A 70,132-nucleotide genomic window follows, 5' to 3' on the forward strand; every position below is an offset into this window, starting at 1 on the left:
TGCGCGTGTGTCCCCTCCACCCTGAGTCCTCCTCCCGCGTCCCTCCCCACCCTCTCCTCCAGGTCGTCACGGAGCACTGGCTTTGGGGCCCTGCTCCGCACAGCAAACTTGCCCTGGTTCAGGCAGAAGACCTAAACAGACGTTTCTCCAAAGAAGACACACAGATGGCTAAGAAACACAAGAAAAGATGCTCAACATCGCTCGTTATTCGAGAAATGCAAACCCTTCCTCTAAGAAGGCTCACTCCCCAGTCCTGGCTGGGTCAGCGCATCCACTCGCTCTGTCCCCGCCCCTGTGGCGTTTGCATTATCTGCCCGCGGGGCTGGGGTCGCCCAGAGGGGCGGCTGGCCCTGCGTCCTGGCGCCCGCAGCTGGGGGCCAGCGGAATGTCTGTGGAATGAAAGAATGAGCAACTCAACTGCTGACGTCACCCAGACCAAGCGGGGGCGTGGCCACGCTTGACGGACGGGCCCGCGGCCCACTGCGAGAGGAGGCCGCGGGCTGCCCCGCCCACCGGCGGCCCGATAAAGGCGGGGCGCGGGCTGCGGGCGGACGGCTGCGAGGGGCTCACCTGCGGCAGGTGCTACGCCGAGCGGCCCGGCGAGGACGCGGGCGAGGCCGGGCGCTGCGCGAGGATGCTGCGCGAGCGGACGGTGCGGCTGCACTACGGCAGCCGCGTCGAGGCGGTGTACGTGCTGGGCACGCACCTCTGGACCGACGTCTACAGGTGAGCCGGGCCGCCGCGCCCCTCCGCCTGCTGGCTGGGCCTGAAATCTGGGCCCAGAAAACCCGAGACCTTCGCCGGACTCGGGGACACGAACAGGCTGCCTCCAGCCCTAGTCGCCCCTCGTCCGAGGCCCCCGCGCCCAGAAATCTTGAGAACCAGCACCCAAACCTTGTGTCAGACTCCCCCATATACAGAGACCCCCCCAGATATGCAGGCACAGCATGGGAACCCCCACTACCCCTTACCAAGAACCCCCGCCGCTTCTCCCCAGCCTTCCCGCCCCCGACCCTCTCCAGCCCTTCTCCGGGGACGACCTGGGCACCCCTCGGTTTCCCCAGCCTCTTCTCTTTCCCCTCCCCGCTCTGCCCTCAGCAGCACCCTGAAGCCCCCAGACTCTCTGGCTCACCTCCCACTGCAGCCCAGACCCTCCCCCGACTCCCAGACCAGCTGAACTTCCTCCTGGATCCGTCTGGGGCATGGCCAGAGGGAACCTGGCCAAGGGGTGGCCTAGGCTCCAATTTCGCCCTGTGGGGGCTCCGGGTGATTGTCTGTCCCCAAGCACTGGCCAGGAGCACCCTGTCCCCAAATGCCTTCCCCTGACTTCACCCTGGGGTCAGGGAGGGACCTTGTTCCACCAGAGGGAGGGTGTGGACGTGCAGGTCTTTGTCAGAAGAGCTCTCCTCATTCAGGACCCTGTTCCCACTGGCCCTGTCCTCCCGTCCTCAAAGTCTGGTGGGGTGCAGGATTCCTGGGACCGCAGGCCGTGGGATGGGGGAATGGCAGTAAGCGCCCCACCGCTCCCGCCCCCGCCAGGAAGCGGCCAAGTCCCAGACTGGTGCCAAGGAAGCGGTGGAGAGTCCCAGGTGGGACCCTGCAGCCCTCTGCTCCAGGTCCTTGAAGTGTTCCTCATTGCTGGTATGGGAGGGGTCGGTGCTGAGAGGAGGGAGCACGGAGGACTTGGGGTGGGGACCCCATGCTGATGCCCGTGGGCAAGTCCCCCGATCCACTCTGTGCTTTGAGTGGCTTACTGCTCCCAAATCATTCTGTCATGGGGCACCCTGCCTCTCCCAGCCTCTCCGACACCCCATCCCTGTGTCTTCCCCCACACCCTCCCAGTGCATTCCCTCTGTCACCTCCAGTGGCCCTGCCAGCCCTGCCAGGCCAGTCCCCTGCCCCCTTCCTCCTCAGCAGGCACTGGCCGACCCCGAGGGCAAAGAGCCGGTCACCCTGCAGACCGGGGGGCCCTGTCCAGCCATGGCCCCTGCCTCCAGTCTCCGTGTGTGAACCTCAGGGTCACAACTCAGAAGTGCAGTGTGGTCCAGGCCTCAGTGGCCCTGGGGGTGCTCCCCTCCCTTCCCCACCCCCGTCCTAACTGGGCACTGCCAGCGAGTGGGCCAGGAGCCAGGACACTCAGGCCTCTAAGCCTCAGCTGTCACCATACCCGCCTGTTTGTCCACCGGGGCACTTTTAGTGCAGCCTGAGAGGCTGGCATGATGCCTCCGTTGGGGGGTGGGGAGTCAAGAAGGGGTCAGGCTCAGGCCCACCCTCTGTCAGAGGGTGGCAGAGAGCGGGGAAGGGGGTGCTCGTCCCCCTCTGGCAGGGCGCAGAGGTGCGACCATCCCCTCTGTGCTTTCTCAAGAAGCCAGTCACAGCCCCTGCAACCCTCACCTCCTACCTGCATTTGGCCCAAGACCCTCTCACACGCCCCGCAGAGAAGCAGTACACTCTTGACCCCTGTTGTCCAGTGGAAATAGAATGCAAGCCACAAAGAGAGCCTTAAGGTTCAAATAAGCAGGTAAAGTTAATTATAATAACATTTGCATGTGTGTTAAGTCGTCGCTTCAATCGTGTCTGACTCTTTGCGACCCTGTGGACTTGTAGCCCACCAGGCTCCTCGGTCCGTGGGATTCTCCAGGCAAGAATACTTGAGCGGGTTGCCATGCCCTCCTCCAGGGGATCTTCCCGACCCAGGCTGAAACCCATGTGTCTCACGTCTCCTGCACTGGCAGGCGGGTTCTGCACCCCTAGCGCAGCTGGGAAGCCCTAGTCGCTAAGTCGTGTCCGACCCTTGCGACCCCATGGACAATAGCCTGCCAGGCTCCTCTGTCCATGGGATTCTCCAGGCATTAATACTGGAGTGGGCTGCCATTTCCTTCTCCATGGGATCTTCCCAAACCAGGAATCGAACCTGGGTCTCCTGCATTACAGGCAGATTCTTTACCAACTGAGCTACGAATAGCTTATACTTTAACCTCAGTTCAATTCAGTTCAGTTCAGTTCAGTCTCTCAGTCGTGTCTGACTCTTTGCAACCCCAGGACTCCAGGCCTCCCTGTCCATCACCAACTCCCAGAGTTCACTCAAACTCATGTCCATCGAGTCCATGATGCCATCCAGCCATCTCATCCTCTGTCATCCCCTTCTTCTCCTGCCCCCAATCCCTCCCAGCATCAGGGTCTTTTCCAGTGAGTCAACTCTTTGCATGAGGTGGCCAAAGTACTGGAGTTTCAGCTTTAGCATCAGTCCTTCCAAAGAAATCCCAGGACTGGTATCCTTTAGGATGGACTGGTTGCATCTCCTTGCAGTCCAAGGGACTCTCAAGAGTCTTCTCCAACACCACAGTTCAAAAGCATCAATTCTTCAGCGCTCAGCTTTCTTCACAGTCCAACTCTCACATCCATACATGACCACTGGAAAAACCATAGCCTTGACTAGACGGACCTTCGTTGCCAAAGTAATGTCTCTGCTTTTGAATATGCTATCTAGGTTGGTCATAAGTTTCCTTCCAAGGAGTAAGCGTCTTTTAATTTCATGGCTGCAGTCACCATCTGCAGTGATTTTGGAGCCCAAAAAGATAAAGTCTGACACTGTTTCCACTGTTTCCCCATCTATTTCCCATGAAGTGACGGGACCAGATGCCATGATCTTCGTTTTCTGAATGTTGAGCTTTAAGCCAACTTTTTCACTCTCTTTCATTTTCATCAAGAGGCTTTTTTAGTTCTTCTTCACTTTCTGCCATAAGGGTGGTGTCATCTGCATATCTGAGGTTATTGATATTTCTCCCGGCAATCTTAATTCCAGCTTGTGCTTCTTCCAGCCCAGGGTTTCTCATGATGTACTCTGCATATAAGTTTAATAAGCAGGGTGACAATATACAGCCTTGACGTACTCCTTTTCCTATTTGGAACCAGTCTGTTGTTCCATGTCCAGTTCTAACTGTTGCCTCCTGACCTGCATATAGGTTTCTCAAGAGGCAGGTCAGGTGGTCTGGTATTCCCATCTCTTTCAGAATTTTCCACAGTTTCTTGTGATCCTCACAGTCAAAGGCTTTGGCATAGTCAATAAAGCAGAAATAGATGTTTTTCTGGAACTCTCTTGCTTTTTCCATGATCCAGCGGACGTTGGCAATTTGATCTCTGGTTCCTCTGCCTTTTCTAAAACCAGCTTGAACATCTGGAAATTCACGGTTCACGTACTGCTGATATTTTAACCTAATATACCTCAAATATTAGTGTTTCAATATATAATCAATATAAAAATTGTTCAGAGCTAGTTTGACATCCTCTTTTTCATACTAAGTATTGGAAACTCAGCATGTGTTTCGTACTGCTCGGCACGCCTCGGTGTGGACTAACCGCATTTCAGGCACTCGATAGGCGCCGCTGGCCGTGACCACTGTGTCCTGCGCAGCACAGGTCTAGAGCGACGCGCCTCAGCCTCGGCACCGCCGCATTTGGGCCAGGATGACTCGTTGCCACCAGGGGTGTCCTGGGCACTGTACCATGCTTAGCAGCCTCCCTGGCTTCTCACCCCCCAGATGCCAGTGCGTGCTTAGTCGCTCAGTCGTGTCCGACCCTCTGTGACCCCATGGACTGTAGCCCGCCAGGCTCCTCTGTCCATTGGATTCTCCAGGCCAGAATACTGGAGTGGGTTGCTGTGCCTTCCTGCAGGGGATCTTCTCAACCAGGGATCAAACTTGCGTCTCCTATGTCTCCTACAGTGGCAGGCAGGTTCTTTACCACTGGTCACCTGGGAAGCCCATGGATGCCAGTAGCAACCCCCAGCTGTGACACCTAGAAAATCTCCAGATAACCCAGCCGCCCCTGGTGGGCCAAGTCGCCTCCAGCTAAGAACCGCTGGTCAGTGGAAGGAAGCCCCTCCCGATACTAAGGAGACTGACCTCTTGTCACTCCTGATAGCTGTAATGATAAGAACATCTGTCAACATGGCAGAGGATAAGATGGTTAGATAGCATCACCAACTCAAGGGACATGAATTTGAGCAAACTGTGGGAGGTAGTGGAGGACAGAGGAGTCTGGTGTGTTGCAGTCCCTGGGGCCGCAGAATCGGACATGACTTAGTGACTAAACAACAACATACCAAGTGCGTTATCTCCTCTTTTCCTCCCCGCAGACCTTGGAGATTGTGCTTGGATCATCTCATTTTGTAGATGAGGAAAGTGAGGCTCAGGGAGGTGAAGCCATTTACCTGATGTCACACAGGACTCAGGTCTAGTCCTGTCTGGCTCAGAATTCATGCCCTTAATCTCCTCTCTAACCTCTGTGTCCTCAGCCACTTAAATTGTGTACGACTCTTTGTGACCCCATGGACTGTAGCCCGCCGGGCTTCTCTGTCCCTGGAATTCTCCAGGCAAGAATACTGGAGTGGGTAGCCATTCCCTTCTCCAGGGGATTTTCTGAACCCAAGGATCAAACTCGCATCTCTTGGGTCTCCTGCACTGCAGGCAGATTCTTTATCACTGAGTCACTGGGGAAGCCCCTCTAACCTCCAGTTCAGATTGAATTAGATGACCCTCTTAACCTGTGTCCCTCCCACCCCCAACCAGGGCCATGAGACACTGCTCCCGGAGACTTCACCCACCCCCAACTGACCTTCCGCTTCCCTCCCCACCCAGACACAAGTCCTGACTCAACCCCCATGTGATGCCCCAGGGTCTCCAGTCTCCAAGGAGACACTGAGGGACAAGGTGGTGGGCCTTAGGCCCTGTCAGTGAGGGAGTGGTGTCTTGACCCCTCGGTCCTGAATCACAAAGATGAGTGAACAGACCGCAACACCCACCCGCTTTCCTAAGGGCTCTGGGTCCCCTCTCCTGAGACGCGCACAGACCTCCTTCACCTCCAGACGCAATGCAGGGGCCTCGCCTGCCCCTTCCTCGGCTGGCCCTGAGGGCCACCCACCCTCTCCCAGCAAAACCGGTCCTTTGGGGATGATGACCTGACCCAGCGACATTCTGAGGGCTGGCCTGCAGCACACTAAAAACAGATGCACAGAAAGAAGGAAGTAGGAAATGTTTTTGTAGAGATTTACTTCGGGATCCTTGTTAAAGATACTTGCTGTTTCCTCTCCCCTCCCTGCCCCCAACGCAGAGCGCTTATCTGAGGTCTGGCGCGCGGGCCTTGTCTGCGCACGGGCCTTGTCTGCGCGGTCTCCCCCAACGGTCCCTTCAGCCTGCAGCTGCTGCTTTGGTGGGCCTACCCGAGTCCACATCTGATTCTGACTTGTTGTTGGAGAGAAAGCGCTGAGTGAGTGGCAGGCACCCCCATGTCAATTTCATCCTGCTGCTCACCTCCGCCAGATCCCCTGGGAGCCTGGAGAACGCACAGCCTTGGAATAAGGTGACAAGGCAGCTGCGCTCTGCCTGACTCATCCCCTGACTCACAAGCCCTGGGTTCATGCATCTGACCAGGAGGGGAAGAGTTCTTGACTGGGTTGTGAGCTCTCTCCATACCCGTTTCCTGAGGTCTACAGGAGCTTCAGGGCAGAGATAATGTTATCGGTCGCCTCTTGCCTCTGTAGGGCTTTCTCTTGGCTGCATTTGACCTCATGATGAGCCCATGAGGTTGGAAGTAGAGTGAGCCGGGGTTCCTTCCTCTGAGATTCCCCAAGGCAGAGGCTGGCCAGCCATTTCTCCCAGCAGGGCCTGGCCCGCCACCATCCGACAGAAGACAGGAGAGGGGGTACCAGGGAAGGAGTCCCAGACGTCAGTGCAGTAAAATGCTGGGCAAACAGGGCTCAGGGCAGTTGCACATCCTGCCTTGGGGGCACCTGTGTGCTCAGTCGCTAAGGTGGGTCCAACTCTCTGTGACCCCATGGACTGCAGCCCGCCAGGCCCCTCTGTCCGTGGGATTCTCCAGGCAGGAATACTGGAGTGGGTTGCCATGCCCTCCTCCAGGGGGTCTTCCCAGAGACAGAACCCGCGTCTCCTGCAGGCCGAGCCACCTGGGAAGCCCCCAGCCTTGGAGGATAACCTGCCAAAGCTAAATTCAATCCCACATCACTCCCTCAACTCAACTCAGATCGCCCTCTCTCTGACTCTTTGTTGGTGTGAGTGTTTTACGAAGTATCCTTAGGATCCTATCGAAGCGCTAGGACCTGCGGTGCCTGAGCGCCCCTCCCACCGGGTGTCAGGCCCCCCACCTCCTGCTGACCCCCCTGTGTCCACTCCAGCCTCGCCGGTTGTGTGGACGCTGCTCTTGGCCCCTGACTGCACCTCCTCCTCCCTGCTTCCGGGCCTCTGCAGGCGCTGTTCCCTTTGCCTGGCACGCAGCTCCCAGACCTCTGCAAGCCTGGCAAGACTCACCTCCCAGCAGCTTTCTGAACTCCTCCCCACCCACCCCGCATTTCGCGGTGCCAACCCCAAGCCCTAGGCGCTCCCCACCTCAGAACTGCTGCTTTTCTTTATAGATCTTATTATTTACTTAATATTTCTAGCTAACTTATTCTGTACCAGGCAGCCTTATGGGCACTTTGTGCATTCATAACATGCATTTCATAATTTGAGTTCAGTTGCTCAGTCGTGTCTGCCTCTTTGCAGTCTCATGGACAGTAGCCTGGCAGGCTCCTCTGCCCAGGCAAAAATACCAGAGTGGGGTGCCATTTCTTACTCCAGGGATTTGATAATTTATTTGTGTTTAAACCTCACAGTGGGCTTCCCAGGTAGCTCAATGGTAAAGAATCCACCTGCCAATGTAGGAGACACAGGTTGGATCCCTGGGTTGGGAAGATTCCCCTGGAGAAGGAAATGGCAACCCACTCCAGTATTCTTGCCCGAGGAGTCCCGTGGACAGAGGAGCCTGGCGGGCGACAGTCCCTGGGGTCGCAGAGTCGGAATGACTTAGTGACTAAAGAGCAGCAGCAAAACCCGCAGCAGCATAGCGAGCAGGTGCTGTCACGGGGAAACGCACCGGGGGAGCTTGTCCACGGTGGCCAAGCTGCTAGATGGCGGCGTTGCGGAGCCCACGCCTGTGGCCGCCCTGCCAGGCCGTCTTCTGGGACGGGTGTTGTAGGCGTGTCCTCCCCCTGCTCGATGCCTCCCTCGTTCCTGTGAGCCTCCTGCCCTCAGGTCATTGATGGCTCCTTGGTTGGCTGGCTGGATGGATGGATGTGGCCAGGGGCGCACATAGACTGGATTGTCACCAGGCTCCACCACCAGCCTCAGGGATGGGCACCGCTGGACGGAACGGCGGAAGGCCAGGGCATGTGGCTGAGCTTGGCCAGGGCAGCGTTGCCCCTGAGAGAATGACAGAGGTGGAATTCAGGCCAGGCCAGGTGGCCCCATAAATTAGAACAACACCCAGGGCCCTCAACTCTTACAAACAAGGAAAGGCTCTGGTGCCAGGCTAGTCCCCAGAGTGGCAGCTCCCTGTGGTCGAGCCCATTGCTCCCTGCACGGCTGGGGTCCCCCAGATCTTCTGTCCCTATCCACAGGGCCTGAGTCAGGTGGGAGCACAGTGGCAAGGGCTCACCCCAGTGCCCATCCCCAGATGGACAGGCACGTGGTTCAGCTTCGGGGGAGGCCAGTTTTTTGTGGCAGGTTTGTCCTGCCCAGCAGTGCCCAGCCCCATGCCCAGGACACTGACAGCTTGCCTTGGTCACTTATCCTAAGACCCAGGGTAGGATGCCAGCTTTTGGTGTCTGCTCTCTGGACTGATGCCCACCTACAAAATAAGTGGGGGCTTCTCGTTTGATCCTTTCCTGACCCAGGCCTGGCACTCCCCCTCCTTCACCAGGTGTCCCTACCCAGATGATTTTTAGGAAGGACTGGAACCCCTGGATATCTCCCAGGACCGGAGCAGCCAGGCCTGGAGCTCAGAGAGCTTCAGTTTCCCCCACATCCTGCCTGTCTCGGTCTGTCCCTGAGACTCAGAGCAAATGCTTGCCCTCTGTGGGCCTCAGCCTGCTCATCTATAAAACGGGATGACATTAACACGGGCCTCGTGGGGTTTATCAAAAGGATAGACTGAGATTACATGGGCTTAGGACTTGAAACAGTGTCCAGCACATAGTCAGTAGTTTTCGTGAATTAGTATTGGGTTTTGTGCATGCTGAATCGCTTCAGTCGTGTCCGACTCTTTGTGACCCCATGGACTGTAGCCCACCAGGCTCCTCTGTCCATGGGATTCTCCAGGCAAGAACACTGGAGTGGGTTGCTGTATCCTCCTCTAGGGGATCTTCCCCACCCAGGGATTGAGTCTGTATCTCCTGTGTCTCCTGCATTGGCAGGCAGGCTCTTTACCACTATTGCTACCTGGGAAGCCCATTGGGTTTATTATATTATTAAGACAGATAATAATGAACTGTGGCCTCAAAACGTTTAGAATGTTCATGGGAGAGAGATATTGAAGACGTGTTAAGTATTGTTTGAAGCACCAGCACAGGGAGGGAGAGGTGGGTCCTGGCTGATAGGATCGGGGAAGACTTCCTGGAGGCGGTGGCAACCCAGCTGGAGGATGGACGGGGGTTCACAGTGTGACCCGGACAGGCCACGCAGGAGCAAGGTGCCTGGCAGGAAAGTAGGGACACTGGGGGGCAGAAAGGACGTAGTTTCTGTAGCCTGGAGTGTAAGACTAGAGAGTGGATTCGTTTAAACCTGGGCTTTGAACGCTGGGATCAGGCATTAAACTTTGATCTGCAGGGAGTGGTTGCAGGTGTCTGGGGAGGGAGTGACCATGGATTAGGTTGTTTCTTCCCTAAGGAGAGGGCCCCTGGGCAACTGGAGGCCCCAGTGCCACAGAAGAGGGCTGGCTAAAAACAAGAGTCACGGTCTGTCTTCACGGATCCCAGTCCAGACCAGCTGCCCACTCCAGAGCTCCAGCTGCCTCCCCCCCAGAAGGCTCCCGGTGGGTGCTAGCCGTGGGGCTGCACGCCAGGCTGGCACCCACAAACCCCCTCAGATTCCTGCAAACACCTGGGGCCAGGATGTCACACCCAGGCTGCCAGGAGCTGGGTTCACAGTGGAGTAAGCCCCGCTGGTGTTAACGAGGCCCAGGGCAGGTGGACAAGCTAGGAGAGCCAGATGCCAGCAAGCTGCAGGCACGTCCTGCCCTCGAGTCTGGGGCGGAGGGAGCGTCCCAGCCCTGAGAGGCCAAGCTGGCCCTCCCCACTGACTACGGGAGGACCAGAGAGGCTGATGGCTCCCTCGAGGTCACACAGCATCTGTGAGGCTGAGCAGATGTTAGGTTGCAGCACCCAGAATCCCCTTGGGCCAGGCACAGTGAACACGCCTCTTCTACATCTGACCCTGCTTTCCAGTCTTGCTCAAAGTTCCTTTGTTTGATGCCCGCTGACTGGCCGTGTCCCTCCATTTCCCCAGCCAACGCCCCGCCCCACGCCACCGCCAGCGCTCCCTTGGACAGCTGCGGCCACCTTCCCACTGGTCCCCGCCCCCAACGCTCTCCTGACTCTGCCTCCCACCCTGCGCCCTGGAGGAGCTGTCTGCAGGCAAGACGCTCACGTTTCCCTGCGCAGCGGCCTCAGGGCCTGCAGGGGAGTGGCCGGCCCCTCACCGTCGCCTGGGTCCTCTCCCCGCTGCTCTCCCTCTGTCGTGCTCACAGACTCCAGCCAGGTTAACCTTCTTCCAGTTTCTCGAACACGCTGGGCTGACGTCTGCCTCAGGCCATCACCCACGCTGTCCTTGCTGCCTGGAAATCTCTGCTCCTCTTCCTTTCATCACTTTGGGCAAATTCAGCGGTTCCCACACTGGTCCCTGGACCAACAGCTTCAGCTGGGAGTTTGTTAGCAAAGCAGTTGTCTCTCACAGTAGATGTGCATCACATCTCCATTTATACTCCTTCAGTTCAGTTCAGTATATGTGCATCACATCTCCATTTATACTCCTTCAGTTCAGTTCAGTATATGTGCATCACATCTCCATTTATACTCCTTCAGTTCAGTTCAGTATATGTGCATCACATCTCCATTCATACTCCTTCAGTTCAGTTCAGTATATGTGCATCACATCTCCATTTATACTCCTTCAGTTCAGTTCAGTAGATGTGCATCACATCTTCCATTTATACTCCTTCAGTTCAGTCAGTTCAGTCGCTCAGTCGTGTCCGACTCTTTGCGACCCCATGAATCGCAGCACGCCAGGCCTCCCTGTTCATCACCAATTCCCGGAGTTCACTCAGACTCACATCCATTGAGTCCGTGATGCCATCCAGCCATCTCACCCTCTGCCATCCCCTTCTCCTCCTGCCCCCAATCCCTCCCAGCATCACAGTCTTTTCCAATGAGTCAACTCTTCGCATGAGGTGCCCAAAGTACTGGAGTTTCAGCTTTGGCATCATTCCTTCCAAAGAAATCCCAGGGCTGATCTCCTTCAGAATGGACTGGTTGGATCTCCTTGCAGTCCAAGGGACTCTCAAGAGTCTTCTCCAACACCACAGCTCAAAAGCATCAATTCTTCAGCGCTCAGCCTTCTTCACGGTCCAACTCTCACATCCATACATGACCACTGGAAAAACAATAGCCTTGACTAGACGGACCTTTGTTGACAAAGTAATGTCTCTGCTTTTGAATATGCTATCTAGGTTGGTCATAAGTTTCCTTCCAAGGAGTAAGCATCTTTTAATTTCATGGCTGCAGTCACCATCTGCAGTGATGTTGGAGCCCCAAAAAATAAAGTCTGTCACTGTTTCCACTGTTTTCCCATCTATTTCCCATGAAGTGATGGAACCAGATGCCATGATCTTTGTTTTCTGAATCTTGAGCTTTAAGCCAACTTTTTCACTCTCCACTTCCACTTTCATCAAGAGGCTTTTTAGTTCCTCTTCACTTTCTGCCATAAGGGTGGTGTCATCTGTATATCTGAGGTTATTGAGATTTCTCCTGGCAATCTGGATTTCAGCTTGTGCTTCTTGCAGCCCAGCGTTTCTCATGATGTGCTCTGCATAAAAGTTAAATAAGCAGGGTGATAATATATAGCCTTGACGTACTCCTTTTCCTATGTGGAACCAGTCTGTTGTTCCATGTCCAGTTCTAACTGTTGCTTCCTGACCTGCATCCAGGTTTCTCAAGAGGCAGATCAGGTGGTCTGGTATTCCCATCTCTTTCATAATTTTCCACAGTTTATTGTGATCCTCACAGTCAAAGGCTTTGGCATAGTCAATAAAGCAGAAATAGATGTTTTTCTGGAACGTTCTTGCTTTTTCGATGATCCGTGCCATTCTATTTGTCAGTTCTCCAATAAAGTTGCGGGGAAGAAATGCATGTTCCTCAATCTGCCGAGTCAGAAACTGTGGGGGTAGCCTGACAATCTGTATTTTAACAGGCTTTTCAGGTGTGGCCAGCGCAATTCAAAGTTAAGAACCACTGATCTAACAAACTCTAAGCTGTAATTTACAGTGTAAAATTAAAACTTCAACTCGAATGCCGCGTCTTCCAGGAGTCGTCCTCGGCCTCCGGGCCAGGCCTCCTGGAGCCCAGACGCTTCCTTTAGAGCGGCCTTCATACTTGTCGCCGCAGCTGTGCGTCCATCAGGGGCCTTTGCTCTTCCACTAGAGGACTTGCTCCACGGCCCCAGGAGCATATTTTCCATTTTGCTCTATCCCAGGACCTGCTGCTGCTGCTAAGTTGCTTCAGTCGTGTCTGACTCTTCGCGACCCCATGGACTGCAGCCCACCAGGCTCCTCCATCCGTGGGATTTTCCAGGCAAGAGCACTGGAGTGGGGTGCCTAGCATACACCTGACACATAAAAAGTCCTCAATAAATTCTGTCACGTGAATGGCCACATACGCAAGTCCCCTCTTCCAACCCTTCCTGGGGCGAACATTGACTTACTGCATGGCTGTGCTAAGTTAGGTGCTGAAAGTGAAAGAAAATACACTCTGCCTCCAAGAAGATGAGCTGCCACCAGGGAGAATAAACGTGGATGGAGCCAAATCGGTTGAGTTGAGTCATCCAGGAAAGATGAGTTGCCAGGCAGAGAAGTCGGGGGAAAGGATTACAGGTGGAAGGACCAGCACATGCAAAGCGCATGGTGAGATGAGACAGCGCCGGGAGTTGGGATGGTGGGGACGTTGCAGGCAGTGAGGCGGGGAGTCAGTGTGGGACGCGGTGGCTGAGTACCACTGGGTGAGTATCAGGCCCCAGAGTTTGAATTTTACTGTTTGGTGGTCACTGAAGAGCCACTGAGTATTTTCCAGCAGGCAAGTAACCTGATTGCTTTCCCTTTTTTTTAATCACTCTGATAATACAGTTTGGAAAACCAAGAAGGGTGGGTCCATTCATTCATTTATTCCTGAAATATATACATTGAGTGTGGCCATGTCCTGGGTGCTGGGATATGATGGGCGGTGCAGACGTGGCCCCCGCCTGTCCTTCTATCCACATATCTTTAGCCTCTTTCCTGTAAGCCGGAGGTCATGGCCACCATGATCCCAGCTCTGTCCCCTCCATAACTGTCCCCCTGAGCGCCTCCCTGCAGCCTCCAGGGAGAAGCGAGATGCCCACAGCCCCTGGCTCTTGGGTTTCTGCAGGGGATTCTAAGAGGTTCTTCCTGGGGAGGGAGGCAGCCAGCAGGCTCCACAGGAAACAATGGGTGCCTTTGTTGCTTCTGCCAGGGCCACTCCATGAATAGCTGTTTGCTCAGCTCAGAGCAGGGCTGGGACGGGAGGCTGTGGGGCTCTAGAGCTCCAGTGTAGGTGGGGTATTAACCCCCAAGCCTCTGGGGCCTCCTCTAGTTTCTCACTGGCTCAGAGGGATGAAGGAGGTGGGGAGCATCACTCAGAGCAACCATTGTCAGAGTTGGGCCCTAAAAGATCATCCTGCCCTGTGAGTTTACAAAGCAATTTTTTAATAGAGTTGTATGCAGAGACCCAATATATAAACCAGATGAAATAACAGTGGCTCTGGTTAAAGGGGGTGGGCGTCTAGCAGAGAGATCCCCGCCTGGTCAGCACCTCCTTTGCCACCCCTTTGTCCAGACCCGCCCCTCTGCGCTCCCCAGACTCCAGCCAGCTTTGTCCTGGTCCCATCCTTTCACTTTATTCTTGAAACAGAGAGGACACGTGCTTCAGCCAAGGCCACCCAGCAGCTTGATGGTCAAACCCAGGGCTTGCACTAGAGTGATATCTCCTAGACCTGAGTGCACAGCTACCCAGACTCTCATGATTTTTACCAAAAGCATATTCTAACTCTAGTATCATTGACTTAAAATTTTCTTTAAACCATCTCTTATTTTTCTTATAACTTTAAGTGGAGATCTTATATCATTACCATAAATGCCAAGCCTTTATCAGTTTCCATAAAAGATAACACGTTTAGTGAATACCTATCTTCTTTTAAATTATGCATCCATGTGCCACCTAAAAGTATCTCATGGGTAACCACACCTCCTTTTGGGATTTCCAGCCTGGCACGTCTAAAAGGTTCACTTCTGTCCTGCTCAGAATGTGTGAAAATGTTAGTCACTCAGTCATGTCCAACTCTTTGTGACCCCATGGACTGTAGCGCACCAGGTTCCTCTCTCCATGGAATTTTCCAGGCAAGGATACTGGAGTGGGTTGCCATTTCCTTCGCCAGGGGATCTTCCTGACCCAGGAATCAAACCCAGGTCTCCTGCATTGCAGTTGGATTCTTTACCATCTGAGTGACCAGGGAAGTCTGTCCTGCTCAGCTCCACCCCATCTGCTGAGTGGGTGTGATGTGTTCAGCCCTGTGCTAGGCTCTGGAGGAGAACAGACCTTGCCCTCAGGGCCTTACAACCCAGAGGAGACAGAGTGGCATCCCGTGGCAACAGGAGACGCACCCCGCCCCAAGGAGGAAAAGACAAGGCCTGTAGGACAGGAGGGATGGGTGGTCATTCTTCATCTTATGGGTTGACAAGTGGACACTCAGAAGGTGCAAGGGACACACTCAAGTCCCCCTCAGCACGTCAGTGGCAAAAGGGATTGAACCCAGATTTTTGGCACATATCCTCCCCAAGCCAGGGTTTCTGCCTTCTGCCCAGACTCTGTGCCACAACAGACCACAGCCAAGTGTCCCCATGATGGGCTGAGTGGTTTGGAAGAAGACAGACAAGAGACAGAGTGATTCTGAAAGCTTTTTTTACAATCTCCTGTTCCAGCCCTGGGCATGGGGCTGCCCAGGCCTTGCCGCCCTCTCCTGACAGAGCTTGGGAACGCAGTAGCCTTCACCAGTAACTCTCACCGTCTGTGGCCTGGGTCAGCGAGGCCCTGCCTGGTGGTCTGTTTGCCTAGTGGTCTCGGCAGACTCCCGCTCACGGCCTTGGCCACTGTCCCAGGACTCCAAGCACCAGAGTGCAGCGCTGCACGTCCAGACCAGTGGCTCTTGAGCTGTGGTCCGTGGAGCAGCAGGACCAACAGTTCCCAGAAGCATGATAGAAATGCAGCTTCTCAGGCCCCACTTCAGGCCTCGTGTTCAGTTGCCAAGTTGTGTGACTGAGTCCTTGCCATCTCCTGGACTGAAGCATGGTGGGCTTCTCTGTTCTTTGCTACCTCCCAGAATTTGCTCAAATTCCACGGAGTCAGTCCCACTATCTACCCATCTCATCCTCTTTCGTCCCCTTCTCCTCCTGCCCTCAGTCTTTCCCCGCATCAGGGTCTTTTCCAATTAGTCAGCTCTTCATATCAGGTGGCCAAAGTACTGGAATTTCAGCTTCAGCATCAGTCCCTCCAATGAATATTCAGGGTTGATTTCCTTTAGGATTGACTGGTTTAATCTCCTTGCTGCCCAAGGACTCTCAAGAGTCTTCTCCAACACCACAGTTCAAAAGCATCAATCCTTCAGCACTCAGCTTTCTTTACAGTCCAGCTCTCACATCCATACATGGCCACTGGAAAAACCATAGCTTTGACTAGACAGACCTTTGTCAGCAAAGTGATATCTCTGGTTTTTAATACGCTGTCTAGGTTGGTCATAGCTTTCCTTCCCGGAAGCAAGCATCTTTGAATTTCATGGCTGCAGTCACCATCTGCAGTGATTTTGGAGCCCAGAAAATAAAGTCAGCCACTATTTCCACTGTTTCCCCTTCTATTTGCCATGAAGTGATGGAACCGGATGCCATGATCTTCATTTTTTGAATTTTGAGTTTTAAGCCAGCCTTTTCACTCTCCTTTTTCACCCTCATCAAGAGGCTCTTTAGTTCATCTTCGCTTTTTGCAGTTTGAGTGGTATCATCTGCATATCTGAGGTTGTTGATATTTCTCCCTGTAATCTTGATTCCAGCTTGTGCTTCATCCAATCCGGCATTTTGCATGATGTACTCTGCATATAAGTTAAATATGCAGAGTGACAGTATACAGGCTTCTTTCCCAATTTTGAACCAATCTGTTGTTCCACGTCCAGTTCTAATTGTTGCTTCTTGACCTGCGTACAGGTTTCTCAGAAGACAGATAGGATGGGCTGGTATTCCCATCTTTTAAAGAATTTTCCAGTTTATTGTGATTCTTGTAGTTAAAGGCTTTCATGTAGTCAATGAGGCAGATGTAGATGTTTTTCTGGAAATTCCTTGCTTTCTCCATGATCCAGTGAATGTTGGCAATTTGATCTCTGGTTCCTCTGCCTCTTTGAAAACCAGAGTCGGAAATGCTGAGAAGGGGCCAACAATCCATGCTTTGACAAGCCCTCCAGGTAATGGTTCTGCTGCTGCAGCTGCTGCTCCTGAACTCTGAGAACCGCCGTTCTGAAGCTCTCACTCGTCCCTGGCCACGGCCCCAGGCGCACTTCTGTCATGCCAGCCAGACTCTCTGAAAATGGCACCCACAAATCTGTAGCCATTAAAAACAAGAAAGTGAAGGTTTAAACAGTACCCGCTGATGATTCTGACGCCCGATCATGGTGGAGAACTCTTTGGGAGCCCGAGAGCATCAGGCCTTCGAGACCACAGCTGTGCCTCTGAGGCAGACATTTGCACCTATATCTTCGTCCTAAACCCCACGAGAACCCGCCTAGATCCCTCTGAGCCCTCTTGAGCTTTTGGGAGCCTTCAGACCGTGGGCTGGAGATTTAGCAAAACCGTCAGCCCTGGGCGCCTTCCTCCTCTGTCTCCCAGTCCTTCCTGTTACCGCCCTGTAAGTCGGAGTGTTAATCTGCTTGAGCTGCTGAAACAAAATACCATGGGCTCAGTGGCTTAAAAACAAACATTTATCTCTCCCAGGTCCACAAAATACCACGGGCTCAGTGGCTTAAAAACAAACATTTATCTCTCCCAGGTCTGTCGGCTGGAGTCTGAGATCAGAGCACCAGCCTGGCTGTCAGCCTGGTCTGCACCCAGGGCCTTCCGGCTGTGGGCTCACGCGGCCCCCCCTCGGTGCCCGCGGAGGGAGACCGCACTCTCTCTGCCTCTTCTTACGAGGAGACAAGCCCTATCGCTTAGACCTTACTCTCCTGATTTCATCTGATGTTCAACAACGATCACATTGGGGGTTAGGGCTTCAATGTCTGAATTTGGGAAGACTCAAACATCTAGTCCACAGCAACCAGCTCAAACCAGTTATTTTCCCGCCCCGAAATCTTGATGGTTTCTCAAGAATTCTATTTCCCATTCAGTAGAACACTCCTCCAGAACCCCGAGGAATGACTCTCAAATAGGAGAATTCCAAGCCGTGAAAGCTGCGGCGAAAAGGAGGCGTCTTTGTGCAGAGCCCACCCAGCCCTGCCCGTTAAGCTCCTAGTTCACGGCTCCGTCTGTGTGCAAACCCAGCACCTGGAAGCCTGCCTCTTCGCTGGCAGCCGAGCTCCCCTGGTCTTCAGCTCAGACACCGAACAGGGCTTGGGAGACAAGAGTTCTAGGCCCAGCAACTGTCTTTGCTGCAAATTCGGTCTTCTCTCTGAGCCTCAGACCTCTAGCCTTACAGTAGCATTGGGCTTCCAAGCTGGTTTCCCATCAGAAATGCAAGGGATCTTGTTAAGGACTCAGGTCCCCGGGAGGGATGACTAGGTGGAGCACAGGGGATTTCTAAGGCAGAGAAATTATTTTGTACGATACTATAAACGTGTATACTTGACACTGTGCATTTGACAAAGCTCGTAAGACTACAATGCAGAGTAAACTCTGGACTCTAGTTAATAAGAGTACATCAATATTGCTTCATTAATTATAACAAATGTATCACATGAATGCAAGATATTCATAATATGGGAAACTGCATAGAGGAGAAGGGGTATATGGGAACTCTCTGTACTATCCGATCAACTGTTCTGTAAACCTAATACTGCTTTAAAAACAAAGCCTACTAATTTAAAAAATAAAAGCAGATTCCCCAGGCCCCACCCTGGAACATTCTGATTCAGTGGGCACAAGATTAGCCCGGGGAATCCGTGTATTTCTTCTAACATTTATTTTTGGCAGTGATGGGTCTTCATCGCTGCTTGGGCTCTTCTCTAGCTGTGGTGAGTGGGGGCCACTGCGCCGAGGCGGATGGGCTTCTCACTGCAGCGCTTCTCCTGCTGTGGAGCTCGGGCTCTGGCGCAAGGGCTCGGTAGTTTGGCTCCCGCTCCTGGAGCCCAGGCTCAGCAGTCGCAGGGCACGGCCTTAGTTGCTCCTTGGTGTATGGGATCTTCCCAGATCAGGCGTCGAGTCCATGTCTCCTGCGCTGGAAGGTGGGCTCTTTACCACTAGCACCACCTGGGAAGCCATGTACATACAGACTCTTTTTCAGATTCTTTTCCATTCAGTTCCGTCGCTCAGTCGTGTCTGACTCTTTGCAGCCCCATGAACCGCAGCACGCCAGGCCTCCCTGTCCATCACCAACTCCTGGAGTCCACCCAAACCCATGTCCATTGAGTCGGTGATGCCATCCAGCCATCTCATCCTCTGTCGTCCCCTTCTCCTCCTGACCTCAATCTTTCCCAGCATCAGGGTCTTTTCAAATGAGTCAGCTCTTCGCATCAGGTGGCCAAAGTATTGGAGTTTCAACTTCAGCATCAGTCCCTCCAATGAATATTCAGGACTGATTTTCTTTAGGATGTACTGGTGGGATCTCCTTGCAGTTCAAGGGACTCTCAAGAGTCTTCTCCAACACCACAGTTCAAAAGCATCAATTCTTCGGCACTCAGCTTTCTTCAAAGTCCAACTCTCACATCCATACATGACCACTGGAAAAACCATAGCCTTGACTAGACAGACCTTTGTTGGCAAAGTAATGTCTCTGCTTTTCAATATGCTGTCTAGGTTCATAACTTTCCTTCCAAGGAGTAAGCATCTTTTAATTTCATGGCTTCAATCACCATCTGCAGTGATTTTGGAGCCCAGAAAAATAAAGTCTGACACTGTTTCCACTGCTTCATTTGCCATGAAGTGATGGGACTGAATGCCATGATCTTCGTTTTCTGAATGTTGAGCTTTAAGCCAACTTTTTCACTCTCCTCTTTCACTTTCATCAAGAGGCTTTTGAGTTCCTCTTCACTTTCTGCCATAAGGGTGGTGTCATCTGCATATCTGAGGTTATTGATATTTCTCCTGGCAATCTTGATTCCAGCTTGTGCTTCTTCCAGCCCAGCGTTTCTCATGATGTACTCTGCATACAAGTTAAATAAGCAGGGTGACAATATACAGCCTTGACGAACTCCTTTTCCTATTTGGAACCAGTCTGTTGTTCCATGTCCAGTTCTAACTGTTGCTTCCTGACCTGCATACAGATTTCTCAAGAGGCAGATCAGGTGAATTTTCCACAGTTTCTTGTGATCCACACAGTCAAAGGCTTTGGCATAGTCAATACAGCAGAAATAGATGTTTTTCTGGAGCTCTCTTGCTTTTTCCATGATCCAGCGGATGTTGGGTTTCCATTACAGGTTCCTATTGTTCCCTGTGCTCCTCAGTAGGTCCTCGTTGTTTATCTGTTTTGTGTATAGCAGTCTGTATCAGTTCATCTCAACCTCCTAATTTATCCCTCCCACACTGAAGGAATCTGTATCTTTAGCCGGTGCCCTCTTCACTACCGGGTGATTACCTTACAGCTGAGTCCTCTGGGAGACCCGGCCACCTGGGGAGCCCTGCAGCCTTGCCCCCCCAGGGCTCTCTTCCTGAAGGCCCTCGTCCCGCCCACCCAGCGGTCCCTGCGATGCGGCCTTCTCTCTCCCTACAGCGCGGCCCCTGCGGGGGCCCAGACCTTCAGCCTGAAGCACTCGGAGCACGTGCGGGTGGAGGTGGTGCACGACGGGCAGGCCGAGGAGGTGGCCACCAATGGCAAGCAGCGCTGGCCCCTGTCGCCCAGCACCACGCTGCGGCTCACCATGAGCCAGGCGAGCCCCGAGGCCAGCAGCGACAAGGTACCGTGGGCGGGGCAGCGCTCCTGCGCGGGCCTGGGAGCCGGGGGCCAGGCCGGTATCTGGACGGGCAGGATCTGCGCGGGCAGGAAAAGCCGAGCATGGGCCATACATGTCGGTTTCAGTTTTCTCACAACCACATTAAAAGAGCAAAAAGAGAGACCTCCCCGGTGGTCCAGTAGTTGGGACTCCACACGGTCTCTGCAGGGCTCATGGGCGTGATCCCTGGTCAGGGAACTGTTATTAAGGTTCCCCTATACTGGGCAGCATGGCCGATAAGTAAGTAAGTAAAAGAGCAAAAAGAAATAGATGGACTTAATTTTGATGATTTTTTTACTTAACTCCATATATCCAGATACTGTCATTTCAACGTGATATCAATATAAAAACAAGACCAAGGTTTTTTCCACGCCGAGTCTAAATCTTCTGTGCATTTCACACCTGTAGCCCATCTCAGTTCAAACCAGCCACTTTTTAAGCGCTCAGTAAATCAGCTCATGGCTACAGCCACAGAAGGATGAATTCATGGCAGGTTAATGTCACGGGACTCTTAGCACGGACTCTTAGACTATTGGAAGCGACGGCCATGAACGTCCTTGGTTTCATCGTGTATCAGATGGGATGCTGGGCGCCCGTGCCCAAGAGGTAGAGCCGAGACCAGACCCTTTGTTCCCTGGGTTCTCTAATTATTAACATGAACGTCACATGTGTCCTGTGTCAGAGATGGCACTGGGCGTCGTCCAGTGAGAACAGCCTAAGCTCCATTGTTGCTGAGCGGGAGCTAGATACACACCCCGGTAGAAGTGGGGGCCGGCAGCAGGACGCACCGGGGGGCAAGTAGCAGACAACACCCTGGATGCCCTCTGAGAGAGGGGAGCCCCCTGTCTACTTGGATATTCTGAGAGAAACAGCCCACCAAGCCAGGAGCACTTCCTGGAGGAGAGGGTCCAGCTGGTTAGAGCGGATCGGCTTGACAGACTGTGAGGTGGTCCCTGCGGGTCTTCCTGCCTGTGACCTGTGACCTCTGTTCTCTCCCTCCCCCTGTGCCCCCCCACCCCCATCAAGGTCACCGTCAGCTACTACGAGGAGGAGGGGATCACGCCCGTCGACCAGGCTGGGCTCTTCCTCACGGCCATCGGTGAGTCTGCGTGGCTCCGGCCTGGGCGCCTTTGTTCCCCAGGGGCTGGCACTGCTGCCCTTCCCAGGCGCGTGGACTGTTCTCAGTGCTGCCCGCCTGGCACTCGGAGCTTCCTCTAATAGCGCAGGCCTGGGGGTGCTGCGGGGGAGGCGTGCCCTGGTCCTCCAGCAACTCAGCTGGCTGGCACACTCCCTGTCGCAGGCTCTGTGGACCGTGGGGAGAAAGAGCCAAGGCTGCTCCTCCCCGCCTCTGCCCTGCAGCCCGGAGAAGAGCTCGCTTGCCGAGAGGAGAATGGCCTGTCTACAAAGCCTGCACTGTCCTCCCAGCCCCGGCTGCACCCCTGCCTTCCCCAGACCCAGCCCCCAGGTGCAAAGATGCAGCCCCAGACCCAGCCCCCAGGGTGCAAAGATGCAGACCCAGACCCAGCCCCCAGGGTGCAAAGATGCAGCCCCAGACCCAGCCCCCAGGTGCAAAGATGCAGCCCCAGACCCAGCCCCCAGGGTGCAAAGATGCAGACCCAGACCCAGCCCCCAGGTGCAAAGATGCAGCCTGGGTCCTTAAGCCACCTCGTCCTAGCCCTTCATTTGATTCACAAGGACATTGAGGCCCAGAGAGGCTAGAGACCTGGTTCAAAGTCACAGAGCAACACGGTGCCGGTTGGGTCCAGAGCTCAGGCTCATTCCTTTGCGGGCTCTTCCCATTTGCGCCACACTCCCCTCCCCTGGATGCCAGGGCACTTGGAATGCGAGGTTCTGGGGCTTCACTCCATGGACTCTTCTGCAGTGAAGGTATTACTTGTCCTTTCCGTTTAGCTCCTATAATGTTCAAGCCAGGGGGGCATTTCAGTGAGTCCTTAGTTTAACACTGACAGAGTGGCGACAGGTCAGGGGAAGGTAAGCTACCTGTTCCTGAGCATCAGCTATGTCCTGAGGGTGTTGAAGATAACAGTGATGTCTATTTGCTGCACAGCTGCTCTGTGTCCAGGACTTTGGCGGGGAGGTGGCGTTTACTGACAGTGTTTCAGGCTGCAGCGCGAGGTGGTTTAGCTATCATGAGCTCAATCTGTTCTTACATCTATTCTAAGAGAGCATGCTATTATAGTCCCCATTTTACAGATGAGAAAACCAAGGTTTGCCTGGGGCCACACAGCAGAACGTGGTCTACGGGACACCCAGCTGTTTCAATTATGTCATATTGTCCCGGGGTGGGGGGGGGGTGGCTCAGAAATCCCCCCACAAAACAACTAGTTCCCAAGCCAGCCCTTCCTTCTGCAACCCTGTGCTTTTAGCCCCAAACAGGCTCAGTAGCATTGCTCTCCCACTTCTGAGCTGATTCCCAAACAGGCTTGACTGCCGGTCACCTGCCCCTCTTTCCGCACTGAGGGAGTGAGTGCCCGGTCTCCGGGGGCCAGTCCTCAGGACTGCGTTGGGGGGAGGAGCCTCGGGAGACGAAACCGAAGCTTCCAGCGCTGCAGCTGAGGGCTGGCACGTGTGAGCCTCACGGGTACACGGTGCCCCAGGCTGTCTCAGGTGACTGTCCCTAGGAAACCCAACCCCACAGAGGAAAGGACACTTGAGGACGTTAGCGGGTCGGGCAGCGGCCCGAAGCCTGGCAGAGGAGGGAGCTCCCAGGGGCTGACGATGCCACTGACGATACTCCCACAAAACGCAGCGGCCCCAGACGGGCGGGCCAAGGACGGGCGGCGCAGTGACACCGTGAGAGGCAGGCGCGGGCCCAGAACCGATGGTATAGTAACACTGTGAGGAGGTAGGAATGGCTTCCCTGGTCTTTCAAGGGCAGAGAGTCTGCCGGTGCAGTCGACATGGGTTCGGTCCCTGGGTTGTTGGGAAGATCTGCTGGAGGAGGAAATGGCAACCCACTCCAGTATGCTTGCCTGGGAAACCCATGGACAGGGGAGGCCGGGTGGGGCTACAGTCCATTGGGTTACAGCATCAGACTGACTTAGCGACTACACAGCAGCCACGAGGCAGGGGAGGCTGCCACAGCGCTGAGACTGCGCAGAAGATACTGAATACGTGATGAATGACCAGGTTCATCCTTCTGGGGTGCTGACGCTCTCACTGGAAAGTTATTTCTGTAACTGCCACAAGTTCCAGATATTTAGGCTCCATGGGTCAGTAAAATGTCCCCTCCCTTCCCCACCAAATTAGTAGACCTAACGATTTTGAACGTTGGCCGAAAAGAAAAAAAGACATTAATAAAGCAATTTACCATCAATTATTACCATCTTGTTAACATGTTAGCACCTAAAAAGTAGGCAGGGCATGATCTCAAACGACCGCACAATTGCACTCATCTCACACGCTAGTAAAGTAATGCTCAAAATTCTCCAAGCCAGGCTTCAGCAATACGTGAACCGTGAACTTCCAGATGTTCAAGCTGGTTTTAGAAAAGGCAGAGGAACCAGACATCAAATTGCCAACATCTGCTGGATCATCGAAAAAGCAAGAGAGTTCCAGAAAAACATCTATTTCTGCTGTATTGACTATGCCAAAGCCTTTGACTCTGTGGACCACAATAATTGTGGAAAATTCTGAAAGAGATGGGAATACCAGACCACCTGACCTGCCTCTTGAGAAACCTGGATGCAGGTCAGGAAGCAAGAGTTAGAACTGAACATGGAACAGTTCCAAATAGGAAAAGGAGTCCATCAAGGCTGTATGTTGTCACCCTGTTTATTTAACTTATATGCAGAGGACATCATGAGAAACGCTGGGCTGCAAGAAGCACAAGCTGGAATCAAGATTGCCGGGAGAAATATCAATAATCTCAGATATGCAGATGATACCACCCTTACGGCAGAAAGTGAAGAGGAACTAAAAAGCCTCTTGATGAAGGTGAAGGTGAATGTGGAGAGTGAAAAAGTTGGCTTAAAGCTCAACATTCAGAAAACAAAGATCATGGCATCCAGTCCCATCACTTCATGGGAAATAGATGGGGAAACAGTGGAAACAGCGTCAGACTTTATCTTTTTGGGCTCCAAAATCACTGCAGATGGTGACTGCAGCCATGAAATTAAAAGATGCTTACTCCTTGCAAGGAAAGTTATGACCAATCTAGACAGCATATGAAAAACCAGAGACATTACTTTGCCAACAAAGGTCCATCTAGTCAAGGCTATGGTTTTTCCAGTGGTCATGTATGGATGTGAGAGTTGGACTTTGAAGAAAGCTGAGTGCCGAAGAATTGATGCTTTTGAACTGTGGTGTTGGAGAAGACTCTTGAGAGTCCCTTGGACTGCAAGGAGATCCAACCAGTCAATTCTAAAGATTAGTCCTGGGTGTTTATTGGAAGGACTGTTGCTAAAGCTGAAACTCCAATACTTTGGCCACCTCATGCGAAGAGTTGACTCATTGGAAAAGACTCTGATGCTGGGAGGGATTGGGGGCAGGAGGAAAAGGGGACGACAGGGGATGAGATGGCTGGATGGCATCACGGACTCGATGGACATGAGTTTGAGTGAACTCCGGGAGTTGGTAATGGACAGGGAGGCCTGGCGTGCTGTGATTCATGGGGTCACAAAGAGTCAGACATGACTGAGCAACTGAACTGAACTGAACTGAATCTCAAAACAGAAGACAGTCGTTCACATTGAAGAAATAATGCTTTATGAAAAACTCACCCCCACTGAATTTATGTTTCACCAGGAAGCCTGGTGAAAGCTAGGTTTGCCTTGGGACCCATCCACTGGTCTGTCTGACCCATCCGAGTCTTGTCTTCCCTCAGGGATCTGCCCCAGGAGCCCCACAGCCTAAGTGATCATTTGAGGGTGGCGGCTCAGAGGCAAGAATGCCTTGAATGACCCAGGATGGTGGGACTGTCCCCCAGAAATGTATTAGTGTCCATCTCACCCTACTTCTGTCCTGAGTTCACACTGGGTAGAAAGAACACTGGCCTCAGAGTGCACAGAAATACAGTAGGTCTAAGTTCTGGCTCTCACCTCTCCAGCCACATTATGACCACCATTCCGCTGAGCCTCAGTTTCCTCATCTGTAAAATGGGTTTCCAGTGTACTCTTGCACAGTGCTTATAGGGGTTCAGTGGGATGGGGCATCCCCAGGCCTGGCAGGGGCTAGGTGCTGAGGTAATGCTCTTTGCTTTTGTCGCTTCCTCTTGGGGCATGGGGCAGCCCATTTTCTCTCTGCCTATGTGACGCTGAAGTACCTTATTGTGCTTCAGTCTTCCTCCTGGTATCAAGAACAAAATCATGATGCCCTTGGTCAAATCAGGCTGCGGTTCTCAGTCCTAGTCTTGCCAAAAACCTGTGATATGCCCTCTCCCTGTAGACCTCACTTTTTTTTTTTTTTTGAGGGGGGGGACTGTGCCATTTGGCTTGTGGGGCTTTAGTTCCCCAACCAGGGATTAAACCCAGGCCCTTGGCCGTGAAAGCACAAAGTCCTAACCACTGGCCCACCAGGGAGTTCCCTGGACCTCACTTTTTCAAGGCTATAAAGTGAGTTTCGAGCTCATTGATCCCGGAGAGCCTCCGAGCCCCTGGGTAGGGCTGATTCACAACTTCCTCGCTGTTAAGGGGGTTCGAGGGGAAGATGGTGGAGAGAGGCGTAGCCTCACCCTCTTTGCCGAGGTCCTGCAAAGGGAGGAGCATGTGGACAGGACCCTGGAGGATTTTTTTGCATTAGCCTAAGGCCCTCGTTCCTTGTACCCGCTCCCAGACCCAGGATAACCGCCCTCAGTGACTGTCGGGGAGAGTCCCCTCCCCGCCACACCCCAAGCTGCCGCGTCAGGCAAGAAGGCCTGGTGCCCCGCCACCATCCAGGGGCTGGCAGCGGCCAAAGCGCTCGTGCGGAAGCCGAGGCCGGTGTCTTGATTCCCCAGGGCAGGCTGCCTTGAGCCCAGTCCTGGTGACATTTCCAGTTAATCTGTCTCACACCCTGGGTGCCACCTGACACCTTGGGGCTATTCTGGGGAGCCGAGGCAGGATTTGGAGCCTCCGGGAAATGTCTGGAGCCCAGTGGCCCTGAAACAGATGTCGCCTCCCCCTCCCCAGGGAAGACAGAGCCGCTCCGGGAGGCAGAGCCCTGGGCAGGCCGCAAGCCTGCTCCCATCCCCTCTGGAGCATCCCATAGGAATCCAGTTAAACTGGACCTTGAGGGAAGCTTTGAAGGGGAGAAGTCCTCGAGGAATACCTTGTGACTTGGGGGAGTCTCCGAGGGAGGGCGGCAGGGTGAGGAGGCCGTTCCAACTGACCATAAAGTTTTGTCAAGAGTCACAAGAGAGAAGGTGTCAAGCACCCTGGGATGTCAGGAGGTGGCTGATAAGGGAGCCCGATGATGTGATTTCATGGGAAGTCAGTGAAATTTGTCCCAATTGAATAAACCGAAGAAAAAATAATAGGCATATTATTCGGTATTATAGACCTTGCCTCAGGCGGTGAGGGGACAGGCTAAACAAAGAACCCCTGGGTTTATTTAGAAGCTGTTTGGTACTCTCTTTGGTTGTTGTTTTTTTTTTTTTGTTTTTTGTTTTTTTTTGCACTTGTGCAAATATTACATTGATAACAAAAATTTAATGTAAGAAATTCATAATGGGGAGTTCCCTGGCATTCTGGTGGTTAGGACTTGGTGCGCACCACAGGTTCCGTCCCTGGTCAGGGAACTAAGAGCTCGCAAGCCACGTGGTGTGGCCCAGAATAACGAAAAGTTCGTAATGAAGTACAGGGAAACGCTCCTGATGTCTCTCCTGTGACCACGGCTTTCATGGACCGCAGGAGCCGTGATGCAATGGCGCCTTGCAGCCTAGAGACCAAAGCCACAGGGTCACCAGGGTGGGGAGTTGGCCCCTCCTCTGGGAACGACCTCTAGAGGAGTGAGTCCTGGGTCTTGGAAGGTGGGCTTCGGTTTTGGAAACAACCCAGGGCGGAATCAGCCTGAGACTGTGGAGAAAACAGCCAAGGGCAGGGGTCTGGAGTCCGAGACCTGAGGGCGACTCTGCACTTTTCAGGGACTTCATGGTCACTGCCCTGCTGGGCGCCTTGCTTCCTCCTATTTATGGCAGGATGGCCAGGAGGGTGGTGACTGAGGGAAAACACCCATGGGAAGTGCGCTCCTGTCCACAAAGAACTGTACATCCAGGAGAGATTGTTATCTTGAAAAGCAAAGAGTGATTCCTGGAGAGGGCTGGGTCTGCAGCAGGTCCCCTGGGAGAAGCTTCAGGAAGGCAACCTCCCCAAACAGCAGCATCCCCTGGGGATGTCCCACTGGAAAGTCCGTGGCTGTCTGGGAGCCAGCATCGATACTGGTCCTTCTAAGCCTTCCGTCTCTAACAGTAGCTGGTGGGGCTGCCTTCTCCACTTTCTCCCTAGAAGTCTTATCCCGCACCATCCCCCCAGATCATCAGCCCAGTGTGCTGACGTGACATCTCCAAGTCTGAGTTTGCTCGCCTATAAAGTGGGAACAATAATATTTATCTCATAGGACTTTCCCTGGTTGCTCAGACGGTAAAGAATCCACCTGTCGATGCGGGAGATCTGGGTTTGATCCCTGGGTCAGGAAGATCCCCTGGAGAAGAGATAGGCTACCCACTCCAGTATTCTTGTCTGGAGAATCCCATGGACAGAGGAGGCTGTGGTGTACAGTCCGTGGGGTCGCAGAGTTGGACACGAATGAACGGCTAACCACACACACAAAAGACTGGGGGCTCCTTGAGAGCAGGCACTGTGGGCCGATTGCCCACCCCGCTCCCCATGTGTGGGGCCTAGAGCCCAGTCGATGCTCAGTAGTGATTTGCTGTGTGAATGGGATCAATGGGAGGAGTTTATATAATTATTTCCTACAGCACCTAACGTGGGGTGCAGAAGCGGGGATACTGCCTCCCTCTCCCAAGGACTCGGTGCCCTTAGAACCCCCCTCCTACCTCCTTCCAGACCTGGAAGAGCCGCATTCAGAGTGAGGAGGGAACCGGGCTGTGGGCAAAGGGAGGCCCTCCGTATAATCCCTGACTTAAGAGAGAGGAGGCACGCCGCCCCTCCAGGGAGACAGCTCAGCTGCCAGCAGAACCGACCAGGAACCCGGTCGTTCTCACCCAGCTCCGACCTCCGTCCAAGTCGTGCTCAGCCCAAGGCCGAGCCCACAGGCTGTCCGCGACCTGGACCCAGCTCGCCTCACTCCGCGTGTCGCTCCCACCACCTTCCCAACATTTCCCCTGCCTCACCCTCTTGGTCTCTAACTCAGGGGGCCATGTTGCCCCCAGGGGACCTTTGGCAATATCTGGAGACCTTTTGGTTGTCTCAGCTGGGGGGATGTTACGGGCATCCGGGGGTAGAAGCCAGGGATGTGGCTAAACACCCTGCAATGCACAGGGCACACCCACAACAGCAGCAGCAACGGTCTGTCAAAACGTCAGCAGCGCCTACCGTTGCAATTAGGACAACTCATCTAACGGGAAAGCGCCTCATTTTTCAGGTAGAGGGACCGGGGCTCAGAGAAGCTGTCTAAGCCGCCCAGCACCACACAGCTTACAAGCCGGAACCACGGTTCAAGCTCAGTCCTGTCTGATGCTGAACTTTGGGCTCATTTCATTGCCCCACGTAGTCCCCACAGCAGGCCTATGAACAAAGAAGGTCCCTCCCCCAGAGGAGGGACAGCGAGGACCCCATCCTGGATCCTCTATCTGGCGGCTTGGCCTCTTGGGCACAGTCAGATCAAGAGGAGCTGATAATGCAGTTTCCCACCCAAAGTAAACCCCTCAGTCCTTAGGTGTGGGGTCTAGACCCCCTGGAGTTCTGGAAGAGAAACACACAGATGCATGTGTGTACACACCCCCAGGACAGGCCAGGAAGGCAGGTAGGGAGTCCCGTGAAAGCTTCCAACATCTGAGCTTCGATTCACACCAAATGCGGTGTATGCTTCAGATCTCCTTGTGTGACCCTGTGACCTTGTGCCCTGGGCACGCGCCTTGACCTCTCTGAACTCCCAGATCTGCCCAGTGCGGCTCATCCCGCCCACCACCCAGAGCTGTAGAGGAGCAGCAAGGGGGCGGGAGACCCCAGACCCACCTGACAGCACCTTCGTGAGTCTCGCAGTCTGCACGGTGTCCGCTCGTGTCTCCATCCAGCAGTGTGGTGTTGAGGCAGGGAGTTGGCTAAGGTGACCTCAGCACAGCTCTTCCCTCGGGTGAGCTGCACCGTAACCCCATAGGTCCCCCTCCTGCCCCCTCCCCACCCTCTCTGGCCAGCCCAGCAGCTCACCCACCTGTCTGTCCCCAGAGATCTCCCTGGATGTGGACGCAGACCGCGACGGCGTGGTGGAGAAGAACAACCCAAGAAAGGTACCTCACTCCCAGGGCAGGTGGCCCTGAATGGGGGGCTTCCAGGGCCAGAGCCCCAGGCTGGGGCCTGCAGGCAGCCACGGTCCTCCCAGCAAACTCCAACAACTCTCACTTTACAGATGATAAGACAAGTTTCCAGACACACACACCATTGACAGAGCCCACTGAGGAGCAAGCTCCTTAGAGGAACAGCCACAGAGCTGGTCCCCAAGTCTCAGTGGCCCATCCAGAGGGTGGGGACACCCAGGTCATGCAGTTGGTGTAAAGGATGAACGTCCTGCCACAGAGGAAGTGCCGCCAAAGCATTTGCTCTTATTGTTTTGCCTTTTGGGTTTTTTTTTTGGCCATCAGGAGCAGAAGATTGCAATAATCATTCCCAATTCAAGGCGTGTCATCTCTAATGATGCACACACATCCTCTTCCTGGTTTTGTGTATTCATTTATTTGTTCATCCGGTCTTCCCTGGGGGCTCAGACAGTAAAGAATCCACCTGCAATGTGGGAGACCTGGGCTTGTTCCCTGGGTTGGGAAGATCCCCCTGGAGGAGAGCATGGCAACCCACTCCAGTATTCTTGCCTGGAGAATCCCATGGACAGAGGAGCCTGATGGGCTACAGTCATGGGGTCACAAAGAGTCGGACACGCCTGAGCACATTTATTCATTCATCATTCACTCATTTGTTCATTCGTTCATTCTCCTCGGTCCTACATCCCTCACTCCCACTCTGCTCCCCTGCAAAGGACCACTTGGATGATTTTAATGGGTCACTTTCTGTTCTTGTGATTCTTGCAAAACATGCGGTGTGGTTAGGGTGTGTGTATTTTTAACTTGTGCAGACGGCATTGTGTTCTCCAAGTCGTCTTCCTCACCCCTGTTTTGTTTTATCTATTTTTAATTGAAGGATAGTGTCTTTACAGTAATGTGTTGGCTTCTGCCATACATCAACATGAGTCAGCCACAGGTATAGATATATCCCCTCCCTCGAGAACCTCCCTCCCACCTCCCACCCCATCCCACCTCTCTAGCCCTGGTTAGAGTTCCCTGAGTCCTACAGCAAACCCCCACTGGCTGTGTAGTTTATATATGGTAGTGTGAATCTCAACCCCATTTTTAAGTTCCGCTGGTTTTGCTCTGTGCACATCCCGGCTTCTATTTTCCATTTTGTGCTCTTCTAGAGCACTTAGATGTTTGCCATGGGCATACACTACTTTTGTAATAACAACTTGTATGCTGGTTTAAATTATATGGAGATGGGTACTTAAAAAAGTAAGTAAATACAGCCCCGTGAGAAGCCTGGGGCCTGGCAGCCAGCTCCAAACTCTCGACGTGCCTCTGGGGGTTCCTCGGGGCTGTAGGGCAGCCGGCTCCCCGAGGTTCCCAGGGAGTGGCGTCCGCCCAGCCCTGCCTTCCTGAGGCCGAGTCAGCCCCACAGATGTGTGCTCAGTGTCTGCGGCCACACGACGGCAGGCCTCAGGGCGGCCCCTGAGGCGTCCTGCTTCCCCCGAGGAGCTGGGGGCTCACCCAGCCCCTGTGGGCCTCTTGCCCTGACTTCCTTCATCTGGGCCAGTGCAGTTTAATGGGATCTTCATTCATCTCATAAATATTTTTTGACTTTATTGAAGTATGGCTGATTTACAGTGTCGTGTTAATTTCTGCTATACAGCAAAGTAACTCAGCTCTACCTATATATTCATGTTCTCTTCCATTACAGCTTATCACAGGACATGAACACAGCTCCCTGTGCTAACCAGTAGGGCCTTGTTGTTTAGCCATCGTCCTTCCCTCCCCACCGCCTGGACAACCACAGTCTGCTCTCTGTATCTGGGAGTCTATTTTTGTTTTGTAGATGTGTTCATTTGTGTCCTATTTTAGATTCCACATGTAAATGGTGTCACTGGTATTTGTCTGTTTCTGACTTATTTCCCTTCGTATGACACTTTCTAACTCATCCATGTTACTGCAGGCGGCGTGTACCATTCTTTTTTGGTGGCTGAGTCATAGTCCGTCGCGCGCACGCTCCACGCCCGTAGGCCGGCGTGCGCACGCTCCACGCCCATAGGCCGTCGCGCACACGCTCCACTCCACGCCAGTCCAGTCGCGCGCACGCTCCACCCCACGCCCGTAGGCCGTCGCGCGCACGCTCCGCCCCACGCCCGTAGGCCGGCGCGCGCACGCTCCGCCCCACGCCCGTAGGCCGGCGCGCGCACGCTCCGCCCCACGCCCGTAGGCCGGCGCGCGCACGCTCCGCCCCACGCCCGTAGGCCGGCGCGCGCACGCTCCGCCCCACGCCCGTAGGCCGGCGCGCGCACGCTCCGCTCCACGCCCGTAGGCCGGCGCGCGCACGCTCCGCTCCACGCCCGTAGGCCGGCGCGCGCACGCTCCGCTCCACGCCCGTAGGCCGGCGCGCGCACGCTCCGCTCCACGCCCGTAGGCCGGCGCGCGCACGCTCCGCTCCACGCCCGTAGGCCGGCGTGCGCACGCTCCACAGCCTCTCCGTTCGTCGTCGATGGACACGGAGGTTGCTTCCGTGTCGTGGCGACGGTGACTGGTGCTGCTGTGAACGTGGTGGAGCGTGTGTCTTTTCATATTATGGTTTGTCTGGGAATATCTCCAAGTATGCGATTGCTGGATCATGCGGCAACTCTGTTTTGAGTTATTTGAGGAATCTCTGTACTTTTGTCCACAGCGGCTGCATCAGTTCACATTCCCACCAACAGTTCCCTTTCATCCACAGCCTCTCCTGCATCTGTTATTTGCAGACTTTTTAATGATGGCCGTTCTAACCAGTGTGAGGGACCAGTGTGCGTTGTTGTTTTGATTCATCCCATAAATATTTTGTCAGCGTCTCATGTTTCAGGACTGGGTCAGGCCTGGGCGAGAGCAGGAGAGACAGCAGCCCCGGCCACCGGGGCCTGCAGTCCAGGGCGGTGGGGGCCACGGTGAATGAAGAGTGACTCTGGCGGCGGTTTCAGCACAGTTGTCCTGAGTCCGCCCCAGAAGGAGCGCGTGCAGTGGCGTAAGCGTGAACCCAGGGAAAGCTGCTTTGGTCCGGAATATCAGAGAGGCTTCCAGGAGGAAGGGGGGCTTATGCTCTGGGACCGGAAGGAGGGGTGGGCTTGGCCAGGTGAAGCGGGGCAGGGCCGCTTTCCAGGTAGAGGGGGCAGCGCGCGAAGGCCCGAGCTTGGAGTCTTCTGGGAGCCGGGAGGCGGCCAGCGACGGGGAGGCAGACGGAAAGGGGCCGAGGTGGGCAGGTCTCACGGGGCCCCACAGCCCGCGGTGAGGGCCGGGAGCTTCATCCCGAGTCAACAGGGGGCCCCTGACAAGGCGTGAAGCAGGGAAGCAACGCGATCCGGTTGGAGTTCGTCCTAATATCGCTCTGGCTGCAGTCTTGGAAAGGGATCACCTTACAGGTCCCACTTGGAGCACTCAGCAACTTTGAAAATGGCCGGGTGTCCGTTCACCCGAGAGCCCTGAGCCCCTCTGGGTGCCTCTTTTTTCCCTCCAGCGTTATTGAGGTATAATTGACGTATATCAGCGTGTGTGTTTAAGGTACCGCAGAAGGGCTTGCTTTATTTGTTTAGGCTGCGCTGGGTCTTGGTTGCAGCGCTAGGGATCTCTGTTACACCACGTGGGACCTTTGGTTACAGCGCGTGGACTCTGGAGCTGTGGTGCGTGGGCGCAGCAGTTGCGGCAGCGAATCCAGAGCACACGCGGGCTCAGTGGTTGTGGCGTGTGGCTTCAGTTGCTCTGGGGCACACAGCCTGGTGATTGGACTCACACCATGAAATGGTCACCGCACTCAGTTCAGTGTAAATCCATCATCTCATATAGGTACAGAGTTGTTGCTCCCTCAGCCATGCCCGACTCCTTGCCACCGCTGGACTGCAGCGTGCCAGGCCTCCCTGTCCTCCACCAGCTCCTGGGGTTTCCTCAAACGCATGCCCATTGTGTGGCTGATGCCATCCAACCAGCTCATCCTCTGGCGCCCCTTCTCCTCCTGCCCTCAATCTTTAGAAACAGAAAAAAAGAAAGTTTTCCTTCTGATGAAAACACTTAACATTTACTCTCTTCACAGCTTTCATTTATAATACATAGCAGTACTTGTCTCTCTCTGACTTATTTCACTTAGGTTCATCCATGTAGTTGCAAATGGCAAGATTTCTTTTTTTTTTTTTTTTTGTAGCTGAGTACTATTCCAGTATGTGTACTGCATTTTCATTATCCATTCATTATTATTATTATTTTTTTTTTTTTTGCTCACTATGTGCCAGGCACTTTTTTTTTTTAACTTTACAATATTGTATTGGTTTTGCCATACGTCAACATGAATCCAGCACGGGTGTACACGTGTTCCCATACCTATTCATTATTGATGGGCACTTAAATTCCTTCCATATCTTGGCTATTGTAAATAATAATGCAGTAACATGGGAATACATATGTCTTTTCTTTTTTGGGGGGAGCAAATAATTCTTATTTTTTTACTAATACACCGAGGAATCATGCAATGCTGCGAGCACTGGATAATCCTGGGCCACACGTCTGCACATTCCTTTGTGACTGGTCCTATGATGGCAGAGCCTCTCATCTCGCCTTTGTTGTTCGCTGTGGCCCCTGCATTATCTTCAAAGTAAAGAAACACACCATCTTTCCTCCGCTATGACTTTCGTTGTCGAATTGCCACCGCTGGATGTACCTTCTTTCTGAGCTCTGGTTTGCCTTTCTTGACTGTGGCCGTCACCGGGTCACCCACACCAGCAGCAGGAAGTCTCATCAGCCGTCCCTTGACCGCCTTCACAGAGATGATGTACCGATTTTTGGCTCCTGTGTTGCCAGCACAGTTGATCACGGCTCCAACGGAAGACCCAAGGGAATCCGGAATTTCGAACCAGAGGACCCACCACGTCCTCACTTCGACATCTTGAAGGCCGGAAAGCTACATATGTCTTTTCTAATTTGTGTTTTCATTTTCTTCAGATAAAGACCCAAGAGTGGAATTTCTGGATCATATGGAAGTTCTATTTTTAATTCTTTGGAGGAATCTCCATACTTTTTTCCATAGTACCTGCACCAACTTAAATTCCTACCAGCAGTGTGCAAGGGCTCCCTGTATTCCCCATCCTCGCCAGTGTTTATTATTCGTTGTCTTTTTGGTGGTAGCCGTTCTGACAGGTGTGCGGCGTTTCACTGTGGTTTTCGTTTGCATTTCCCTGATGATTAGAGATGCTGAGCGTCTTTTCACATGTCTGCCCCCTTGTATGTCTTCTTTGGAAAGAATGTCTGTTCAGCTTTGCTGTCCATTTTTACAGTCAGGTTGTTTTCTGACCTTGAGTTGTATGAGTCCTTTGTATACTTGGGGTATTAACCCTGATCAGATGTGTCTGTTACAAACGTCTTTTCCCATTCAGTAAGCAGCTCTTTTATTTTGGTGACGGCCTCCTTTGCTGAGCACAAGCTTTCTAGTTTCATGGAATCCTGTTTGTTTTCGCTTGTGTTGCGCTTGCCTGAGGAGATAGATCCCAAAAAACTGTTACTAAGACTGATGTCAAAGAGCACACTGCTTGTGTTTTCTTGTAGAAGTTTTGTGGTTTCAGAGCTTAGGTTTACGTCTTTATTCTACGTTTATGCTCGTTTATGGCATTTGTAAGAAAGAAGCCCAGTTTGGTTCTTTTGGCGTAGCGGTCCAGGTTTGCCCAGCACTGTCTGTTGAAGAAGCTGTCTTTCCCCGCTGTAGTCTTGCCCCCTTGTTGTGGGCTGACGGCCCCTGTAAGTGTGGCTTCATTTCCGGCTGTCTGTCCGCTCCGATCATCTGTGTGTCTGTCTCTGTGCTCTCACCATACTGCTTCGATTGCTGCAGCTTTGTAGTTTGGTCTGCAGTCAGGCCCTGTGTTGCCTTCCCTCCACCTTAGAGCCTGTCATGAAATGTCTGCCTGTCCATCTCTCTGGGCCCTGCCTCCCCACCCCACTCCAGGCAGTGGGGCACCAGATGTGAGGCTCGTAACGCCCGAGTCAGCCTTCTGTATCTGTCTCTCTGCCACTGTCTGTCCCCACCTGAGCCTGCCTTTGGTGCTGGCCCTGGCTCTCTCCAGGCACCACACGCAGGATTCACGTTCGCCGGGTCACAGTTGCCCCCGTGGCTGCTCTTGAGTCTCACCCTGGGCCGTCTCCCCCGTGGCCTGTGGGGTCTGCACTGAGGTTGGGAACATCTGCGGAAGTAGAGACAACAGCGTTGCCCTCTGTCCTCGCCGCCACAGGCATCCTGGACCTGGGGCCCTGAGGGCCAGGGCGCCATCCTGCTGGTGAACTGTGACCGAGACACACCCTGGTTGCCCCAGGAGGACTGCAGCGATGAGAAGGTCTACAGCAAGGAAGGTGCGCGGGGTCAGCACTCGGGGCTGCGAGGATGGGCAGGGAGGGGCGGTGGGGACATTCAGGCCAAGTCTTGGGCAAAGCGGGAGGCGGCTGTGACCTTGGCTCTCCTGAGGACTGGACTCAGGTATCCACTCTTGCTAAGAACAGATGGCAAAACTATCAATACCGCTCGGTTGGATTGGAACCACGCTTTTTACAAAGCTGCACCTATGTTAAAAAAAGGAGCAGAAGGATGTTCCAAAAGTGTTATGGGAGGTCATCTGTGGTATTGGAGATAGCAACTAGTTTTTACACTTTTCTATAGTTTCCATAATATATATGTTTGGGGTTTGCGTTGTCCTGCTTATAAAAGTAACAGGCCAGCATTCCAGCCACAGTTCTCCTTTGTTTTTCTTAATTGAGATATGAGTGACATACACCAGTATGTGAGTTTAAGGCACACAGCACAGTGATTTGATTCCCATACATCATGAAGTGAGTATCTCAAGAAGTTTAGTAAACATCCATCATCTCATATAGGTACACAATTAAAGAAATAGAAAAAAAAGCCTTGAGAGGAGACCTCTTAGGATTGACTTTCTTAGCGACCTTCACGTGAGACACACAGCAGTATCTGAGATTAGTCGTGCTGTTCCTCACATCCCCGATGATAACTGGAAGTTGGTACCTCCCAAGTACCTTCATCCATTCCCCCACACCTCCGACCCCCGCAGCCTAGAGCTGTTCTCTCAGTTCCAGCCTCCTCTTGCCTCCGTCCCCAGACCTGAAGGACATGTCCCAGATGATCCTGCGGACCAAAGGCCCTGAGCACCTCCCTGCCGGCTATGAGATCGTCCTCTACATCTCCATGTCGGACTCGGACAAAGTGGGCGTGTTCTACGTGGAGAGTGAGTGTCCCCCGCCCACCCTCCAGTGGCTCCTGCCCCTCGGGGAGCGTGCTTCACCCTCTCAGGCTCCCCAGGGCCCCCTTAGTCATCACAGGGGCAGGTGGCTGGAGAGGTCCAGGACTGGCCTCTTGGTAATGGACCAACCATCATCCAGGGCCACCTCGGCCCTGTGAAGTCAGGGCCCCAAGGGCGCGGCCTCTCCACCCTCAAGGAGTCAGCGGTGACAGTCACGGGCTTTGTGAGTCGACCTCCCCAGACTCATGTCACCTTCATGACGCCTGAAGCAGGGACCCACCCTCTCCCCGGCCAGTGTTTCTCATCTCAGACTTTCTGAAAATGAAAAACTGCCCCGACTTTTTGTTTTTGGCACGCCAGGTCTGCATTGCAGCATGGGGATTGCTTAGTTGTGGCACGTGGGCTCATGTGGGCTCACGTGGCCTCTAGTTCCCTGACCAGGTATCGATCCCAGGCCCCCTGCATGGGAGCGTGGAGTCTCAGCCACTGGACCACCCAGGGAAGTCCCCCCACCCCAACTTTGAAAGAGCCCCTGATGATGCTGTGTGCACCCTCAAGGAGTAGACCCCTTGTTCGTCTTGCCAAGGACAGGGTGTCCGGCCCCCCTGTGTGGGAAACATGCTTTGCAAGGGGCTAATGCCTACAGCTGCCCGCTCTGTCTCATGCCTTCTGTGGTTGGCTGTTGAGCCCCTCCGTGCCAGGTGCTGGGTCTCAGCACCAGGATCCCTGGGTCAGCACCCTGCCCTCAGGGAGGGGACAGCCTGTAAGGGAGACATCACGGGGAGCTTGACAAGGCAAGGACACAGAGCAAGTCATAGGGGACAGCAGGTGGAGGCGGGAGCCACTGGCATAGAGGGTTGGGGGCCTCTCCAAGGGGGGCGACGTCTGAGTCGAGATCCAAACCAGCCATGAGGAGTGCTGAGTGCTCAGTCGCTCAGTCGTGCCCGGCTCTCTGCAGCCCCGTGGACTGCAGCCCGCCAGGCTCCTCCGTCCATGGGGTTTTCCCAGGCAAGAATACTGGAGTGGTTTACCATGCCCTTCTCCAGGGGATCTTCCCAACCCAGGGATCGAGCCCAGGTCTCCCGACAATGAGAAAGAACCAGCCATTCCCGAGCTGAGGGAAGAGTGTTGCAAGCAGAGGGAACCGGTTTGGAGCACTAGGGGAGCAGGCAGCAGACCGCAGCAAGGGATGTGTTGGAGTCAAGGTCAGCGGACCGGGCAGGGGCCAGGGCAGAGAGAGGGCTTGGATTGACTCTTAAGTGCACCCAAAAGCCATTAGAGGCTTTTAAGCAAGCGACTGTCAGGCTCTGATTTATGTGTTAAAAAGCTCTCTCAGCAAAATAGTTCGCTTTGCGATTTGCCGTGGTGCGGGGTGGAGCTGCCCTGCGTGCCTGTCCCTCCAGGAGCCTGGGGTCTCCTAGCTCTGGAACCCACCTCACGGAACAGGCCCACTCAGAACCGGGGCGGGTCCCCGGGCCCTCACCTCCGGGAGGGGTTCTGCCAGGGCCGCAGTGGACAGCTGCCACCTGAAGCCCGTCCTCCTGCTGATCCGCCCCGGGATCGGGCAGTGACCGCCGCGGGCTGGAAGGTCCCCAGGCAGGCCGGCTCCACTGCCCCAGGGGGCCCGAGCCGTGGCTGTGTACCCCATCCAGGCCGGGGTTACCACAGCGGGTGGGGCTGCGGGCCGGGCGGGAGGGGTACGGGCAGCCCCCGAGGTCACATTGTGACGCTCGGCCTGCTGCTACCGGCGGCCCCCAGCCGTGACCTGGAGGCCTTTCCGAGGGTGGCGGTAGCCTGAGGTCTGGCTCGGGGTTACATCCGGCCCCGCCCAGCCTTCCGAGCTGGGTCCCGAGCAGACAGGAGCTGCCGCTGGAAGCGCTTTGCTGCGCCATCCCCAGGCTGTGCTATCAGGTTGCCATCCCGTGGAGGGGCACGGCCTCACTGACGCAGCGATGAGCCCGGGAGAATCTGTCTCCCCCAGAACCGAAGCCCCGGGTGAACACTCGGCACCAAAGAGCAGGCTGAGAGGGATTTTGTCGATGGCGCAGTTTCCTTTTCTTCCTTTTGTGCGACATCTTGAGGTCTCTGTCAAACTCCAAGTGTACCGTGGGTGAGGCTGTGTGGTGTTACATGAATGTCACATGTCACTCGTACTCAACGGCCAGGGGCTGGGCTGGGGGCTCAGGGACCCTGAGAAGCCGTTCTGGAGCCCAGGGGGTTCAGATCCCGGGTGTGGGCAAGTCTCAGCAGGCCAGCCCTTGGGTACCTCGTGTGGGATGTCACTCGTGGCTAAGGAGGCCCTGACTGTCCTCCTCCTGGTGACAGAGATCAAATAAGAAACATGTGAGCACTCAGCAGCCGGTCCATGGAATGCTCCCCGTGGATGACGGCTGCTTCTTTCAGGGGGCTGCTATCGTGATCGCTAATTATAGTCATTGACGTGGACAGGCGTCCCCGGTGCTATTAGGAAGACCCAGGCGTGTGTACCCCAGCCTCGGATTCTGCCCTCGGGTCTCAGAGGTCAGCTCCTGACCTTTCTCTGCAGGGCTGCAGTGACCAGCTTGTACCAGTTTGCCCAGGACTTGCCTGGTTTTTGCACTAAAAATCCCTCATTCTGAAAAGCCCCTCAATCTCAGGCAAACCAGGACAGTTGCTCACACTATCAGAGTCTCCTTGGGAGGTGGAATGACTCCACCCTGACGGGAAGGGTGATGCCACGTGCCAGCCTGCAGGCCAACACCTAGGGCTAAGGAGAGGTCAGGGTGGCTGGCAGGGCCAGCCCGAGGCGCGTGGCCTGCGCCATAGAGGGGCATTGTTGGTTCCTGCAGGGGGAGCTGGCCACGCGGAGGCAGGCCTGCGTCCAGCTGGGGATGGGAGACAGGGGAACGAGGCTCCGGGGACAGTGGCTGATTGTTCCCACCGAGTGATCGATCTACCCAGAGCTGGCCCGAGATACTGTGGGCCACAGACAGAAAAGACTACACACAGATGGGCCAAAACGTGTCCTCGTACCCCACCCAGCTCCCCTGCCAGAGCCCCACCCTCCCAGGCCTGGGGGAGCCCACACGCACACATATCCCACCTAGCTGCCCTGAGCCGTGGGAAAGTTCTGGAGCTTTCTGGAAAACCAAGTCAGCTTCGTGGCCTGAGATCACTTTCCCAGCATCAGTTCAAGTGCAGCCTGGGACATGTCATAGGAGGCCCTGGGTCCCTGGGGGAGAATTTTCCTTAATGATGCAGAGCGATCTGGACCTCCTCGGTGGTTGGGACACAGGACACGTGTCTTTTCTGCATGAGAAGGATGTCACCTTTTGCACTGACCTGTGACAAACCCCTTGGGACACACAGTGTCTCGGTCTGTCTTCCTCATTTCTTGGACCCACCCACAGAAAGGGAGGTGAGGTATTTTTTTCTTTGCCTTCTATTCCTAAACCATTCAACGAGAAAGTCGTGAGTTTTTCAGTAAAGGGTCTGCTGATACATTCACAGGTTCTCATAACAGTAATACCAGCGGGTCCCAGCTGTGTTACCGGTCGTTACCCTTGGTTACCAAGCTTACCTCGGTTCCTGATTTTATCTTGCAAGCACCTTGTGGCATGAGTGTTACTGTCTCCCATTTAACAGATGAATAAACTGAGGCTCAGGAAGGTTAAGTGAATTCCCTGGGGTTTTGCAGCTTGAAAGCCAAAGAGGCATCTCTCTGACTCTGGAAGTCATAGCCACTAAGGCAACCCACCATCAGGGAGGTGTATTTATAACCAAGGTCTAATTGAGCACCTTCCCCTGTGTGAGGTGCCATCCCGAGCCCAGGCCTCGCTGGTTCCTCTGTTCATTTTGCACACGGTGTAGCCCTCGGGTGCCTGCTCAGTAATCGCCCCTTTGTTGTTGACCACAGCACTAGGCGGAGCCTGCCTCCGCCCTCCCAGCTCTGCAGGCGTAAAGAAACTTCTCCTGGGACTGCCTAGGGTCCTACCTCCGTGCGTGTGGCAATGCAAGTACTGCATCTTTTCGCTGTGCCCACCTCTGCCACCCCCAAGGGCATCTCAAAGGCTGCCTTTCTTCGCTCAAACGCCTCCCATCCCGCTCCCTTCCTCTGCCTCCCAGTAACCCCTCCAGCTCACTCACCGCAGAGCTCTACTGTGACGCTTCCCTCATCTGTGCGATCTTATCACCAGCTGAGCCTTGCGAGGGGCCACTTCTTGACCCTCTCTGTCTCCCGCAGAGGTCCTTGCCCATGTGGTCAGAGAGCAGTAACTCAGTGTATGCACTCTGAATTGGCCTGAAAGTGCTGCCATATGGTGACACGGGCGCACTGGTGCATTCGGCAGATGTTTATCAAACGCAGCCTGTGCTGGGCCCAGCCGGGCCTGTCTCAGCCATCATGCAGGTGACAGGCTCTGGGGGCCAACAGCTGAACACTGAGATCATGTCCGTTTGGGCTGGGACAGGGAAGGACGGGGATGCAGACGCTGCAGACAGAGCCCCTGGCTTGGTCTCTGGGGGATCTGGGTGCAGTTCAGAAGCGTGAAGGAGGGAGACAAGCTTTCTAAGCAGAGGGAACAGTGCTGCGAGGAGCCAGGAGATTTCAGTGGCCTAGGAGTGCGGGAGAAACTGGCCTTTCCTCCCAGCCGCAAACGTGTGCAACCAGGAAAAAAAAATGCACAGCGAGAGACCCACGTGCTGATATGGCTTCCACTGTACAGAGGGGAATTGAGGGCATAAGTGGGTGTTTTCTTTATATAAAGGGGAGGAGAGATTGGGGTTCAGAATTAGGGATTTGATTCCCAACTCAGCTACGTACTGGCTATATGACGCCAGACAAGCCATTTTCCCTTCTGGGACTCAGTTTCCTCCTCTGTAAAATGCGAACAATAATTCCCTTCTTGCCACCACTGGCTGCCCAGTCCTCAGCTTCTCTCATCTCTGTCTCCTTCCTGGGGAGAGCTCACTCTATAGCCGAGGAAGCCGGAAGCTGGGAGGGTGTCTGGTCCGGGGCTACAAGGCTAGGGCCCAGCAGGGCTGGGACGGTGACCGGGCCGCGGCCCTTCCGGTGGCGTTGGCCGCTTGTGCTTTCCCTGCGTCTAGAGGACAAGGGGCTTTGCTGTCGCGCCCCTATCGGCGAGCCCGCCCCACGGTCGGCTGGGGGAGTGGGGCCTGACCTGGGTCCTTCTTCCTCCAGACCCCTTTTTCGGCCAGCGTTACGTCCACATCCTGGGCCGGCGGAAGCTCTACCACGTGGTCAAGTACACGGGCGGCTCTGCGGAGCTGCTGTTCTTTGTGGAAGGCCTGCGTTTTCCCGACGAGGGCTTCTCGGGCCTGGTCTCCATCCACGTCAGCCTGCTGGAGTACATGGCTGAGGTGAGGGCCTTCGCCTGGAGGGGCTCCCGGGGGCGGAGCGGGCTCCCCTTGGAGGAAGTCCAGGTTTGGAGATCTAAGTGCTCCCATCATCTGCACACATCCGCCAGGGCCTCCGAGCCCCGCCCTGGGGTCCTCCTCACTGTACCTCCTCCCCAGGATGCTCTTCGGGTGTTTCTCTGACCTCACGCCTGTCCCCAGGTCTGCCTGCTCCCTGGAGAGTGTGTGTGTGTGTGTGTGAGTGTGCTCAATCACTCAGTTGTGTCTGGCTCTTTGCAACCCCGTGGACTGTAACGAGGTGCCCAGAGCAGAAACAGGAAGGCTGAGCCTGGCCTGATTATCATGTGAGCTGACTTCAGGAAGAAAACTTCGATGCAGCGAGATCAGACATTACTTGAGGAGCCAGGCTCCTCTGTCCATGCAATCTCCTAGGCAAGAATATCTGAAGTGGGTTACCATTTCCTTCTCCAGGGGTTCTTCCTGACCCAGGGATCCAGCTTGAGTCTCCTGAGTTGGCAGGCAGGTTCTTTACCGCTGAACCAGCTGGGAAGCCCCCATCCCTGTGCAGGGTGGGTGTAGTTCTGGGCACAGGGAACCACTGGTTGGCACGAGGAGCAAACTAAGCCATGCGTGTGCGCCCTGCTCTTCCCTCCCTAACGGGCCCCACACCCTCGCTGTGGGAGCTGCTGAATCACGGTCCTGAACCATGTCCCCCTGCTGCGGCCAGACATCTCGCGCACCTGCGCTCCTGGTTTGCAGAAAGTGAGCGAGGAGGCGAGTACTCGCCCCCTAGGGGAGCGGTGCCCCCAGCTGAGGCTGCTTTCCACCCGTAAGGACCTCTTACCAAAACTGCAGCCCCGGAGCGCTGGCTCTCAGGCCCCCTTCGCTCAGATGGAGGGCCCCGCTGCCCCCTCAGACACGGGCTTGCTCCTCTGCTTCGCTTCTAGACCACTTCAAGACGAGATGCCATGGGCTCCGCCGCAGGTGAAGCTGGGCCTCAGGGTTATGAGAAGGAGCTCAAGTCAGACTGCCCGGGTCTGAGCCCACGAGGCACTGGGCAAGTGAATTGGCCCTGTGTGCCTTGGTTTCCCCACCTGGAAAGTAGAAATGACAAATGCTTCTGCTTCCTGGGGTGATTGTGAGCATCCAAGCTTGGAGCAACTATTCACAACGTGCTCTCGAGTCCCTGGGAGGAGGGAAAGGCAGAAAAAGCGGAGATAATGCGACGGGGTGGGGCGGGGCTGGTCCTGCACCTGCCGTGCATCAGGGTCTCAGAGCGGCCCACCCCCCTCCGCGGATGCCGGCAGAAGGCAGACGCTCGCGGGAAGGGCCGCCCCCATGCCCCCACCAAGGGCAGGACACGGCTTCCCGTAGCTTTCCAAAGCCAGCCACGCAACGAGATCTTACCTCATCTTCCCTCATGTTCCGGGCAAGCTTCCCGAACCTTTCCTTAAAAAAAAATCTGGACAGAGCAAAATTTCGCCCGATAACGTTAAAATGTTCACACGTAGAAAAGAGCAAGGTACCCAGAGCAAAAACTGAGGAAGGCCGGGTCTGACTCAGTCATCATGTGAGCCGATTTCAGGAAAAGAACTTGGATGCAATGAAATCAGATAGCGGTTGAGATTGAGCTCAACAGCCAGACTGTCCGTGTTTAAATACAGGCTCACCCACTTACTGATCACTTGACCTTGGACAGCTATGTACAGTTTGTGAATCAGAGGTCTGTGACTTGGTTTTCCCATCTACAAAACAAGGATTAAAATAGTATGTACCCCTGAGTATGGCAGAAGTGAAATCTCACCTGTCACAATAGGACCTGGCATACAGTAAGTGGTCAGTAATGTACTGCTATTGGGAAAGATTGGGGGCAGGAGGAGAAGGGGACGACAGAGGATGAGATGGCTGATGGCATCACCGACTAGATGGACGGGAGTCTGAGTGAACTCCGGGAGTTGCTGATGGACAGGGAGGCCTGGCGTGCTGCAGTCCATGGGGTCGCAAAGAGTCGGACACGACTGCACGACTGAACAGCAGTTACTGGTCTCACCTACTTTGTTAGACAGGAGTGAAAAGCACCCTGACAAGACTTCCTGATCTCTCCCACGCCCAGGAGATCCCTCTGACGCCCGTCTTCACGGACACCGTGACGTTCCGCATCGCTCCGTGGATCATGACCCCCAACATCCTGCCTCCCGTGTCGGTGTTTGTGTGCTGGTAAGCGGTAGGCACGGTGCAGACAGGCCAGGCAGCTGGAGCTGGGGCTTCAGGAGGTGAGAGACCTGGGTCAGGTCACGCTCGTTGCTTCTCAGCTGTGTGACCTTGAGCACTAACGTGACCTCTCTGTGCCTCTGTTTCTCTGAGATGGTGACATCACAGAGTCTCTGCGAGGATTAAGTGGGGTGAAGCAGGCAAAGCATTTGTCAAGGTCCTGGAGCAGAGTTTTTGTGCTCTAAAAGTGATAGCTGCGTTTTCTTTCCCGTATCTTTTGGGCCCTTACCATGTAGTTGGGAGCCTTCCTCTGTGATGGATATTCAGTTCATCTTATTCATCCAGCAGTTTTTCACTGAGCGTGTTATGTGCTAGAGAGCCCCCTGAGCAGAGAAGCAGGTGAAAGAAGTGCCTGCAGGCGATGCCGGCCACATGCCCCGTGTTCTGAGCCCATCCCCTGCCTCTGGGTTAGGTTAACTGTTCCTTGGAAATCTGGGAGTCGGAGGTGGAAGGCTTTCGGGAGGCGGGGTGAGAATTCCCCTCCTCTCTTTGTTCATGACCATGGCAGACACTGCAGGAAGGGCTGAATTTGCACGGCCCTTGACTCCAGCAGCCTCTGCACAAGTGAGCCCAGAGGGGCTTCACCTGCCCAGTACGGCCCGGCCCAGGGGCCCGCTGCCGCGCCTCCCCCATGGCGGGCCTGTGCCTCCTCACGCTCCCTCCTGGTCTCTCCCTCTTGCCCATGCTTCTCAGCATGAAGGACAACTACCTGTTCCTGAAAGAGGTGAAGAACCTGGTGGAGAAAACCAACTGCGAACTGAAGGTCTGCTTCCAGTACATGAACCGGGGAGACCGATGGATCCAGGTGAGGCCCCCCAGGCTGGGAAGGACATGGCTCAGGACTCAGGCAAGAGGGGCAGCTTAGTGTCAGCACCCTGGCAGCCAGCTGCTCTGCACGTGTGAATTCTGTGTCAGATCACGCGTGTGCGTGTGCACAGGGACATAAACGCACCAGGCGGCTCACTGCAGCTTCTTAGAGGGGCGGAGACTGAAGCAACCGAGACGTCCGTCTGTGGGGAGGGGCGACCGCGTGACCGGCGGCCTCTCTGTAGAGCACTTTACAACAGCCAAAGAGGAGCCCATCTGTGAATACAGCATGGCTCTCGAGTTAAGGTGTTCCTTGCAGGAAGATGCACACAGGATGTTACCGGCTTTTTACAGCGGGGTCAGTGAGTGCAAGCACAATGGGGGCCTGCAGAGCCCTGAGGAAGGCTGCATGAGAAACCCCTGCCGTCGTGTGCGAGGGACCGGGGAGGCGGCTGGAGTTCCCTGGAGGCCCCCTGGGCTCACTGGATGGTTCTTCCCGCTGTCCCCACAGGATGAAATCGAGTTTGGCTACATCGAGGCCCCGCACAAAGGCTTCCCCGTGGTGCTGGACTCCCCCAGAGATGGAAACCTGAAGGATTTCCCGGTGAAGCAGCTCCTGGTGAGAGGCTGAGGGCCGCCTTGCAGGATGGGGTCGGGGTGCAGCCTGGGGCTGCAGGGCAGAGCAGTGGGGAGACCTCGGGCACCCCTCTGTCCCCGGGAGTCTCAGGCAAGAACCCCGGAACGGGTTGCCGTTCCTTCTCCAGGGGATCTTCTGGACCCAGGGATTGAACCCAGGTCTCCTGCGTTGCAGGCGGACTCTTTACCGTCTGAGACACCGGGAAGCCCCTTGGCAAATTAGTCTGTTGCTTCCATCTTCTCATCTGCAGAATGGGTCATTGGGATAGTAACCCCCAACATCCTTTCCTGCTCTCATAACTGATTCTGTGGGAGACAGAGACCTGCCCCTGCCCCCACCTCCAACTTGCAACAAAATACATTTCAAGGAGGAAACTTATAATCAGTTGTTGGAAAGCCTGGTTCCAACTTCAAAGCTCAGTAAGGCTGTGATTTTTCAGTTCATGAGTTTTTAAAAAAGCAATCTAACCCCCACCCTTGATCCTAGAGGTCATTACCACTCTCTTTTTATGCCCTCAACAACCAGTTGGATGAGGACAGAACCAAACTCAGTCTTCCTTGTCCTGACCTTCTGCCCTGAATAGGCAGGGAGAGCTTGGCTAGAGCATAAAATGTAGGTTAGGGGTCTTTCCCAAAGTAACATGCAGGACAGCCTCCCATGAGACATCAGAGCTGCTCAGAGGCAGCCCTTAACCAAGTCAGCACCTGCTGCTTGAGAACATTCACTCACCTTGTCCCCTCATCACGGGGAGATGGCAGGGCCAGTGAGCACACGGCTCTGGAACGCCAGATGGAGCTGGCCTCGAGTCCCAGTTCCGCCCCTTAGCAGCAGCGTGGCCTTGGGCAAGCAACTTAACCTCCTCAGGCCTCAGTGCGCTCGTCTGTGAAACGGGGATTGGAACGGCATCCGTCTCACAGACTTGCTGCGAAGACCGCAGGCGTGATCTAAGACACCCGTGCTGCTCCCAGCACTAGGACTGTTGTTAGCTGCTGCTCTGGTCCTCATCCCCAGCCCTGGCACGTCCTCAGTACGGGCTGTCCACTTGCTCCAGCACGAGGGGCAGTCAGACCGGTCAGCAGTGGCCACAGGCCTGAGAACCGAGGCCTCAGATCCTGTTCTCACCTCTTCCCGGGTCACCACCTGCCTGCAGTGTGCCAGGCCGGCCTGGTACCAGTGCCCTGGGCTGCACGGTTCCTGGAGGCCTGGGCCGAGCCTGGCTCTGTGCTGCGTGCCTGCCCCCCGCCCCCTGTGTGAGGCTATAAAACCCCAGCTGCCCCAGCCTCTGGCAGATCACACCTTGCCTTCTGGGGCTCCCAGGAGAGAAAGCGCTAAGCTGCAGCCATTCACCCCTCTGGGCACAGCTGTCCCTTGAGCCTCTGAGCTGGGCCAGGATAAGCCACGTCTTCTCACTCTATGATTTTTATTAGCAAGGATGTCTGTCAGACAAGCTTCGTTCCAGCCCCAGTGCAAGCTCTCAAGCAAGATCCCTACCTTTTTACCAAAAAAAAAAAAATCATGAAAGGAAACTTAAAATTCAGGGAGTCACAGGGGCTTTGCCACACTCATTACGGGGGTTGTATCATGTAACTCCAGTCTGTTAGAGCTCTGTGCTAAGAAGGAGTCTGAGGCTGCATCTGGGCTCAGTGAACAGACATGGTTGGTTGGGGCTGGGTTGAAATTGTGTATATGTTACTTCTCTGACGTTCTTGCATGTTTGGCCAGCTTTCACTTGGTAAGATCGTAGTAACAAACAGCCCCCATCCATCAATAGCTAACATCAGCAAAGGTCCGTTTCTTGCTCACATCAGCAGAGGAACAGGGATGTCAATGGCACAAAACAAGGACCAATCATGAAATTGCCAGTATTTCTCTGTGTTTAAGAAATAGAGACGGATGCAGAGACACAGATGTGCGCGCGTGCACACACACACACACACACTCATACTTACACTCATACCGACGTGCTCACAAACAGCCTCCCCATGCGGGGTTCCTGCTCTTCAGCGGGAGTAAGAAGCAAATGGTGGAGAAGGAAACGGCAACCCACTCCAGTATTCATGCCTGGAAAATCCCATGGACCGAGGAGCCTGGTGGGCTACAATCCATGGGGTCGCAAAGAGTCGGATGAAGCTCAAAGGGATATGGGCCGCTGAAAAGGATATAAACCAGGGCAGAATTTCTTAAAGAAGTAACAGATTAGTTAGTTACAACATCAAGATAAATGGAATTGAAAGAGAGATGCTACCAAGAGAGTTGGGCAGTACTGCTTAAATAATGCTCAAGAGTTTCTATTCTTAAATTGTTTTCTCTTGAGAGAAGATGAGCAGCACTGGGCCCACTCAACTCTGCCTTTTTTTGTTCCCCACTTTGGTTATGTGTTGTTACTTTCGGAATTGCACTTTTTTCACCTTGTCATAGTAGCTGCCAAAGTGAGTTTTTATAAACATGGGGTTCTAGAGCGCTGGCTTCCTGGGGCAGAGGAAAGAAAGAAATGCATGTTGTACAAAATAAGTATGTTCATTTGTTTAATAAAATAGTTCTATTATTGAAGTTAAAAAAAAGAAGCAAATGGGCAACCCCCAGAAGCTAAGTGCTCTCAGGGCCAGACCAAAGGTGGTGAAAAGTGGTCCTCAGAGGGTGGCTGGGCTGGGACTGAGGGCTCCCGGCCACGGGGGACTAACCACGGGTGTGTTCCCCCTGCCCAGGGCCCAGACTTTGGCTATGTGACCCGGGAGCCACTCTTTGAGACTGTCACCAGCCTGGATTCCTTTGGGAACCTGGAGGTCAGTCCGCCAGTGACCGTGGCTGGCAAGACATACCCGCTGGGCCGGATCCTCATCGGGAGCAGCTTCCCTCTGTAAGAGAAGCCAGGGAGGGGCTGGAGGGGGGTTGGGGTTGGGGGTTAGCGGTTGTTTCTGTCGGAGCAGACTGGGTTGCTCAGACATGGAGTGATTGGCTGGGAGAATTAACCTGCCCATGACTGACAAGATATAGACATTCTTGGAAAGAAAATCAAGTTAACCTTTACATCTTAGTGTGAATTAGGATCTAACATGAAGTGAAGTGAAGTCACTCAGTCGTGTCTGACTCTTTGCAACCCCATGGACTGTAGCCTACCAGGCTCCTCTGTCCATGGGATTTTCCAGGCAAGAATACTGGAGTGGGTTGCCATTTCCTTCTTCAAGAGATTTTCCCGACCCAGGAATCGAACCCAGGTCTCCCGCATGGTAGGCAGACGCTTTACCGTCTGAACCACCAGGGAAGTAAAACTAAGTAAATGACCCTCTTCCCCAAATGGGAGGGTCCACGATGAGGTTATAAATAAGGTGGGGAAGGGTGCAGGAGTTGGGGAGGAGCAGCACTGAGAGAAGATGAGTGGGGGTCTTGGCAATACAGAAAACAAACGTGGGAGCAAGCAGCCAAGTAAGATACCTCTGGGTGCTACCAGGTGCAGTGAGGAAGATTAAGTAGGTACCTACGGAACAAGGAAGAGTAAGGTGAAGTAGGAGAGAGACGGGGGCCAGATCAAAAACGGATTTTCCAGCCACTGTGAAGATCTTGGGTTATAGTGTAAGGGTAATGGGGAGATTGAAGACCTCAGGGAGTGTAGAAGTCAAGAAGGGCTTCCTGGAAGAGGCGTCACTTGATTGAAGATTGAAACTGAGATGTTACTTGCAAAGAGGGACATAGGCAGGGGCAGATTCTGGAACTCTGCCTGAGCCTTAGCCCCTCCAGCAGTCCAAGAAGGACCCCTGGGCACAGAAGCTGGCCTCCCTGTACCCACTGACACCCTCAGGGCCTAAAGGCCGGGCTCCATGGCCTTCACACACACCATGGCTGCAGCTGACACTTCCTTATTCCCCCCTGGACTCAACTGCCTTTCTAGCTGGGCCAGTGTCTCTGCAACTCAGGTTCCTTCTCATGACTTTTCTGCTGATGCCACGCTGGGTCCAGGCTGGGTTCCAGGGGCTGAACTCCTCCTGCAAGCCCTCTGGCGAGACAGGCACGACGGGCAACCTTCTGAAGAACTGCCCCCTCCCAACCCCACCCAGGTCCGGTGGTCGGAGGATGACCAGGGTGGTGCGGGACTTCCTGCAGGCCCAGCAGGTACAGGCGCCCGTGGAGCTCTACTCAGACTGGCTGACCGTGGGCCACGTGGATGAATTCATGACCTTCGTCCCCATCCCAGGCACCAAGGTGAGCTGACCTCTGAGGCTGGAGGGGAGAGGCTGGTGCGGAACCCCTGTACTACCAGCTCTTGTCAGCAGGGGGGTATCTAGTGGAAATGGACTGTACAGAGGAAGAAGGAAGGAGGCTGAAGCTGGTTTGTATGTTGTTGCTGTGGCCAGTAAATGTTTAACCCAATAAATCTGAAATTTTAGCATTTCAACATGTAATCATTATAAAAATTAATAATGAGAGGTTTTATGTTCTTTTTCCATACCAAGCATTCAGAATCTGGTGTGTGCTTTATTCTTCACACATCTCCACTAAGACCAGCCACAGTTGAAGTGTCCAATAACCCCACAGGGCTAGTGGCCACGGTACTGGCCGTAATGCCCTGGAGAGCAATGGCGTAGGGGCCTGGGGCCCTAGAGAGAGTCTTTCGTTTTCTGAAATGCAAAGAAATGTCTGCAACTTAATAACCCTGGAAATCTGGAGCAAATGGCCGGGCCTCTTGGCCCCTTGGAGATGCTCTCCCTCTCTGTCCAAGGTCACCTTTTACTCTGAGCTTCGACTCAACAGCGTTGCTGAGGCAGGAAAATTTCTGTGGCAGGAAGGGTGAGAAATACTCCTCTGAAATAGAGAAATCCTGCCAGGCAGCCTTCGCCACTCGGCATGGGTGGCTGAGACAATGTGCAGGCAGGGCCCCGGGTCCTCAGGGCAGGAGCCCCCCCGCGGCTCGGCCACCTGCCCTCTGCTGACCGGCCGGCCGTACGGTCTCTCACAGAAATTCCGGATGCTCATGGCCAGCACCTCAGCCTGCTACAAGCTCTTCAGAGAGAAGCAGAAGGAGGGCCATGGGGAGGCCATCATGTTCAAAGGTGAGTGCCCACGGGGCCCTGGCAGCGAGCTGGGCCCCCGGGGGCCTTTGGGAGGACGGGGCCGGTGAGCGCTTTGTCCCGGACAGCCAGCTCCACTTCCGGTTGTCCAGCCCGCTCCGAGGCCATGGAGTCATCCTGGTGGGAGGCGGCCCTGGCCTCTGTGGGCCTCGTGGTCGTCACCCCCACCTCAAGCCGCCCACTGCCCCTTATGACCCTCGACAGGGGCCTGTGGTTCTTCGGGACGTGCTGTGGGACACTTCAAATGGCACCAGCCCCGAGGAGAGTTAAATGGTTCAAAAGCTAAGTGCCATCACTCGGGGACCTTGAGCTTTGGAAACAAGCTAGAGAAGAGCGTACATCCTGCGGTTTAGGGGCAGGAAGAAGAGTGGGAGCTGACAACACAATGCAAGACAGCTTCACCACTAGTCCTGGAGCAAGAAACCGTTAATTCAGACACGTAATTGAGACAGACAGACTGGGAGGAGCTTTGCTTTTAAATTAACCATGGAAACAAAGGGAGCTGATCAGGTGGATTCAGTGACCCACGTTAGAGACGCCATGACAATTTCTTTTTTTTTTTTCCATGACAATTTCTTAAGTGTTTTTCCGTAAATTAGTTTTTGTCACTTTTCAGGTTGGCATCTCTAATCCACCTAATCCCAAGAGTCTGTATCCCTCAGACTGGTTGATACTTACGTACATGACCACCCTCCATGTCCAAAGGCAGCGTTCCTGATAGTGACTAGTGTCTGGGACAGACAAGATAAGCTTAAGACCACTATCCTTTTTTAATTCCCACCGATAGGAACTTTTTAGGTTGGCAGGCATGAGTCTCAACTTTCTGAAAGCTGCTTTCTATATTAACCCCTCAAAGCTCCCCACAGGGTACAGGAGCTACTATCTTTGTACAGATATGTCCAAGGGGTTGGACACAGCTCAGCAGCAGCCCCCATCTGTTTGCCACTAACAAGCTGCAAAGCTAGGAAACGCGGTGGACCAGCATCAGACACGGAAGAAAGGCGTCTATAGCTAGGCTCTGCAGTCTGGCTTCCTGGTCTGCTTGCGGGCTCAGGCACCAGCTGTAAGGCCTCGGATGAGTCAGGGAGCGTCTCTGTGCCTCCGCTTCTTCATCTTTAATGCTGGAAGCTACCTGATAAGAGATGGGGGGAGACTACTGAGCTACCGCAGTGAATTTCCAGACGGCTCCCTGCTACACAGCGGGTGCTCCCTAAGCGTTGGGGGTCACCAATCAGAAACCACATGGGCCCCCACGAGCCGACAGGAGATAGATGCAGGCCCAGCACAGCACGGGGGCCGGGCGTGAGGCGGGCCTGAAACAGGAGGGCGTCGCCGCCTGGCCCCCTGCTTCTGCCACCCTCCCCCTGGCCCGCTGCTCGTCCTTGGAAGCAGGCCTCTTCTGCTACCCTCCCCCTGGCCTGCTTCTCTTCCCTGTAAGGAGGTCGCTTCTGCCACCCTCCCCCTGGCCTGCTGCTCGTCCTTGAAAGCAGGCCTCTTCTGCCACCCCACCCTCAGGCTAGAGAGAGAGCAAGGCAGCGGCCCCCCTCTTCCCTGGCCCTGGTGACATGGCCAGCCCTGGGGAAAGAAGCGTCTGCAGGGGCTGCCCTCCCACGCTCCTGCCTGTCCCTGCTCCATCGGCCTCGTCCTGAGAGGTAGCCCAGAAGCTGAGAGTCTTGGCAAAGAGGAGCACCAGGCAGGACATAGACCATCCCCTGTCCTCTGACCCCCACAGGCCTGGGCGGGATGAGCAGCAAGCGCATCACCATCAACAAGATTCTGTCCAATGAGAGCCTTGTGCAGGAGAACCAGTACTTCCAGGTGAGCGTGGCCGGGCCTTGTGGGAGGGAAGAGGCTGCCTTGGGGCCGCCCTAGGGGATGGCGGCCCGCCTGCCTGACTTACTCCTTACTGGAAGCTGAAGGGTGTGACAGTGAGGGGAGGTGCAGGCCAGCAGAGGCCAGAAGCAGACAGGAGACCTGGGAAGGAACATGTACCAAGCGGTGCTCAAGAGCCGAAGTTTCTGTAAGGCTAGAGCCCGCAACATTTGGGGAAGACCCACAGACACCAAAATACGAAAACTACAGACCTACTTCCAGGAAAACTCTTATATGAAGATACGCCCTGAAGCTTTATTTTTTAGGGGTCACAGATTCCTGAAGTTCTCTATCTATGGATGAATCCTACTTTCTGAATTCCTAAATCTCAAAATTATATCCAGAAGTAGAAACCAGTCAACAGGGTCCTATTTAGTTGAATTGGATCTCTGTTTGCGTGGGCATATTTAAAGCACCAAGTTTAAAAAAAAACTCAGACATATTTAGACAAAAGGGCACGATTGGCTCATACAAGTCGAAAGTTCGACAGTGGCGTGGATTTCAGGCGTAGGCTCATCAGGGCTCTGGCTCCATCTCTGCACTTGGGCTCTGCAGGCACCCTCCTGGCAGGAGCTTAGTTGTAGCAGTTCAAGGTCTCCCATCCACCCCCTCATACCTCCACAAAGGAAGAGGTCTTACATGCCGCCAACAATTAAACAAAAGCTTTGCATTTCACTCTGCGCCAACCTGAAACGATTATTATAGCCAGAGGAATTTCATATGCTGACTGCCTCAATCCTAGTTTATTGCCCTTGAACTGACCCCTGGAACAAAGGGGCAGGGGCACCAGCCGTCGCGAGGAGCCAACAGCTCAACCCAGCGACTGGCTGCTGCATTTCGGGGGGGGGTGGAGTGGATGCTGGAGAAGCAACCCCAAGTTTCCCAAAGGTCCCCAAACGTCTCATGGCCGGTTGAAAGTTGACTTTATCGCAACCCCTCTCTGTTTCACTTTTTGGCGTCAGGTAGATCTGAGGTCAGACCATGACCCCTCGCTTTCCGCACTAGGACTCTGGGCCACTCACTAAGGACTCTGTCTTAGCTTCCCTCGTCTCTAATACTCAAGATGTGTATTAAGAACATGACTCAAGTCGCTCAGTCACGTTCGGCTCTTTGTGACCCCATGGACTGTAGTCCAACAGCTTCTCTGTCCATGCGATTTCCCAGGCAAGAGTGCTGGAGTAGCTTGCCATTTCCTTCTCCAGGGATCTTCCCGACCTGGAGACTGAACCTGAGTCTTGTTAGGCAGATTCTTTACCACCGAGCCTCCTGGTCTCCAATAACGGGATACCAATAGTGTCCACCTCGTGAGACTGAGGTTGAGACAAGGAGCATACGTGCAGCACTGAGAGCCGTACCCTGAGGGCGCTCATGCGGATTAGTGTTTATTGTTAATCAAGACCATGGGCACTCTTGTTCTTACCGCCTGGGGTGGCCTGAGGATTCAGTGGGACGCTGCACGGCAAGCGCTTAGGGTCTGACTCGTAGTTGGTGATCAGTAAATGAGTGCTGAGTATCATTGCTGGGAGCTCCTGGTATGAATTCTGTGACTTTCTCTCTCGTTCTCTCTTACTCTCAGCGCGGGTGGGAGGGGCATGGGAGAGGTGGCCCCATGCTGGAGGAGCCCTGCACGCTCCCTGGAGTGCTGGGGCCCCGGGTCTAATGCCTCAGGCAGGGCTGAGGTGGACAGAGGTGTCAGGGTGCCCCTCACTCGCCCGCCCTCCCTTCTTCCCCGTCACCCAGCGCTGCCTGGACTGGAACCGCGACATCCTCAAGAAGGAGCTGGGACTGACAGAGCAGGACATCATCGACCTGCCCGCCCTGTTCAAGATGGACAAGAACCGCCAGGCCAGGGCCTTCTTCCCAAACATGGTGAGGTGTTCTGGGCTCCGGACCTCACCCAAACTGTCAGTAGGGGCGGGCCAGACCCGGAGGGACCCCTTGGCTGAGGCTGGCCGAGTGGGAGGCCCAGACCCCAGGCCCGCTGAGCTGCCGTGCGGCCCCCCACCCCAGCACTCACCCTGCCGGGAAGACTGCTCATTCTGGTTCCCCTTGGGATCCTGGGGGAGGCTTCACCTTAACACAGTGGAAAGTGCTTTGTAAATTCAAAGGGCCTTTATAGACAAGACAGATTCTTGTTATCATAGAGGAGAGTCTTCTATGAGCTAGAAAGAGGTTAAAACACTCACACACAAGAAACACAGATGCGTATATACGCACATGAAAACATACGTGCGTGCGTGCGTGCCCGCAGTGCACACACCGATGCATACACACACAGCCGCATGCACATGTATGTCCATACACATACACACGGGGCGGGTTGCTAGGCTTTCCACTTAGCTCTGCCGTGTATGGAGTGCATAGCCCCCTCTGAGCCTCAGCTTCCTCACCTGTAAAGTGGGGGTAGTCACAGTCCTGGATCGCAGGGCTGTTGGAGGGCTCGGAACAGGGCGGGCAGAGCAGGCGCTCCATGAAGGTAACCGCGGCACCGCCTGCCCGCAGGTGAACATGATCGTGCTCGACAAGGACCTGGGCATCCCCAAGCCGTTCGGGCCCCAGGTGGAAGAGGTGTGCTGCCTGGAGACGCACGTGCGCTCCCTGCTGGAGCCCCTGGGCCTCTGCTGCACCTTCGTGGACGACATCTCCGCCTACCACAGGTTTCTGGGCGAGGTGCACTGCGGCACCAACGTGCGCCGGAAGCCCTTCGCCTTCAAGTGGTGGCACATGGAGCCCTGACCTGCGCGGGGCTGCCGCGAGCGGCCGCGGCCCACGGCTGCCGTGCTGGCGCCGCACCAGCCTCTGTGGTTCTTAGCGTGGCTGCAGGATGCCCTTCAGCGATAGCCATCAGGGAACTTGGGGAAAACGTTTCTACTTTCAATTTCACTTTTACTTACAGGACCCGGAAGTTGCCTGGCACACCTGGGCCACACAGCGAGGTCGTGGGGAGAGAACCCAGGAAACTGGGCCTCTGCTTGTATGCGAGTTGGGGGTGGGGGTCTGGTTTTTTGAGGGCTTTCTCTTGGTGAATTTTAAATGGGAGAGTGGAAATTTAAAGCAAGGGAAGAGGGGGGGAAAAGGTAGCCCCAATTGTCAGTTATCAGAATCAACTAAGATCTCTAGAAGAAAGGGCCTCAGTGAGGGGAGGCGGCCTGGCTCCTTACCTAGTCAGGTAGCTGGCAGCGTGTTTACTCAAGGTCACCATGTTTGAAGTGAGTACTCAGCAACCAAAGCCGAGTCAGGCGCTTGTATAACAAAAAGGAGGAAACCCAGCTGTCGGGGCTGACACCACAGGGGCCCGGGTGCCCCCGCCCTCCCTGACTTCTCCAGACTCTTCGTACCCCCAGAGCACCCCCTGCCTGAACGGGACTGCAGGCGCCACTGAGGGGCCTTCAAGCACTGGGGAGGGGTGTGGGGTATCCGTGCCTTTGCCCTCCCTCACAAGGGCGTCAGCATCCACAGTGTCACCTCCCCCTGTTAACCTCCACGCTGACCGTCCTGAAAATAGCTGAACGTTTGGCCAGAGTCTGTGTAGCCCTGATGTGAAAAGCAAGCCAAAAACCCCAGGACCCAGAACCTTCCCCAGAGTCTTTAGTCTGTTGTCCAAAATGGAATGAGAGGAGACGGGAAGAGGCTCTGGGACGACCAGTTTGCCCAGTAGCCATGCCCCGAGGGCCAAGGCAGCCAGCATGGAGGGGATTCTGGGATCCAGGTGTACCTAGAACTGCCGTCATCCTTGAAATCCACTGCCCTTTGTCCAGGGGGCCACCCCATTTATTCATTCCTTTCCAGGCTGCCGCAGATCCCCTTGCTTGCCCTCTGCAGTGTAGACACCACTGGCAGCTCCCCGCTCCCCGAGGATCCAGTCATCGCGCTTAGACCCTTCACTGGCAGCAGATTTTATCAGCACAGCCTTCTCCATTTCTGAGATGCTCCTTCTGCCTCATCTGCCTCATCTTTCTCATGGACCCAGGCTCTCCCAGATGTTTGGGAGTTCCACCCCCTCACCCCCACCCCCAGCATCCTCATGGCCTCAGGGTTCCGTGTGCAAAGATGCCCCAGGGTGAACTGTGTTACCCATCTTCTCTGCTGGGTTCTCGATTCTCTGGCTGCCCCTGACCCATCTCCTCTCACGGCCTCCACTTCCTGCTCTGATGCCATCTCTCCAGGCAGCTAGACAAGGACTTCTTCCCCACTAGCCACACTCAGACCTCCCCACCATAGGACACAATTAAAGACCCACCTCTCCTCTCCATATGTCAGGAGCAAGACGTAAAGACCCTGCCCTAACCTCTAGCCCTAACAGCCAGTTCTGGGCCAGCTACTGGCCTTAGAGATGGACCGATGATCCCCACTGAAGTTTCTTAGTACATGCTGAAAATCCTAGCATTTGGACATAATCAGATTCATTCTCTGGCTCCCACTGAAAAGACTTAGTTTCAGCTTTAAAATTTCCTTTAAGGGCAGCTGACTTCAGAGAATAAGTGAATTATAATTCCACTTCGAGAGTTAAAAAGGAACTGATTTATAACCAATGAAAAGGTTGTAAATTTGAATTCCTGAAGAATGAGATCTTGGATTATTCACTCATTCAGCAAACCTGTATTGTGTGCCTGAGTGCCAGGCACAGTGGTGGGCTCTGAGGGTACAGGGCCCTGTAGCAAGCGGGTTCTGGCCCTTGCGCTTGCCTCCAGGAGGCAGCCACCCACATATAAATGGCCAGCATCTGCCCTTTTGGTGATGCGCTCTTTAGAAATACCAGTTCACTATATTCAGGGAATGCACAGGGTGCAGAGCTTCCACAAGTCACTGTCGCAGTGGAATGAGGGGGGTGGGTCTCCTTTAAACAAGCCTCCTGCCCGTCCAGCTGGGCCAGTGCCCCCCAGCAGATGGGGCCCCAGCACCTTCAGAAGCTGTTGTTCCCACTTTGGGAACAGCGGCTCCTGCCTTTGGGGGCCCAAGCCCCAGGTTTCTCCAACCCCAGAGCTGAAGACACCAAGTGCCTATTTGTGAATGTTTATCTGGAGACTTAAGATTGTTTGCTGTGTGTTTTTGTGCTTGGTTAATGTGTGTTTGGGGGCTTTCATTTTTTTCATTTTTTCTTTTTTTAGTCTGCCTTAAGGGGAAGTGCGCACTTCCCGTGTGGAGACGGTGTGTATTTGTAGATTTTTCTAAGGCTCTCCCCATCAGTAAGTTAGCAGTTTCTGATGACTCTGAAGCCCCAAGGCCTCAGACGGCCTTCCCCATCTTGCTTGCCCACCCGTGTGACTGCCCTTGCCGTGGATATCCCCCCAGCATCCCTGGACTCGTCATTCTTTCCCACCCACCACCTTCTATAAACATAGGCCTAGAATATACTTCCGTGTTGCAAAACTCAGCCAAGGTCCTGTTTCGATCTTTGCTTTGATATATTTTAAATAAGAGAGCAGAGGGTATTGTGAAGATGACGAGAGGCGGGGCATGGTTTCAACTTTCTGGACGAGAGGTGATGCTGGAGATGGCGACGTGTTGGGAAAGAGCCTGATTAAGCAGCAACAAAATAAATGGTCGGAGGGAAGTCCTGTGGCTGCTGGTGTGATGTTCATGGTTGCTTCATGGCCATGGCCCGGAGTGAGGCAGGCCACACACGGGCCCTCTCCTGGCCCTGTGGTCGCTGCCCTTCTGCACGCACAACCAGGGCTCTCAGAAAGAGTATCCCGAGGGCTTGGAATCCCACACAGTCGATGGATGTGTAGTGCCTGGCCACCACCCAAGGTCAAGACCAACACCCACAATAAAGTCTGACTGTTTTCTGGTGGGGTTCCCCAGAAGGAAAACCAAAGGTGAGCTTTTGGGAACAAGTGACTTATTAAGGAAGTGCCTCCCTGAGAAACCAGGAAAGGCGCGCAGGGAGCAGGACCAGAAAAGGGAAGAGGCCAAGAGTGTGATTTCAGACGTAGCCTCAGCCTGGTCACAGGAGGCCTCTGAGCAGAGGTGGCAGCTCAGTCATTCCATCTGGGGCCAAGTCTCATGACCTACACCAGTCAGTCGCTGGCCGTGGGGACTTGAACTCTCTGAACAGGCAAGGGGGTCCCTGGAGCCCACAGGCAGTCATCTAAAGGGCTCACAGCTGTAGTTTTGTGTTTGCCATGCCGCTCGGCTTGCGGGATCTTAGTTCCCTGACCAGAGATTGAACCCGCACCCCCAGTGGCTGTAAAAGCGTAGGGTCCCAACCCCTGGATGGCCAGGGAATTGCCCGCAGCTTGTGCTTATTAGCAGAAGAGTCCCAGGAGCTGGGGAATGGGTTCCCAGAACAAGAAAGGGATCTGGGCAAAGCACCAGTGTGCCCACTGCTCTGAGCGATAGCATGTTCTCATAATGTGGAGTTGTTGCTCAGGATGTACGATTTAACCCATGGCATAAAACCCATAGGCTTCCCTGGTGGCTCAGATGGTAAAGAATCTTCCTGCAATGGGGGAGGCCTGGGTTCGATCCCTGGGTTGGGAGGATCCCCTGGAGGAGGGCATGGCCACCCACTCCAGTATTCTTGCCTGAAGAATCCCATGAACAGAGGAGCCTGGCAGGCTACAGTCTGTGGGGTCGCAAAGAGTCAGACATGACTGAGCGACCAAGCACACACACATAAATCCACAGCCATGATCAACAAGGTCTTTGTGAGTAAGTTCCTAAGGCCCTGAAATGGGATCACCTAGTTGGTTGCTGAAACTGGAAGCCACTTTCAAGCTCTCTGGGATGCACCTGGGGGCTTCTTACCTCTCAGCCCCATCTTGGGTTTCTGGACAGATGTTCTGGTGCAAAATTAAAATCTCCAGTTCTCTTATTCCTGGACTTCACCCACAGGTCCAGCCCTCTGAGGTCATTCTTCTCCTTTGTACCCAACTAACATTGCTGGAGTCCATCCTCGAAGGGGGTTTCCTGAATCACCTATATTGGGAACTCCCCAAGGGACGCTAGTGTGCTGAATCCATTCTGCTGGTGTCTTCACATCTTGGCCACTCACTCACCTCAGAATTTCTGAAAGTCATCCGGAGACTTCTGGAACAGCACCTTCCAATAGAAACAGTGCAAGCCACATATGTAATTTTAAATTTCCTGGTAGCCACATTTTTAAAAGTGAAAAACAGGTGCAGTTAATTTAATAATGTCTTCTTTATAGCAGTATATCCAAATTATTTTCAATAGGTAATCAAATTTTTAAAATATTAGTGAAATAGTTCACATTCTCTTTTTTGGTAGTAAGTCCTTGAAAGCTAAAATATACTTTATATTTAAATCACATCTCTCTTAAGACTAGCCACATTTTAAGCATTCAGTAGCCACAAGTGGCTACCATATTGGGCTTCCTTGGTAGCTGGGGGTAAAGAGTCTGCCTGCAACGCAAGCGATGCGGATTTGATCCCTAGATGGGGAAGATCCCCTGGAGGAGGGCATAGCCACCCACTCCATTATTCTTGCCTGGAAAATCCCATGGACACAGGAGCCTGGTGGGCTACAGTCAGGTTTGCAAAGGGTCGTACGTGACTGAAGCGACTGAGTGCAAGCTTGGGCGCAGCTACCGTATAGGATGGCAGAGTTACAGAATCATCTCTGCCAGGCTGAGTCCCAGTTGTAGAAATAGGTACATTCCTTAAACCCTCAGAATCCAGCTAGACTGACTGCAATGGCTAACAAAAGTTGACTGTATAATACCAAATAGAGAAACAGAAGATAGATATCAGCCCTCCTTGGCCCTAATGTGCAGCATCTCGCCCCTCCAGAAGGTTCTCTTGCCTGAATCGTGGCTGCTGCCACGTTGCCAGGACTGGCCTCTGGACAAAAGGCGTTCCCTTGGCCAAGTCCCCTCTGCTCACTTCAGGAAGAGAATCCCCATCAGCACTGTGGAAAGGGAAAACATAATTCCCTCACCTCCAGCCTCCTTCCTGTCACCATTCTCTGGGATACAACTTGATTCTGCACTTGAATATGTCTTCTGTTCCCAGGTAAGGGGCATTGGGGTTGTCATTGTATCAGCCTCTTCATTCCAGATGGGATCTGATCCGCACCCTGGCATAGCCAGAAGGCTGTGGAAGTGGAATCCCTCCTCCCCAAGCGAAAGAGCAGCCAGGGATAAACTCTGCCTGCCCAGGAGGACTTATCCAGGATCCTTGTCCAAGGGGCATCAGCTCCAAGGGGCTGGCAGTGTTACTGATAATACAGTGTGGTGATACCAGATGACAGCATGTGGTATCTCTCCTCCAGCTGGACCACCAGATAAAAGACATATTCAGGCAGAAAGCCCAGCTCCGCAGCCTTGTCTCAAGCCTGGATGATGTGAGCAATGTGATTTTCACCTGTGGCTCACTCCCCAGCCAACTGGGTTCCTGTTCAGCCCTGACCTTGTGCGCACCAGGACCCAGAGACCCCACAGAGACTGAGACGGAACTGTGTGTGAGTGTCTCCTGAGGGGGTACAGGTCAGCAGTGGCCTGCTGCAGGGGCAGGGGCTCTGGGTGCAGCAGACCTGGGTGTGGCATAAGCCCTCTTGGAGGAGGTCGCCAGTAACCCCACCATAGAGCTGTCAGAACTTACACAGGACTGGGGAAACAGACTCTTGGAGGGCACAAACAGAACCTTGTGCAAACCAGGACCCGGGAGAAAGGAGCAGTGACCCCACAAGAGACTGACCCAGACTTGCCCGGGAGTGCCCAGGAGTCTCTGGTGGAGGCGTGGGCTGGCGGTGGCGTGCTGCAGGGTCGGGGGCACTGAGTGCAGCAGTGTCTGCATGGGACCTTTCTCCACCATAGTTTGGCCCCAGGTAAGTAACAGGGAGGAAACATAGAAAATTGGATTAGATTTACTGAGCATGGCCTCACCCATCAGAACAAGACCCAGTTTCCCCCTCAGTCAGTCTCTCCCATCAGGAAGCTTCCTTAGGCTTATCCTTCTCCATCAGAGGGTGTCCCTACATGGCATGGCTCATAGTTTCACTGAGTTAGACAAGGCTGTGGTCCATGCGATGAGATTGGTTAGTTTTCTGTGATTGTGGTTTTCATTCTGTCTGCCCTCCCAGTTCTACCACCAAGGTTGGGTGGAGATGCCCCCGGGGTAGACCTGATGGCATCCCAGACTGAGTTCCATAACACCAGGACCTTGGTTTGATTTGCCCTTTTCTTCTGATGCCTCCCGGGGTGGAGGAGAGTAGCTTTCCCAGAATGTTTCCCAAGCTAGGACTCCTAGGGGAAGCATGTGAGTCGTAAAGGGACGAACAACAACCAGGATGTCCCTCCTGAGTGTCGCCACGCCAGTGTATGTGAGAGCAAAGAGGTGGCGGAGGGCTGGCCAGCGAGGGAAAAGTGATTTTTGTTCTCGAACTATTAGGGCCATTCCTTCCAGTTCATTTCCACAGATTCCACGAAAGGAATATCTAAGGAGTTGAGGCGAAAGCCATCAGAGAGCCTCCTCTGGCCCGCTAAGAGCTAGCGCCGCCAGAGGAGGAAGCCCGTTGCACTTCCAGCCTGACCAGACCCTGCAGTTCCCAACCCGTGTCCTCAAAAGGCCTCGCGGTCTCCAGCAGTGCTTCTCTCCACATGGACAGGAGACACGGCTGTGACCAAGACTCCCTGTGACCCCTGGGGCAGGCAGCCAGGAGGGTGACATCTAGCCTGAGAGACGTTCCTGGAGCTAGAGCTCCTCCTCGCTCCACACGTGCTCCTGCAACTTTCGGCTCCTAGCAAGGCCAGGCGCTTCCATACACGGTGTCTAAGTAAAAGTGCATAATAACAGCGTGGATCACAATTCCCGTGAAAGTCTGTGATCCGACAGATTAGGTTAGTAGCTCTAATTCCCCACACAATTACAGAATGGTCAAAGAGATCAGGAAAAGCTGACCGAGAAAGGAAAGTTCAGTCCACACGCTTTGCCCATCTCTGGCTGCTCCCCTAGCAGGGACCTTGGGTGTCTCTTGGCCTTGGCAGGTTGGCATGAACCCCCAACAAGGCTCCCCTTTTGGGGGCTGCCTTCAGTCATTATGAGGCACCACAAAACTGCATAGCAGGGCTCATCACCGCTTCACACAGGGCATGTCATTCACTCACACAAGGACACCGAAGACCTAAAAAGTAAAGCAGGCCATGTGTGTGCTGAGAAAGCAGGGAGGCCAGAGCTCTGCGTGTTCTTTCCTTGTCCTGAAGATCCTGGACGAGCCCCCAAGAGGATAGCTTACGGTGGACAGTGTCGGATCCGTGACCTCCAAAGAAGATTCAACTTCGGGACCAAGGACCAGGTTTGATCACTCGAGCTTTTGTGTAGCCGAGTTTTAAAATGGACAGAGGAAGTTTCTGAGACTTCAGAAGGGGATGGAGCGCCCCCACCACTGTCAGCCAGGGAGCTGTATGCTTTAAATTAGTTATTAAAATAAACCAAAAGAATGTTTCAAGTTTGTGACAATTTTACGAGACCCACTCCCACAATTTACATTTCAGGATAACAGGATTAGAACTTAACAACAGAAAGATCCTACCAGACCCACTCCCATAATATACATTCTCAGATGACAGGATTAGTTCCAAGGCTTTCAGGAAGGAGAAACTGTCCTCAAGCATTGTTGTTATATAATCCCTAGTACAGAGTTTAAACTGAGTTGTGTAATCAGTTCCAGACTTAAAGAAGAAAAAAAAGGTTTTATGTGGCTAAGACTAAGGAATGTAGAGAAAAAAAAAGTTTGTCCTTTCCTCCTCCTTGAGAATTCCAGACCCCTATCTCCTCCTGGAGAACCACAGACCCCTTTCGCCTCCTTGGGGACCCCAGACTTCTTATCAACCTGCCTAGGAATTGACTCTCTCACTCTCACATCCATACATGACCACAGGAAAACCCATAGCTTTGACTAGATGGACCTTTGTCAGCAAAGTAAAGTCTCTGCTTTTTAACATGCTGTCTAGGTTTGTCATAGCTTCTCTTCCAAGGAGCAAGTGTCCCTTAATAGTCAGTTCTCAGAAAATGTTTTGAATGAAACAATAAAATGCCTGTTCAGTTAGGCCACGGAAGCCGAAATATCAATCCAATCAGATTGATACCGACCAGGGTTCTTGGCCTTCTCCAATCAATAGAAATTGACTAGAGGTCAGATGAGAAATTCAGGCAAGGCTTTACTGAGATGCGTGTGCTGACCGCAGCAGGGAGTGAACAGAAGCAACTTGCTTGCTCCCCAAGGGGACAAGCTCCTCCTTGCACAGCGGGGTGAGGATAGGGTGTGTCCAGGGGTGGGAAAAGGACTACGTCAAGGCTGTGTATTGTCACCCTGCTTATTTAACTTATATGCAGAGTACATCATGAGAAACGCTGGGCTGGAAGAAGCACAAGCTGGAATCAAGATTGCCGGGAGAAATATCAGTCACCTCAGATATGCAGATGACACCACCCTTATGGCAGAAAGTGAAGAGGAACTCAAAAGCCTCTTGATGAAGGTGAAAGAGGAGAGTGAAAAAGTTGGCTTAAAGCTCAACATTCAGAAAACGAAGATCATGGCATCTGGTCCCATCACTTGATGGGAAATAGATGGGGAAACAGTGGAAACAGTGTCAGACTTTATTTTTTGGGGCTCCAGAATCACTGCAGATAGTGATTGCAGCCATGAAATTAAAAGACGCTTACTCCTTGGAAGGAAAGTTATAACCAACCTAGATAACATGTTGAAAAGCAGAGACATTACTTTGCCAACAAAGGTCCGTCTAGTCAAGGCTAAGGTTTTTCCAGTGGTCATGTATGGATGTGAGAGTTGGACTGTGAAGAAAGCTGAGCGCCGAAGAATTGATGCTTTTGAACCGTGGTGTTGGAGAAGACTCTTGAGAGTCCCTTGGACTGCAAGGAGATCCAACCAGTCCATTCTGAAGGAGATCAGCCCTGGGATTTCTTTGGAGGGAATGATGCTGAAGCTGAAACTCCAGTACTTTGGCCACGTCATGCGAAGAGCTGACTCATTGGAAAAGACTGTGATGCTGGGAGGGATTGGGGGCAGGAGGAGAAGGGGATGACAGAGGATGAGATGGCTGGATGGCATCACTGACTCAATGGACATGAGTCTGAGTGAACTCCGGGAGTCGGTGATGGACAGGGAGGCCTGGCGTGCTCCGATTCATGGGGTCACAGAGTCCCACATGACTGAGCGACTGAACTGAACTGAGGGGTGGGCCGGGGGCGTGGCTTAGGTGGCTCGCCCACCCCTTCGTGGCATTGGGTTGGGGGCATGCTCAGTACCCTGCTTTGGTTCCCAACACTCAGCTTCTGTTCCTTGCTCTTCAGAAATGGCAGCTGGGTTTTTTGGGGGGTTGTATCTTTTGGTACAGAATTTCCCCCGGCTGCACGTGCACACAATTTTTAGTTCCATCCCATTTCTTCGTATTTTATTACTGGAAGAGAGCTGTGTCCAGGTGCAAGCTTTACAGCAAAGGGTCCCAGGTCCCAGGCTTGCAGTATTAGCCACCATTTCTCAAATGCTGATTGCCTGCCAGGCACCTGCCATGTTAAACTATGTGACATGCCATTTTAAAGCTGATAAGGGTCAAACAGGGATGGTTTCCCATGGTTCAGCCTAACAGTTCACACTCATTACCTCATCTAATTCTGACAACAAAGGTGTGAGGTTGATGCCAGAATCTTGGTTCCCTGTCCACCGACGCCAAACAGAAACACAGAGATGGAGTTTGGAGGAAAGAACAGTAGTAACTTTATTCTTTTCCAGGCAAAAGGCAAACACCGCCGGCTCGCGCCTCAGCGACTCTGCCCCCACTTCCTGGTTTCATATCCTCATGAAGGTCTTGCATTTTTTTTCTTTTGCAAAATTTCAAAACAGCCATGGTTGGCATCAGGCAACTTGGTAACTGGAGTTGGTCTTTTCTGGAGTTATCGGCCTGTGGTCTTCTTTCTGAAGTGAAGCCTGCTACAAGAGAGCGCAGGCAGAGAGGAACGTCCCGGGCAGAGCACAGTTCAGGTGGGGTCAGCGTGACTGGCTCTGGGAGGGCGAGTCCAGCAGTGAGTGTTAGTTAGTCGCTGTTGTTCAGTCATCCAATCACGTCCAACTCCATGTGACCCCACGGGCTGCAGCGCACCGGGCTTCCCTGTCCTTCACTATCTCCTGGAATCTGCTCAGACTCATGTTCATTAAGTTGATGAAGCCATTCAACCATCTCATCCTCTGAGGCCCCCCTTCTCCCTTGCCTTCAATCTTTCCCAGCATCAGGGTCTTTTCCAATGGGTTGGCTCTTTACATCAGGAGGCCAAAGTACTGGAGCTTCAGCTTCTGCTTCAGTCCTTCCAATGAATATTCAGGACTGCTGTCCTCTAGGACTGGCTGGTTGGATCCCCTGTTGGCAGCAGCAGCTGAAGAATAACCAAGACCGCCTGACTCTCAGGCCTGTTTGTGTTGCTTCCCCAGCCGGTTCATTGTTTCCTCATTTAAAGAAAAGTCTCATTTCTATTTGTGCTGCAGCAAGGTTATTATCCCCACTTTACAGACGAGGAAACTGAGGCTCAGCGAATAAGTGACTTGTTCCAGTTTACACAGCAGGAAGCGGCCGAACCCTGATGCACTCAGGTGTCTGACTCCAGAGCCCACAGGCTGAACTGCTGCTCTTGACTATCGCATCTTAGGAACAACTTTCTAACTGAAGTTCAATGAGTCATGCTTTAAAAAAAAAAAAAAAACTTTTTTATTTTGTATTGGGGTAGAGCCAATTAACAATGTTGTGATAATTTCAAGTAAACAGTTAAGGGATTCTGCCATACATATACACGTATCCATTTCTCCCCAAACTCCCCTCCCTTCCAGGCTGCCACATGCCACTGAGCAGAGTTCCATCTGTGGTACAGTAGTCCTTGTTGGTTATCCATTTTAGAGATAGCAGTGTATACATGACCATCACAAACTCCCTAACTATCCCTTCCCTCACCCTGACAACCATAAGTTCGTTTTCTAAGCCTGTGAGTCTCTTTCTGTTTAGTAGGTAAGTTCATCTGTCTCATTTCTTTTTGGATCCCACATAAGGGATGTCATACAATATTTCTCCTCCTCTGTCTGACTTACTTCACTCAGTAGCATCACCATCCTTTTAATTAATAAACGTTGCCTTTGCACCCGTCATTTTTCAGCATACTAGAGAAACTATTAGAATCTTATAACAAGAACACCTGCAAACAAGTGTCTGCAGATAATAGGATTCCTAGATGGTATCACTGACTCAGTGGACATGAGTTTGAGCCAGCTCCGGGAATTGGTGATGGATAGGGAAGCCTGGCGTGCTGCAGTGCATGGGGTCGCAAAGAGTCGGACATGACTGAGTGACTGAACAACGACAAAACCCTTCAAAGACAGTAGAGTCTGGAGTGAAATAACCTCTATATAATACAGAATGTATCATGGTCCATGCAGTCAAGGCCGTGGTCTTCCCAGAGGTCACACACAGCTGGGAGAGCTGGACCATAAAGAAGGCAGAGCACTGAAGAATTGATACCTTTGAACTGTGGTGCTGGAGACGACTCCTGAGAGTCCCTTGGACGGCAAGGAGATCCAACCAGTCAGTCTTAAGGGAAATCAACCCTGAATACTCATTGGAAGGACTGATGCTGAAGCTGAAGCTCTAATATTTTGATCATCTGATGGGAACAGCTGACTCACTGGAAAAGCCCCTGATGCTGGGAAAGATCAAGGGCAGAAGGAGAAGAGGGCGTCAGAGGATGAGATGGTCGGACGGCATCACCGATGCAATGGACATGAACCTGGGCAGACTCTGGGAGATGGGGCGGGACAGAGAGGCCTGGTGTGCTGCGGTCCACGGGGTCACAATGACAACTGGGAGACTGAACAGTGCAGAATGCGCCCTCAAGTCTTCCGCTCAGTCGAGTGGCACCTCAAAATCACGAAAAACAAATTATATTCATTCATCCACTCATTCATTTTTTTGTTGATATTGACTGTATGCATCTATTGTGTGTAAAACTAGAGTGGTCAGATAATTTTTCATCTAAGCCAGAATGACAGTTGGACCATAAAGAATACCAAGTGCTGAAGAACTGAGGCTTTCAAATTGTGGTGCTGGAGAAGACTCTTGAGAATCCCTTGGACTGAAAGGAGATCAAACCAGTCAATTCTGAATATTCATTGGGAGATGTGTGGCTGAAGCTGAAGCTCCAATACTTTGGCTGCCTGATTCAAAGAGCGGACTTGATGGAAAAGACCCTGGTGCTGGGAAAGATTGAAGTCAAAAGGAGAAGGGAGGGGCAGAGGATGGTTAGATAGCGTTGCTGACTCGCTGGACATGGATTTGAGCAAATTCCAGGAGACAGTGGAGGACAGAGGAGGCTGGCGTGCTGCAGTCCACGGGGTGGCAAAGAGTCGGACACAGGGTAGCTGCTGAACAGCAACATAATAATCCTACCAGTTTAACAGGTGAAAATTGGAACCATGCTGAGCAAACCAGAATGTCTGTTCCCCCTGGAAACCCTGTGTCTGAGACATGATCTCATCCCTCAAGGAACTGAGAGAGTCAGGGAAGACAGCAGAGCAAAGAGACAAAATGATAGACACTTGATAAATAATTGCTGGATGGAGGAATGAAGAAGGCACAGAAGCTGTGGAATCACACACACACATACTCACACTCACAGTTATTTCCAGCTGGGGGAGTGACCGAGGGCAGCCCTGATGTTCATCTGAGCTGAATGAGTGAATGTAGGGCGGGAGGACTGGGCAGAGAAGGAAGGGAAGGCCGCCAAGCTGGACAGGAACACAAGTGGGGAGGGGATGAGGTTTAAGAAGCTGTGATCACAGAGCATGGCAGAGATACAGACTGAAGTCACCCTGGAGATACTTGGCTTTGAGCAATGGGAGCCCCCTGAAGCTTTGGGGCAGCTGTGGTCACTAGACCGACTCTGTATTCCAGGAAGAATACAGTAACATGTATATCTTCATTGCTATTAAGAAACTTCCTGAGGAATGATCAAACCATTGTACATCCCCACAGTTACATATTTTGCAGCACTTAAAATGAGTACTATGCATACTGACAAGGAAAGAGCTCCAAGACAGAACACTTGATGTTGGTATTTAAAAACAAAAAAAGTCTGGGACTTTCCTCGTGGTCCAGGGGTTGAGTATCCACCTGCCAAAGCAGGGGACACAGATTTGATCCCTGGTCTAGAACTAAGGTCCCACGTGCTGCAGGGGAGGTAAGCCTCTGCGCCGCAACCACTGAAGCCCACATGACCTGGAGGCTGTGTTCTGCAAAAGAAAAACAGGAACTAAGAAGAAGCCACCGCGATGAGCAGCCCACACACCACGACTAGACAGTGGCCCCCGCTCGCCACATCTGAGAGAGCGCATACACTGCAACGAAGACCGAGCCCAGGCAAAAGTAAATACATAGATATGTTTTTTCAAAGTCAAGCAAAGCTATGATTTCTGTAGAAACATACATATGTATATACATGCAAAGAAAAAGACATGGGAGCAATCCCATGAAACACAATAGTAATCACTTCTGGGAGAAAGAAGTGTGGCAGAGGGGATTTAAACTTTAATGCTGCTTGAAATTCTTACATAGTGAGAATTTAACTACATAGGTATTTTTAAATATTTTTAAAGCTGCCTAAAACTCTTGGCATCTTGTTTATGCTGAAATCTTCCCATCCTGACTAGTGATGTCTTCCCCCTAATAATTCACAGTTCCCTTTTACATTTTTCTGCCCCACAAGCTGGGCTTCCCACCACCAGTTTAAGACTGATGGCTGCTTACTGGTACTAATTCATTTACTGTCCTCCCTGTGAGGAGAGTATTATTCTTACCCCCTTTTTGCACAATAGGAAACGTCTGCACAGAGAGGTTAGGTAACCTGCTGAAGGTCACATAATGGTGTCCGACACAACAGGAGCTGAATCTCCCAAAGGCCTTCACACGTAACCATGCCATCGGCTGCCTTCCTGCTTGTCTTGCCTTTTTTTTTTTTCTGGCCACATCGCATGGCATGTGGGCAGTTCCACCACCAGGGATCAAACCCATACTCCCTGCATTGGGAGCAGAGTCTTAACCACTGGACTACCAGGAATTCACTCAACTTGCTTTTAACATTCTGCATTCTTCTGATTTGATTTGCTTTCAGCAAGCCAATATCTAGCCACAGCACGTG

The 70,132-nt window shown here is 53.5% G+C and overlaps 1 protein-coding gene and 1 pseudogene across 2 annotated transcripts; one reads left to right on the top strand and one right to left on the bottom strand.

Moving 5' to 3' along the window:
- Nucleotides 1-555: 555 nt before the first annotated feature.
- Nucleotides 556-56,890, top strand: PADI2 (peptidyl arginine deiminase 2). Of its 2 annotated transcripts, none has more exons than XM_055574332.1 (16): nt 556-726; nt 20,075-20,258; nt 21,321-21,393; nt 29,639-29,700; nt 35,955-36,072; nt 36,834-36,959; nt 42,154-42,332; nt 44,392-44,546; nt 45,294-45,405; nt 45,919-46,026; nt 48,750-48,901; nt 50,097-50,241; nt 50,996-51,089; nt 52,840-52,925; nt 54,720-54,848; nt 55,482-56,890. In XM_055574332.1, the coding sequence occupies exons 1-16, from the start codon at nt 635-637 to the stop codon at nt 55,713-55,715; spliced, it is 2,049 nt and encodes a 682-aa protein (XP_055430307.1). In that variant the 5' UTR covers nt 556-634; the 3' UTR covers nt 55,716-56,890. The 2 variants fall into 2 exon arrangements, with proteins under 2 accessions (XP_055430307.1, XP_055430308.1); XM_055574333.1 differs by having other exon boundaries at nt 44,443-44,546.
- LOC129647997 (60S ribosomal protein L23-like) lies at nt 32,993-35,428 on the bottom strand (annotated as a pseudogene).
- Nucleotides 56,891-70,132: the final 13,242 nt, after the last annotated feature.

This window comes from Bubalus kerabau, chromosome 3, assembly GCF_029407905.1.
Source record: "Bubalus kerabau isolate K-KA32 ecotype Philippines breed swamp buffalo chromosome 3, PCC_UOA_SB_1v2, whole genome shotgun sequence".
Lineage (NCBI taxonomy): Eukaryota > Metazoa > Chordata > Mammalia > Artiodactyla > Bovidae > Bubalus > Bubalus kerabau.

Bases quoted from the DNA above. Each gene is read 5' to 3' on its own strand.
- PADI2 (XM_055574332.1), top strand. From the start codon at position 635: ATGCTGCGCGAGCGGACGGTGCGGCTGCACTACGGCAGCCGCGTCGAG. The intron at 36,073-36,833 runs GTGCGCGGGGTC...CTCCGTCCCCAG, and splicing joins GAAGGTCTACAGCAAGGAAG to ACCTGAAGGACATGTCCCAG. The intron at 46,027-48,749 runs GTGAGAGGCTGA...CCCCCTGCCCAG, and splicing joins TCCCGGTGAAGCAGCTCCTG to GGCCCAGACTTTGGCTATGT.